Consider the following 60,948-nt stretch of genomic DNA (forward strand, 5'->3'; position numbering starts at 1 on the left):
TTTATTTATATATGTTTATTTTCTGTATTTATATTTTGGGAGCTTTTATTTTGTTTGTGTGACCTTTGACTTCCCACGAAGTCACTTCCTGTAGCTGCGCGCTATTTTCCTCAGTCGCCTAGAGGCCCCGCTGAGGAGAGGTGAGCGTACGCTAGTGTTCTCAGTTACAGAGCAAATAAACACAGTTAAAGTAACTAAAAGTAATCCAAACACTGCTCGTTCCCTTTGTGCATTTTGTCTCATAGTTCTGTTCGATGTTTTAGTGTGAATTATTGTTTCTCTGTCGAGTACAGCACTTTATTGTAACATGCTAGTTAGCATGTCTCAGATGAGAGCATAGGAGCATGCACGTGGCTTCTCATGTGGTCCGCTATCCTTCTCTCTCCCTTGAAGGTGTTCATGCAGAAGTCCAGTAAAGTGAAGTTGCTGTACTGTTTTGTTTTTATTTTAAACAGGTATGTGAGCTCCCTCTTTTATTTTTGTGTCATGTGAACTGGTTATATCTTCTGTTTGTTTGTGATTCATGTTCACTGTTTCAACTTACTGTAAATATGTAAAATTGCCACTGGTAAATGAAGTCTCCCTAAAGTATAATTTTGTTGATGAGGTAATTGTCACTATATGTTCACGATGCAGTGCATTTTTGTTTGTTATATATGAATATAAATACATTTTAGCAGTATTATTTGGTAATTGGATTTGTTGTAATGTTGCACCTCAGTCGCCTAGAGGCCCCGCTGAGGAGAGGTGTTCATGCAGAAGTCCAGTAAAGTGAAGTTGCTGTACTGTTTTGTTTTTATTTTAAACAGTTCTGGGAGAATAAATCCACCCAGCTGGCAAAGTGAGAGCTGACTCCTCTGGTCATTCGCACAACACAACGCAGAGAACTAACGGCAATAAGAGTTTAAGGCCAGACCGGCTACAGTGGTGCCGTGACCCGGATCCACACCACTTCAGACTTGCTCATCGTGGTTCGTGGAGACGCGATCAACATCAGTTTGGTCACCAGAGGTTGCTGTAATGGACAATTTAATGTAAGCTCTGAACACAAATCCCAAGCGTTCGAGGAAACACTTGCACCTTTTTTTTTGGACTGTTGTTTACAAGGTAAATTTAATTCTGCTGTTTGCATTGTACATATGTTATAACAATGGATGATGAAAAAGTTTCAAGTGACGGGTTCAGCTTTGCCATGGGAAGAGGGAGGGTAATTGAGGGGTTACCTAGTACACCTGTTCGTAGTGCAGGCTCCCCAGCTTTCTGTTCCACTCGCATACTTGGTTGCACATCTTCCAGTAGTGGTAAAGGTAACTCATTCTCAGACCCTTCAGCTACAGCAGACCCAGCATTAAATGACCTGATAACACATATAGCTCAACAGGTGGGGCAGATCATTAGGGATCAGTTGAAAAAGGAATGTGGGGAAAGGGATGACGGGGCCGCACAAGCTCAGAGCAGTGTAAGCCAGCCACCCAGCGAGCCCACTTACCTTAACCTGACTGGGGCAAAGCTAGTCCTGCAGTCAGATGTGAGAGAGCCTCCAGTCTTCAGAGGAGATGGGTCGGATAAACATACAATCTGTGAGTGGGAGGAGCTGATGAGAATGTATGTCAAGAAGCGAGCAACACCCCTTCAGGAACAGTGCCAAGAAATAATGTTCAAGTTGATGGGCAAAGCTAAGGACATTGTAAGAATAACTCTGAGAAGCACCCCATCGTTAAAACCTTGTGAGAATCCAAATGTTATATATGACATACTGAGGCAACATTTCAGTGACATGACATATTCGTGTATGCCTATGGCCGATTTCTACAGCACAGTTCCAGTGCCAGGAGAAACTCCTGTAGAATATTGGGTCAGACTGAATAAGGCAGTTGATGCAGCAGAGGAAAGCCTGAAGAGACTCGGACGGCACATGGAGGATCCCTGCCAGGAGGCAGCCATGATGTTTGTGAAGTACTGCCCTGATCCCACCCTTGCTGCTGTTTTCAAGTTCAAGGCACCAGATAAGTGGACAGCCAGTGAGATTCAGGAGCAGGTGAATCGGTACCAGCTTGAGATGAAAGAGCGTATGCTCCCCAGGTCTAAGTGTCTCACACCAGTTAAAGCTAACATCCAGACCCCTGCAGCTGATGGTCTAGCGACATCAATGCACCCGGGAGAAACACAGGTGCAAATGAGACAGTAAAGTCCCCTTGTAATGACAGTTGCCTGAAATTACTAATCAGCCTTTTTGACCATGCTTTATCGCAGAATAACCAGGTTGCAGACAAGCAGCTTCCTCCAGGTCAGGCCCGACCCAGATGTTGTAGAGTATGCCAGTCCCCTGAACATTCTACCCTTGTGCATTGTAGGCAGAAACACCTATGCCTTGCATGCTTTGAGCCAAACCATATTAAGAGAAACTGCCCTCGTCGCTCACCGATTCAAAGGCGCCCTGCCTCCCAACCTAATGACACCCAGCCTTTAAACTAGCTGGCCCGCATTTGGTGAGGGGATGTGTGGGCACAGATGTTGAAACCCTTGGCAGTGATGATGTTGAAAAGCATTACATTAAAGCATGTGCAGCCGCACCAGATGGTGTTAAGGTGGTAGTACAAAACACACAGAGAGTTGGCCCGTTTGACAAACTGTTTTAAGATAAGATAAGATAAGATAACCTTTATTAGTCCCACACGTGGGAAATTTGTTTTGTCACAGCAGGAAGTGGACAGTGCAAAAGTTATGAGGCAAAAATTAGAATACAATAAGAATAAATACAGTACACAACTGTACAGAATAGAATAAAATAAAATACTATATACAGTAGAATAAAATAAAATAAATATACAATAAGATAAAAATAGAATACAAATACAAATACTATATACAACTGAGTAAAAATACAACGATGACAGAAAGGATTATTGCACTTAGTATTATTGCACATGTATGGATGTGTGTGCTTGATCAGTTAAAGTCTTTATTATGGAGTCTGACAGCAGTGGGGAGGAAAGACCTGCGAAATCTCTCCGTCCCACACCGTGGGTGCCGCAGTCTCCCACTGAAGGAGCTGCTCAGTGCTGTCACAGTCTGCTGCATGGGGTGGGAGATGTTGTCCATCAGGGATGACAGCTTAGCCGCCGTTCTCCTGTCACTCACCACCTCCACTGGGTCAAGAGGGCATCCTAGAACAGAGCTGGCCCTTCGGATCACCCTGTTCAGTCTCTTCCTGTCCCCAGCAGAGATGCTGCCGCCCCAGCAGACCACGCCATAAAAGATAGCAGAAGCCACAACAGAGTCATAGAATTTCTTCAGGAGTGGGCCCTCCACTCCAAACGACCTGAGTCTCCGCAGCAGGTACACTTTTACACTCCCGTCAGCATTAATAACAGACACCACATGCAGGGTATGCTTGACTCTGGTTCCATGGCGTGCACACTCAGTGAGCAAGCAGAACAGAGTATGCTGAGTGAGAATACACTGCCAGAACCCACTCCCCTGCCTCAAGAAATAGTGCTAGTAGGCTGTGGTGGCACACTTACCAAGCCCAAGTGCATGTATGAAGTTGAAATGAAACTGTATGGAGAGACCTGTATTGTTCCCATCCTTGTAGTGCCAGGTCAACGTGATGATATAATCATTGGCACAAATGTCATCCGGTTTCTCATGCACCAGTTGAAAATAACCAATGACTATTGGCGCCTCGTGTCAGGTGGCGGTTGTCCCCCAGAGTGTGAGCAGTTTCTTGACCTCATGGCTAATTCATCCCGATGGAGAGGTGAAGAACTCCCAGACAAGATCGGCACAGTCAAGCTTCAGCAGTCAGTCACCTTGTTAGAAAGACAAGAGCATCTAGTCTGGGGCAAGCTGCCGAGTAATGTTTCTATGTCACCAGGGAGCACAGTGATTGTTGAAGCCACTTCATCAAAGTCCATGCCACGTAACATCATGGTTGGCCGCATCATAACGCCATTGTGGGGTGATAGGTGGGTTCCCATGAAGGTCACTAACCTGTTGGATAAACCAGTCACCCTGAAAAGAAACAGTAAGTTGGCTGACGTGTCCCCTTGTGTTGCTGTTGAGGATTTTGAAGTTTTCCAGGGCACCTGTCGACCCCAGAAATCTGTGCAGGAGGAAGAGAAGGATGATGCCCACCTCACTGATCTTAAACAGAGACTAAAACAGGTTGGGCTCAGCGAAATTGATATTGACCTGTGCCATGTTGGTCAAGGGAGGAAGGAGAAACTGGTTAAAATGCTTGAGAAGTACAATGACATTTTCTCCAAGCATGCACATGACTGTGGCAAGGCCGAAGGCTTTGTACACCGCATCAGGCTCACTGATGAGAGGCCATTCCGCCTTCCTTACCGCCGAGTCCCTCCAGCACATTATCAAAAGCTGCGACAAGTTTTGTCTGAAATGGAAGAACAGGAAATCATCAGAAGGTCCGTGAGCGAGTATGCCTCTCCACTGGTGTTAGTGTGGAAAAAGGATGGTAGTTTGAGAATCTGCACTGATTTCAGATGGCTGAATGCAAGGACCCTCAAAGATGCACACCCACTGCCACACCAGTCTGACTGCCTTGCTGCATTGGGTGGAAATACCTACTTCAGCACCATGGATCTGACCTCGGGATTTTATAACATCCCTATGGCAGAGGAAGACAAGAAATACACAGCATTTACAGTGGGGCAAAAAAGTATTTAGTCAGCCACCGATTGTGCAAGTTCCCCCACCTAAAATGATGACAGAGGTCAGTAATTTGCACCAGAGGTACACTTCAACTGTGAGAGACAGAATGTGAAAAAAAAATCCATGAATCCACATGGTAGGATTTGTAAAGAATTTATTGGTAAATCAGGGTGGAAAATAAGTATTTGGTCAATAACAAAAATACAACTCAATACTTTGTAACATAACCTTTGTTGGCAATAACAGAGGTCAAACGTTTACTATAGGTCTTTACCAGGTTTGCACACACAGTAGCTGGTATTTTGGCCCATTCCTCCATGCAGATCTTCTCGAGAGCAGTGATGTTTTGGGGCTGTCGCCGAGCAACACGGACTTTCAACTCCCGCCACAGATTTTCTATGGGGTTGAGGTCTGGAGACTGGCTAGGCCACTCCAGGACTTTCAAATGCTTCTTACGGAGCCACTCCTTTGTTGCCCGGGCGGTGTGTTTTGGATCATTGTCATGTTGGAAGACCCAGCCTCATTTCATCTTCAAGGTTCTCACTGATGGAAGGAGGTTTTGGCTCAAAATCTCACGATACATGGCCCCATTCATTCTGTCCTTAACACGGATCAGTCGTCCTGTCCCCTTGGCAGAAAAACAGCCCCATAGCATGATGTTTCCACCCCCATGCTTCACAGTAGGTATGGTGTTCTTGGGATGCAACTCAGTATTCTTCGTCCTCCAAACACGACGAGTTGAGTTTATACCAAAAAGTTCTACTTTGGTTTCATCTGACCACATGACATTCTCCCAATCCTCTGCTGTATCATCCATGTGCTCTCTGGCAAACTTCAGACGGGCCTGGACATGCACTGGCTTCAGCAGCGGAACACGTCTGGCACTGCGGGATTTGATTCCCTGCCGTTGTAGTGTGTTACTGATGGTGACCTTTGTTACTTTGGTCCCAGCTCTCTGCAGGTCATTCACCAGGTCCCCCCGTGTGGTTCTGGGATCTTTGCTCACCGTTCTCATGATCATTTTGACCCCACGGGATGAGATCTTGCGTGGAGCCCCAGATCGAGGGAGATTATCAGTGGTCTTGTGTGTCTTCCATTTTCTGATGATTGCTCCCACAGTTGATTTTTTCACACCAAGCTGCTTGCCTATTGTAGATTCACTCTTCCCAGTCTGGTGCAGGTCTACAATACTTTTCCTGGTGTCCTTCGAAAGCTCTTTGGTCTTGGCCATGGCGGAGTTTGGAGTCTGACTGTTTGAGGCTGTGGACAGGTGTCTTTTATACAGATGATGAGTTCAAACAGGTGCCATTCATACAGGTAACGAGTGGGGGACAGAAAAGCTTCTTACAGAAGACGTTACAGGTCTGTGAGAGCCAGAGATTTTCCTTGTTTGAGGTGACCAAATACTTATTTTCCACCCTGATTTACGAATAAATTCTTTACAAATCCTACCATGTGGATTCATGGATTTTTTTTTCACATTCTGTCTCTCACAGTTGAAGTGTACCTCTGGTGCAAATTACTGACCTCTGTCTTCATTTTAAGTGGGGGAACTTGCACAATCGGTGGCTGACTAAATACTTTTTTGCCCCACTGTACAACCCCAATGGGATTGTTCGAGTACAACAGAATGCCCCAAGGACTCTGTAACAGCCCCGCCTCATTCATGCGAATGATGCTCAGTATTTTTGGGGATCTGAACTTCAGTAGTCTGCTGTGCTATCTCGACGATCTGCTTGTATTTGCTCGGACAGAAGAGGAGGCCTTGGAGCGGCTAGAGACTGTGTTTCAGCGCTTGCGCATCCATAACCTCAAACTAAGTCCTAAGAAATGCCACTTAATGAGGTCATCAGTCAAGTTTTTAGGCCACATTATAGATGGCAATGGAGTGGCTGTGGACCCAGCAAAGGTTGAGGTCATAGCAAAGATGACAAAGGCTGAATTGATGGAGGATGATGGCTGCACCCCGTCAGTTAAGAGGATTAAGTCATTCCTGGGGATGATATTCTACTATCAGCATTTCATCCCTAGCTGCTCCTCTATGGCTAAGCCTTTGTTTGCCCTCACTGCTGGACAGAAGAGGAGAGGGAGAGTTAAAACAGGCACCAATGCTGGTGTATACAGAAAACTGAAGCCCTCTGACTGGACAGATGAATGTGACGCAGCTCTGTCTAATCTGAAAGAGAAGCTGTTGAATTGTGTAGTCCTTACACATCCAGACTTTTCTTTGCCTTTGATATTGTCCATTGATGCTTCATTAGATGGGCTCGGTGCTGTATTGTCACAAATACCAGCTGGACAGCAGAAAGCTCGTCCAATTGCTTTTGCAAGTAAGACCCTGAGCAATTCACAGAAAAAGTACCCAGCCCACAGGCTAGAGTTTTTGGCATTGAAATGGAGTGTGTGTGAGAAGTTCAGTCACTGGCTAAGAGGTCATCCCTTTACAGTGTGGACAGATAACAACCCTCTCACCTACATCATGACAAAACCAAGGCTTGATGCTTGTGAGCAGCGTTGGGTGTCCAAGCTTGCTCCTTACACATTTGATCTGAAGCACATACCTGGTACCAAGAATGTCGTAGCTGATGCTCTCAGCAGAGACCCCTTTGCAACAACAGTCAGCCATAGGCTGATCACAGAGCAGTACAGTCACCTCCTTGCTGAAGCTGAGAGTGTCAGTTCTGAGGGAATACAAAATGCATTCCGGCTTTAGGTCCAAGGTCAACACGTGGACACACCACCTTTCCACACCACAGGACTGCAGACGCCCTCGTCTCAGCCTGGGTGTGATGTTAAGGCAATCCTGGATTTTCACAGTGAGTGGGATCTGGCTGCTGAAACAAGGGCTGTGGAACTGTTCCAGTCTGTTCAGGACCTAGTGTGGCCAGGACAGGAGTCATTTCCTGTGTCCACACTAGAGGAACTCCAGCATAGCCAGGAACTTGATCCCAGTATTTCAAAGATCTTACCATTTGTCACTAGGAGAAGGCGACCTTCCAGGCGTGAAAGGGCAGGATTTGATGTGAAAGCCATGGTGTTATTTAAACAGTGGGAAAGGCTTAGGATCCAAAATGGAGTCCTCTATCGGATCACAAAGGACCCCCTGAGTAAACAAAGGAGACATCAGTTTGTTTTGCCTGACAGTCTCAGAGCAAAGGCACTGAATGGTGTCCATGATATTGCAGGACATCAGGGGCAAGCGAAGACTTTATATCTGGCAAGACAACGGTTCTTTTGGCCGAAGATGGAGTCTGATATAAAAGAGTATGTCAAATGCTGTCAAAGATGCATCCTGGCCAAAACACCAGAACCCTCTGCTCGAGCCCCACTTGAGAGCATCAGAACCTCCGCCCCTATGGAGCTGGTGTGTTTGGATTTTTGGAGTGCGGAGGATAGTAAGCAACGCTCAGTAGATGTTCTTGTCCTTACAGATCATTTCACTAAGCTAGCCCATGCCTTCCCTTGCACAAACCAGACTGCAAAGCAGGTGGCTAAGAAACTATGGGACCATGTTTTCTGTGTGTATGGGTTTCCTGAGCGGATTCACTCCGATCAGGGGGCAAATTTTGAAAGTGAGCTCTTGGCAGAACTGCTCAAGTTTTCAGGGGTCTCCAAATCCCATACTACGGCATACCATCCCATGGGCAATGGAGGGACTGAGAGGTTCAATAGGACACTTGGCAACATGCTTAGGTCCTTGCCCCTCAGAGAAAAGAACAAGTGGCCTCAACAAATACAAAGTCTGACATTTGCATATAATGCAACTGTACATGAGACCACAGGTTTTGCCCCATTTCAGCTCATGTTTGGCCGCATCCCGAGGCTCCACGTTGATGTGATGTTTAAACAGGTGCTCTGTGATCCTGTAGTTGTGGATCAAAAAAATTATGTGAAAAGACTCATGTCACATCTTCATGAGGCAGCTAAGATTGCCCAGACTCATGCCATCAAGGAACAAGACAAACAGGCAAAAGGATATAACAGAAAAGTAAAGGGCACGTATCTGAACATAGGAGACAGAGTACTCATTGCCAATAAGGGTGAAAGAGGAAAGAAGAAACTTGCTGACAAGTGGGATGCAACAGTGACAGAAATCTGCAGACTCACACATACAAGTTGGAAGATGACAGAGGCAACATAAAGGTGGTACATCGCAACCTGGTTTTAAATATCAGCTTCCTGCCAGTAGTGACCGCTGAACTGTGTGACACTGGATCAGAGGGAGGGTCATGTGCGTCAGACCAGTTAGATTCCTTGGATGAGGAGACTGCAGAGGACAGGACCAGTGCTTGGATCAACTCAGATGATGATGAGAGTCAGGAGACCCTGAGTGAGGGACTCTCAGGATTGGGCAAGACAAGTCAACAAGCTCCAGAGGTGGTTGCAGGGGATTCAACCCAGTGTTCCCTGGTAGGAGAGGACTACCCAGACAGAGACACAGACTTGGACAGTTTGGTAGCAGAACCTGACTTGGACCTCCCGTCTGTGTTAGACACACTTTCAGAAACTGCACTCACTCACTCACATCCATCAGACACAGATCGTGATGCACACACCAAGCCCCTATCAGTAGTCCCTGTGCATGTCGCCGACACGCAGATGCCTCCAACGGATGTATGTCATGATGTGGGTCCACAAGGACAGCCACGGGCAGTCCCGGACAATGTAGTCATGACGCGAGCCGGCCGAGTTAGTAAAAGAGTTAATCGACTCATTGAGTCCATGGTTCAAAAGCCTTTTGGCTTTAAGCGTTTGGCAAATTCAGTTAGCAGAAGGTCTCAGTCTCTTCTTACGCTGTTTTAAGTAAACCCAGGTGTCTAGAGATCTTTCTGTATTTTGATTCTAGGGGACAGTATCATTATGGCACAATTAAATACATAGTGTGTTTTTAAGGTATTGATGTGTGTGGATGGCTGGGAATGTGTGTGGTGTAAATGGCATCACACTGATCTAAGAAAGGCTGAGGCCTGATCACCCTCATGCTCTTTCTGAACCTATCTGGTAGGTGGCTTATACAGCTGATACTAGAGCTTATAGCTCGGAGGTTTAAACCCGTGCCCAGGAGCCATAAATTCTGTAGATTTGTCCCTGTGTTCCAATTAGATTGTTCACCTGACTGTTCTGGATTTTGGTGAAATCTAGGAGGGGAGGATGTAACGGGTGTATTAAAAAATAATTTATATTTCACCAAAGATCCATCCTGCAGTGTTATCTCGCTTTGTCAGTATTGGTTATGTATATGTGTTTATTTATATATGTTTATTTTCTGTATTTATATTTTGGGAGCTTTTATTTTGTTTGTGTGACCTTTGACTTCCCACGAAGTCACTTCCTGTAGCTGCGCGCTATTTTCCTCAGTCGCCTAGAGGCCCCGCTGAGGAGAGGTGAGCGTACGCTAGTGTTCTCAGTTACAGAGCAAATAAACACAGTTAAAGTAACTAAAAGTAATTCAAACACTGCTCGTTCCCTTTGTGCATTTTGTCTCATAGTTCTGTTAAATGTTTTAGTGTGAATTATTGTTTCTCTGTCGAGTACAGCACTTTATTGTAACATGCTAGTTAGCATGTCTCAGATGAGAGCATAGGAGCATGCACGTGGCTTCTCATGTGGTCCGCTATCCTTCTCTCTCCCTTGAAGGTGTTCATGCAGAAGTCCAGTAAAGTGAAGTTGCTGTACTGTTTTGTTTTTATTTTAAACAGGTATGTGAGCTCCCTATGTGAGAATCATGTTCTTTGATTTCTCCAGTGCCTTCAACACCATTCTTCCCTCGGTTCTAAAGGACAAGCTGGTGAACTCTGGAGTGGACCATCACCTCACTACCTGGATCCTGGACTACCTCACCGACCGACCACAGTATGTGAGGACTCAGGGCTGTGTGTCGGACAGGGTCGTCTGCAGTACGGGGGCCCCACAGGGAACGGTTCTGGCTCCGTTCCTCTTCACCATCTACACTGCAGACTTCTCCCACAATTCCACCCAGTGCTTCCTGCAGAAGTTCTCTGATGACTCTGCAATAGTCGGCCTCATCACTGATGGGGACGACAAGGAGTACAGAGGTCTGACCCAAGACTTTGTGGACTGGTGCCAGCTGAACTACCTCCAGATCAACGCCAGTAAAACCAAGGAACTGGTGGTAGACTTCCGCAGGCACAAGCATTCTCCACTGCAACCACTGAACATCCAAGGTATGGACATTGAGGCTGTGGACAGCTACAGGTACCTTGGTGTTCATCTGAACAATAGACTGGACTGGACTCATAACTCAGACGCCCTCTACAGGAAAGGGCAGAGCAGGCTGTACCTGCTGCGGAGACTCAGGTCGTTTGGAGTGGAGGGCCCACTCCTGAAGAAATTCTATGACTCTGTTGTGGCTTCTGCTATCTTTTATGGCGTGGTCTGCTGGGGCGGCAGCATCTCTGCTGGGGACAGGAAGAGACTGAACAGGGTGATCCGAAGGGCCAGCTCTGTTCTAGGATGCCCTCTTGACCCAGTGGAGGTGGTGAGTGACAGGAGAACGGCGGCTAAGCTGTCATCCCTGATGGACAACATCTCCCACCCCATGCAGCAGACTGTGACAGCACTGAGCAGCTCCTTCAGTGGGAGACTGCGGCACCCACGGTGTGGGACGGAGAGATTTCGCAGGTCTTTCCTCCCCACTGCTGTCAGACTCCATAATAAAGACTTTAACTGATCAAACACACACATCCATACATATGCAATAATACTAAGTGCAATAATCCTTTCTGTCATCGTTGTATTTTTACTCAGTTGTATATAGTATTTGTATTTGTATTCTATTTTTATTTTATTGTATATTTATTTTATTTTATTCTACTGTATATAGTATTTTATTTTATTCTATTCTGTACAGCTGTGTACTGTATTTATTCTTATTGTATTCTAATTTTTGCCTCATAACTTTTGCACTGTCCACTTCCTGCTGTGACAAAACAAATTTCCCACGTGTGGGACTAATAAAGGTTATCTTATCTTATCTTATCTTATCTTATCTTATCTTATCTTTTATTTTTGTGTCATGTGAACTGGTTATATCTTCTGTTTGTTTGTGATTCATGTTCACTGTTTCAACTTACTGTAAATATGTAAAATTGCCACTGGTAAATGAAGTCTCCCTAAAGTATAATTTTGTTGATGAGGTAATTGTCACTATATGTTCACGATGCAGTGCATTTTTGTTTGTTATATATGAATATAAATACATTTTAGCAGTATTATTTGGTAATTGGATTTGTTGTAATGTTGCACCTCAGTCGCCTAGAGGCCCCGCTGAGGAGAGGTGTTCATGCAGAAGTCCAGTAAAGTGAAGTTGCTGTACTGTTTTGTTTTTATTTTAAACAGTTCTGGGAGAATAAATCCACCCAGCTGGCAAAGTGAGAGCTGACTCCTCTGGTCATTCGCACAACACAACGCAGAGAACTAACGGCAATAAGAGTTTAAGGCCAGACCGGCTACATATACAATAAAAAGAGTGTTCTCAATACGCTAAAAACCCTGCCGGCAGAAATAACTACATACTATCAAAACAAAAGCTACACAAATGTTTCCCCCCCACAGTCCCATAATCCCACAGTCCAGCCACACGTGGGCAAATGTTCCTTATCTGAAACAGGAGAGGAATTTCTCTCTATAAAATAGTTGTTTTTCTTTTACAATCATTCATTTAAGCAGTAGGATTTACATTAAAAGAGAAACAAATTAAGTTTGAGTGAAAATATACATTTTGCACTCTCTGGTCAACTGACTCAGTGACTCAAATGACTCAAGAAACCCGATTCACTTTGGTGAGTGACTCATTAAAGCTTGATTCAGTAAAAAGAATCGAATTTACCATCACTACCCCCACCTCACCGTGCCTACAATTGTCCGCTTAGTCCAGTGGATTAAAAGAATATTGTGCAACAACACTAAAACACACAATATAAATATGAGGATAAAACCATGCAATATAAATATCACAATAAAATCATACAAATAAAATCAACACTAGCATTTGAACCACAGTATCCACCTCCCTGCCTAATTCATGCTTTAATCATGTCACCTAATTTATCATTAAATTCACACATTAATTCAGAAACTTTTAAAGTAAACACAACTTTCAGAATTTAAGGTTAGTATATTATATAAACTAAAGCTGTACAGTGCAATAAATTGACTATAGTCACCTAAAAACTACAAAATCTAACACAGTATACCATGCACACTGCTTTTGGCTGACATCCTGCAACATGCCACATTTACATATAATTACCACGCTTCAAGGGAAGTCATACTTTTATAAGTAGTAAGTATAATCTCAACTTGTGGCTTACTATTGTGTACACTGACTATGCATGGATGTGGATCTTTCATGACTGGAAAAAGAAGTTATTCACATACAAAGCAGAAAAACTGATGCCATGATCCACCTGCCGGCATCTGTAAAGATCACTAATTAACATGTAATATCATGTTTGTCTGATCCACTCACTGAGGTATCAGAAAGGTCGTACACATCCAAATACCAGATCTTTCTTTAATACTGTAACATGGATCTGCTGACCTCTCAACTCTGAGTGCTACACAAAGAAAATTAGCTTTTAGCGTAGCAAGCTGGCAGAATCCAACTTAAAGCACAATTTGTGCTAAACTCTCTGTACTGCAAAGAAAGAAGAAAGAAGGACACATTTGTTCTTTGTTGTGTTCATCAAACTCTGAAACAGTGGAAACATGTTTCATCTATGTCACTCTGAAACTAGTATTCAGACCATGTGAGGCAAAAACCAGATAACACAAGAATCATTTTATGTTTCCTGAAGCAGTTTACCGTTGGTAGATGGGACCCAAACTTCCTGCTTAAAGGTAGCTTCAAAACATAGACTGGTACTAAAAGAGGAAGTTCATTGAGCTCTGATGTAACACTGTCTGTGAATTTGGATTACAGTTTTTTCTGAATGCTTAAACCCTAACTGTGATTCCTGTAGCACAATCTCCAAAACTATTCAGACTTATAGCAAAACCACTCACTGAGTTTGCAAAACTAAAAGCACAAAAACTGCTTTGCACTCAGTTTGCAATTTTGTAACACACACTTTGCAAAACTGTAGGCACAATTCACTGCACAACACTCAATTACCAAATTTCCAACACACTCCTAGCAAAAGTATACACATGTATGGCTATCATTAACACTAATTTGCCAACTGTCTGGCACACTTTCACATGTGAAAACTTTTCTAGATAATTAGTTCACTTTGCAATCAGCCTAAGCACTATAATACAGGTAAGCTGTGTGTGCGGAGTACAATGGAGGGAGCAGGAAGAGTGAGAAGTAGAGGAGGCCGAGGAAGAGGACGTGGAGGGGAAGAAGTAGGATGAAGAGGACGACAAGGACAAGGAGGAGCAAGAGGAAGACGAGGAGGGGGGAGAGGAAGATGAGGAGGGGGGAGAGGAAGGGTAGGAAGAGTAAGAAATAGAATTGCTGATGACATCAGAGCTACAATAGTGGACCATGTCATCAACCGTGGAATGACCCTGAGGGTAGCTGGCCAACGGGTCCAGCCTAACTCGAGCCGCTACACTGTAGCAAGCACCATAAGGACATCTTGAAATGAGAATCGGTTAGTACAGTCACTTCGCACAAAGATTTGTAGCACTGCCGTATGCCAATGAGAAACACGCCAATACCATTGATGTAAAAATACTGAAATTGTTACTTTACAGAATTGCTAGATGACCAGATGCTGGGGCAGAGGAAGCATGTTCACTGCAGACCACGTAACCCATATAGTCATTATGACGATTGCAAATACAGTTTTTTCTGAATGCTTAAACCCTAACTGTGATTCCTGTAGCACAATCTCCAAAACTATTCAGACTTATAGCAAAACCACTCACTGAGTTTGCAAAACTAAAAGCACAAAAACTGCTTTGCACTCAGTTTGCAATTTTGTAACACACACTTTGCAAAACTGTAGGCACAATTCACTGCACAACACTCAATTACCAAATTTCCAACACACTCCTAGCAAAAGTATACACATGTATGGCTATCATTAACACTAATTTGCCAACTGTCTGGCACACTTTCACATGTGAAAACTTTTCTAGATAATTAGTTCACTTTGCAATCAGCCTAAGCACTATAATACAGGTAAGCTGTGTGTGCGGAGTACAATGGAGGGAGCAGAAAGAGTGAGAAGTAGAGGAGGCCGAGGAAGAGGACATGGAGGTGAAGAAGTAGGATGAAGAGGACGACAAGGACAAGGAGGAGCAAGAGGAAGATGAGGAGGGAGGAGAGGAAGATGAGGAGGGGGGAGAGGAAGGGTAGGAAGAGTAAGAAATAGAATTGCTGATGACATCAGAGCTACAATAGTGGACCATGTAATCAACCGTGGAATGACCCTGAGGGTAGCTGGCCAACGGGTCCAGCCTAACTCGAGCCGCTACACTGTAGCAAGCACCATAAGGACATCTTGAAATGAGAATCGGTTAGTACAGTCACTTCGCACAAAGATCTGTAGCACTGCCATATGCCAATGAGAAACACACCAATACCATTGATGTAAAAATACTGAAATTGTTACTTTACAGAATTGCTAGATGACCAGATGCTGGGGGCAGAGGAAGCATGTTCACTGCAGACCAAGTAACCCATATAGTCATTATGGCGATTGCAAATAATCCTATACTTGGAAATAAACACTTGTGTTTGTTTTGATGTGTTTGAATAAACACCAGTACTTGAAGTTTGGATCCCTCTATGCTTATGGATCTATGACAGAAGTATGAGCTCAAACTGACATAGCCTACCTTGTGCACAGAGAAAGCAAAAGCCAGATGTGTTTTGTATTCATACCATCAGTGTGCAGTTGGCGCATTGTGTGCTTAGTAGATGATGGCTTGTGTGTACTGTTTGATACGGAAACACCATTTTTACGAAGGTGTGAAGAGTTAATCTAGCTGTGTTTGCTTTTGCAAGAGAACTACAATGTTTTGATTATTGGGTGACAGGTTTTCTTATTTGTGTGAAGAGTTTTGCAAAATTAGCCAATAGTTACAAAAAAAGGGCTTAAGCAATCAGAAAAAACTGTAAGAAATAAGTGCTTACAGGTCAAGTTTAAAAACATGTTTAGCGCCATCTTCTGTCAGTGTGGAACGTGAGGTCACGTAGCCTAAAGCAGATGACTCGTAAGCTGGAGAGGAAATGGCGTGTCACAAATTTAGAGGATCATCATTTGTTGCTTTATAAGAAAGCCCTCTGCAAAGCCAGAACATCTTACTATTCATCACTGATTGAAGAAAATAAGAACAACCCCAGGTTTCTCTTCAGCTCTGTAGCCAGGCTGACAAACAGTCAGAGCTCTGTTGAGCCAACCATCCCTTTAACGTTAACCAGTAATGACTTCATGAACTTCTTCACAACAGATCATCTGCAGAGGAATGGCTTATTGGAAGAGTTTCAGTCAGGTTTCAGAGCTCATCACAGCACATCACACACACAACTGTTGTTGTGATTTGGCACTATATAAATAAAATTGAATTGAGTTGAATTGAATGTGGTTGGTTTGCTAATAGACTTACATTAGTTTATGTTAACTAGCTAGTGACAGAATCGATGACTCAGAGGAGAATAAGGACACTAAAACTAAAATTCAATTCGATTCACGTTTGAGTTGCAACAATGAGTTTGATGTACAGAAACTATACGTGGAGCGATCGTGGCTCAAGAGTTGGGAGTTCGTCTTGTAATCAGAAGGTTGCCGGTTCGAGCCCCGGCTCGGACACTCTCGGTCGTTGTGTCCTTGGGCAAGACACTTCACCTACCGCCTACTGGTGTTGGCAAGAGGGGCGATGGCGCGATATGGCAGCCTCGCTTCTGTCAGTCTGCCCCAGAGCTGCCTCCACCAGTGTGTGAATGTGAGAGTAAATGAATAGTGGTATTGTAAAGCGCTTTGAGGGGTCCCAAAAAGAGCTATATAAATGCAATCCATTACTATACTGTCCACTTTCACTCTCTGTCTCTTTAACAGGAAGTGAAGTTCATTGTTTGGCTAGCTGCACTCAAACAGGAAAGTCTGCCCGTTAGCTGTAATGTTCAGCTTTGTAAAGCACTTTATAAATAAGAACAGTGTAGACGAGAGCCTGTTCGAGTCACCAGACAAGCCGGAGTCCACAATCCAGCTTTTCCTCACCAGGCTAGGTGTGCAATCAGCTGGCAAAGCAGATGTTTGCGTGATGCTATCAGTGCTATTTTATGTGATCTGCTTAAACTGAATTCTAGTTTTAGTGTCCTTATTTTCCTTTGAGTTTTCGATTCTGTCACTAGCAAGCTAACATAAACTAATATAAGTCTATTAACCAACCAACCAACCGTCACGACGGGGCGTGTTAGTTAGAGCAGGACCCAAGAGCAGACACAGGCGAGGAGACGTGACATGAAGCGAGCCTTTATTATGGCTGATGACAGAAGGCAAAACAAAAGCTAAGACGAGCGCAGGCAAGACAACTAACCTGGAAAACAGACTATGAAATCCTATGAAACTGTGATAAAGCTATGAAACTTGAAAACTAAGACTATGGGGACTATGACAAGCCATAACTAGGAAGGTTACACAAACTGAATGAAACACAGACACTAAATACCCACAGGGATGATCAGGAGAAGTGGAAACACATGAACCTAATGACAGGACAGGGGAAGTGAAACTAAACGCAATAAGCAAGGAACACCGGACTTTCAGAATAAAAACAGGAAACATTTAGATTAGACATGACACGAACTTGACAACATAACCACACAGACATGACACATGACGGGTAGGCGTACGAACCACGAACGGGAGATTTAGTGGGGAGATGACAAAAGAAACTAAGAAAGAAAGGACTAAACAGCAACCTAGAAATTAACTAGATGAGCTAAACTGGAACACGAATGCACACAAAAGATATGTAAAAACTCAAACACTGGGTCACACGACCCAGTACCGTGACACCAACCAACTAATCACGTCATGTTGCACACTGACAGAAGATGGCACTAAATATATCTTTAACTTTGAACTTCAAGCACTTATTTCTTAAATCCAACTTCACAGACAGTGTTACGTCAGTGTTTGAGAGCAGGGCTTCGTGATGTAAATGAGCTTTTATATGTTTAATGTTGCGTGTCCGCTTTGAAGGTGGTTTTGTTGATGTCTGAGAAGACGATGCAGAACATTGCACAACTTGTGAGTGACAAATGTCTGCAAAGACAAAAACAAGAGAAGAATGCAGCTGAAGCAGAGCTTGTGTTAAGCAAGCTCCAAAGATTAAAAGAGTCCTCTTTTATCTTCTCCCCGTCTCTTATTTATTCATCCACGTCTCCAGCACCAGAACATAAAAAGGACTCTCCCGGCAGTAAATCAGCCCAACCTTTTTGCTGTCCCCTCCCTTCTCACTCTCTCTCGCTCCCTCCCTACTTTTCATCCCTGACTCTATTTGAAGTGGAGCAGGTGACCCACCTGGTGGCAAGGCAGTGGCACTGCACCACCACGCCCAGGATTCAGAATGCAGGACAGGAAGCCCAAAAGCGCAGTCCTTGTGTCGATAAGATGAGGATGCACTAATGCACGCAAAATTAGATCAGTCCAGTTAGACTGCTCCTGCACCCCCTCCACATTCCATCCCTCACATAGACAGACAGACAGACAGACAGATAGATAGATAGATAGATAGATAGATAGATAGATAGATAGATAGATAGATAGATAGATAGATAGATAGATAGATAGATAGATAGATAGATAGATAGATAGATAGATAGATAGATAGATAGATAGATAGCGCTCCTCTAGGATACATGAAAGACACACACATACAGACTGACACACGCAGACGTGCATGGACAGGATATTTATAGTACCCTAGCCTGTTGCTAGGATACCAGCCAGCTCACAATGGTCAAACATACACTTAGGTTTGTTTACAAAAATGAATATGTGCTGTACAGTTTGCCTGACTCTCTCTCACACACACACACCTTTGAGCAGGCTAGTCTCACTGGATCACTTTAGCCTCTGAGCTGACAGTAACCATGGTGATCCTCTACAAGAAATGCTGACAGTGTTTATTTCACAGTCTGACAGACTTTGGTTGCTATGGCATCTGTCCCAGCTTCTCAGTAGCATCACTTCAGTAGAGGAAGGTGGCAGCGGGGGAACCTGAGGCTTCTCATGTGGGACTAACGCTGCCATGGTGCCCCCTGCTGGCCCAACAAGGATAGTCATAATTCCAAAAAGAAAATTCTTTTGATGGAATAGACTCAAGGTCAAGAGTAATTATTGGAAAGAAATTCATGCTTTAAATCTCTAAAACAAACACAAACAAACTAGTTGTTAGTTGTTACTTTTTATAGTAGGACACTTATGGTACATGTGGTACAATGACAGTCAGAGATTAATGCACAATAAGGCCTAAAGCATGTAAGGCATGCGCAACAGGTGCCTGCAGACACAGTACAGTAGGAACAAACATGTCGGCTGGCCATAAGGTGAATATCATTAGTGTCTCGGTTTAGCATTAGTATGATATAGACTTAATAAACACAGCTGAGGTAGTTTTATTAAAACAACCTGTACAGTGTCGTGTGTGTTAAAGGTGGAACTGTTAACAATGACCAACCTGTTAAATCTTCATCTATGGTTTCATTTTATAGCAAGTTAGTGAGCCACATTATTGCACTCAATCAAAAGTGAATCCATTACCACAAACATGTATGGGAAACCATACACAAACTCCACCATAAACACACGAGCACCTTAAATAGTTACTAAAACTATATTGCTCATGGCTCATATTAGAAGTTTTATTTTAAATATTTTTAACAGAAATCAGTGGACCTCAGGTTGGAGGCAGGAAATGCTTGTTAGAAAGTATAAAGAAGTGTTTTCATGATGGATGTAAAGTTCGGAGGACAAATAGAAAATCCAACCAACAAGGGTGGAGCGTGTGGAGAAATCATCGGGGGGATGCAATGACATTTGTCATGTCCACTGGGGGGCACCAAAGGGCATTTTCGATCCTCCATCCGTTTTTTTTTTTCAAATTCTCTGCACACATTTTAATATTGCAACAGCAAATGGAGTTTTGAGCTGCTCTTAACGGATGTCAGTGCCAGTTTTTTTAAATTATTATTATTATTATTAGCATAGTGTTAAAACTAACGCGTGTTTAAGGTAAATTGAATATTGAGTTTCATTAAAAACACCTCTAACTGTTTTCAAACACTTTGAGTTTGATGTACTTTGCATAAAAAGATTTACAACACTGAAAACTGAAAATTAAAACAACAACTTGTTTGTTTGTCTTTGTGGGTTTTTGTTTTTGTTTTGTTTTTACATTTTTTCGCTTCATTTGACACTCGAAACACGACACAGTCCAATCATGGCTCTGTGTTGTCAGAGGGATAAAAATGTGGCCCCAAAAATAGGGCTAAAAGATGTCACAGGCGCACAAAATTTAAAAATATGACTGCTTTGCTAATCGTCACATCATAGCTACTTGGCTCCATGAGTGCGTGTGTTTATTTTTTCCTGTAGGAGACCCCTGCTTGCCCCCACCCCCCCTTCAGCTCTCCAACAGACAGACAAACAGACAGGCAGACAGACTGGCTGACCGTAACATTGTAACTGATATATTCAAATACTAGACCATGCGCCATTCCAAATTTGTCTTTCAGCCACGGGATCCCACCGTCTGACCAGAAATAAACACACACACAAACCCAAGCGTCTCCTCTTCTATATACTGTACTCCCCTCTGTGTGTGTGTGTGTGTGTGTGTGTGTGTGTGTGTGTGTGTGTGTGTGTGTGTGTGTGTGTGTGTGTGTGTGTGTGTGTGTGTGTGTGTGTGTTGGGTACCACAGTTAGCAACGCAGGGGCTGGATAAGGAAGGAGGCTGATTCTCAGTCGCTGATGTAACCTGACTGGGTCACAATGGGCCCACGTGCAGCCCTCTTTGTGGAGCCACCTGATAATCCGTCTGTTTCTAATGGCCATTTAATCTAAAGGAGACCTATTAAGTCTCTGCAGCTTCTGTCTGTGGGCTCGGTGAGCACCACAGGCCCCGCTGAACTGCCAGGAAAACTACTTAATTTCTCTCCATTTCAATAGCAAAAAAGAAAAGGAGACTGCACGTCAGCAAGAAAAAGACACGGTTAAGTGCAGAAAATCCTCCTCTCATACATCATGCATTCGCTCCTCCATTCTGGGTTTCTTTGATGGAGTTACAGACAGTAGAGAAACTTGCAAACACTTCATTTTTGTGTTCGAGTGTTTTTGAGGCAGTCATATCCAGGTAGCTGCACAGATAAAGAAGCTCTCTGTTCCTGCTCTTCCTCTCACTTCTTTTTACACAGGACCGCGGGACGCAGGTTATCTCAAGTCAGCTGTGTATCACTGTAGCATCATTAGCTGCTCCGTGTTCCTGTGTCATTGATGCATTTTAAATATTTAATAGGCCACTTTCACAGCAGCAGCAGCATCTTCACAAACAAAACCCAGACGCTTTATTCTACATCCTTGAATAACAACGAGGAGCAATAACAGGGGCAAATCTGGGTCGTATAGGAAATGATTTCTCTCTCGTGTTAGTCAGCCAAAAGTATGATTTTGTAACTCAGACAGCATTTGCCATGTTTTTATTTAATATCCAGGATCTGATCAGTCGACTGTAATGAGATACGGCTCTGTGTTTTTGTCTCCTGCACACGTTCATGTAGATGTTACATTTTGAAGTAATGAACTTGGAAATAAAACTAATTCTTTATGTTTTCATTCTCCGAGGGAGCCATATGGTTAGGATTTCATTACCAGCTGCAGCAGCTTGGCTGGTATAGTTTTCAACTTGTGAGTCTGTCTGTGTGTGTCATACAGACAAAATGTGGCCCTGGAGCCAGTACTTTGGCTGACTCTCTACCGAAGACAAAACTAGGGCTGCAACAACTACTTATTTTTATGACCAGCCGATCAGTCCACGTCAGGTCAGAAGTGAAGCAACAGTGGAAAGTGTTCATGTTTTTCCAGAATTACATAAATAGAAAGAAGCCCGATCATTCTGTTTAACTTTCTTTTTTAATAAATACAAACTGAATGGTTATTATTTTTATTTGTATATTTTTCATTGTTAAGCATTAAATACTGTTTGTCTCAAAAGTCTGGCATCTTCAGGGACTTCATGCAAAAATTAGTCAATCTGTTCTTCACAGATGCTGGGCCAAAGATACGCAGGTTATGTTTCATGGCAAGTTGAACTCGACTGAAGGTGAAAATGTGAGCCTGAATGGTTGCTGGGTTAAACACCAAACCCACCACAAGCCTGAACTGGATAAATGGAAGAAAATGAATGGATGGATGGATGGATGGATGGATGGATGGATGGATGGATGGATGGATGGATGGATGGATGGATGGATGGATGGATGGACGGACGGGTGGATGGATCATGGATAGACAGGTGGGTGATGGATGGATGATGGATGAAGGATGGATGAAGGATGAAGGATGGATGGATGGATGGATGGACGGAAGGGTGGGTGGGTGGATCATGGATGGACTGGTGGGTGATGGATGGATGGATGGATGGATGGATGGATGGATGGATGGATGGATGGATCATGGATCATGGATGGATGATGGATCAAGGATGGATGGACGGGTGGGTGTATCATGGATAGACGGGTGGGTGATGGATGGATGGATGGATGGATGGATGGATGGATGGATGGATGGATGGATGGATGGATGGATGGATGGACGGACGGGTGGATGGATCATGGATAGACGGGTGGGTGATGGATGGATGGATGGATGGGTGGATGGATGGATGGATGGATGGATGGATGGATGGATGGATGGATGGATTGATGGACGGGTGGGTGGATCATGGATAGACTGGTGGGTGATGGATGGATGATGGATGATGGATGAAGGATGAAGGATGGATAGAAGGATGGATGGATGGATGGATGGATGGATGGATGGATGGATGGATGATGGATGATGGATGGATGAAGGATGGATGAAGGATGGATGGACGGATGGATGGATGGACGGGTGGGTGGATCATGGATAGACGGGTGGGTGATGGATGGATGATGGATGAAGGATGGATGAAGGATGGATGGATGGATGGATGGATGGATGGATGGATGGATGGATGGATAGGTGGGTGATGGATGATGGATGGATGGATGGATGGATGGATGGATGGATGGATGGATGGATGGACGGGTGGGTGGATCATGGATAGACTGGTGGGTGATGGATGGATGATGGATGATGGATGAAGGATGGATAGAAGGATGGATGGATGGATGGATGGATGGATGGATGGATGGATGATGGATGAAGGATGGATGAAGGATGGATGGACGGATGGATGGATGGATGGATGGGTGGGTGGATCATGGATAGACGGGTGGGTGATGGATGGATGATGGATGAAGGATGGATGAAGGATGGATGGATGGATGGATGGATGGATGGATGGATGGATGGATGAATGGATCATGGATGATGGATGGATCATGGATGATGGATGAAGGATGGATGGACGGGTGGGTGGATCATGGATGGACGGTTGGGTGATGGATGATGGATGATGGATGGATGGATGGATGGATGGATGGATGGATGGATGGATGGATGGATTGATGGACGGGTGGGTGGATCATGGATGGACGGTTGGGTGATGGATGATGGATGATGGATGAAGGATGGATGAAGGATGGATGGATGGATGGATGGATGGATGGATGGATGGATGATGGATTCTTTAAAGTTAATAATACATGTACAGTATTCAGTGGCACTTGACTCAAGGCAAGTTTGGGCTTAAATATCAGTATATGATATTTAAGCCCAAACTTGCCTCAACACTTACAACCCTACAGCAATATCACTAACATCTATGTGTGTGTGTGTCTTCATATATATATATATATGAAGACACACACACACTATTCTTCCAGCTTTTTCTTTTTAGTAGTGTTTACTTTTCCATAATTTTGCTGTTGCTGTCTAAACATCTGAGACTTGTTGCTGATATTAAATTTAAAATAATCTGTTTTTCATGAAACATCAAATATCTCATGTTAAATATTTCATGTTTTTTCTTTGATCAATTGTGAATAAAATGTTACTTATATGTTTATTTCATTTTACAGAGCATTGCTCTCTCTCTCTTGCAAACACACACGTGTGTGTGTGTGTGTGTGTGTGTGTGTGTGTGTGTGTGTGTGTGTGTGTGTGTGTGTGTGTGTGTGTGTGTGTGTGGTTCTTCATCTAAGAAAGATCCACTCTGTGCATCGTGAAAATGATTTACTACCATGAGTAACTGTTTACTGTTGGGACTGCTCTGACCCCCACCCCCCACTTCCTGTGGTTTTTAGACACAGGAAACATACTAACAGTTCACATGTGTAAATAAAGCAACCTACTGAAAAATCCTGCATTACACTAGATCATAATAATCGTTTTGAAAGTGATACTACTGTCCTTAGTGACGTCATTCGACCCAGAGCTTAGGTAATTTATGGAAAGAGTAAATAAATAAGCCCTTACTCGATTAACTTCACTGACAAAGTAAAGTTCAAACTCCCCAACAACACATGTGAGTGAGCATTAAACATGTAAGAGGACTTTAAAGCTACATGACATGAACTAAAGTGGGACCTGTCCAGTGTGCGTGTGAAGATGAGACCAGACTGCACGTCAGAACTCTTTGGCACAGCAACCACAGATTTTCTGTTTAATTAATGAAGCTTTTACTGCGTCACCAGCATTTTTTGGCCTGCAGCAAACACACACACACACGAGACACTAAAATACTGGGCTTTGTGAGTGTGTGTGTGTCTTCAGGCTATCTGAATGGGTGAAGGGGTTTTGAAGAAATCAATGACACGGGTGTCATAAAAGGAGTGTTTCTTTTCGGAAAAAGGGTTGGGAGCATATGCTGCAGCCTGAGGTCTCGTTCCTAACCCTGGGACTCTTGTTAGGCAGAAAAGTAATGATTAAAACATTTGACCTGCACAGATGCACCACAAAAAAGCAAAAATCTTTTAGGCTTATGCTAAACTCCAGATACACATCTTTGAACAGCTGCACTCAGATGTGTGTGTGTGTGTGTGTGTGTGTGTGTGTGTGTGTGTGTGTGTGTGTGTGTGTGTGTGTGTGTGTGTGTGTGTGTGTGTGTGTGTGTGTGTGTTATTAAAGCTTAATTAGATGTGCTTCATTTTCTCTCTGTTCCATCTCAGAGGATCTTTGATCCAAACATATATTTATCTAATCTCTTTAGAAACACCAATAAAACGAACTACATCGCATGCCACGACAAACGCACACACGGAGGTTCGACCTGCTGGATCTTGTTCATAGTTTAATTAAGATCTCTGTCTGTTATTGTGAGACATACCTGAGAGTCTGATAGTCATATTTCCTGCGTACAGTATGTTTGTGTTGACAAGAGAAAAAAGAGATTTCAACATTGTGTTTATATCTCCTTTGATTGCATAAACAAATCATTAAGTTTGCAGATGACACCACGGTGATTGGCCTCATCAGTGACAACGATGAGGCCGCCTACAGGGAGGAGGTGGATCGTCTGGCTGAGTGGTGCGACAGAAACAACCTGCTGCTTAACACCGAGAAGACCAAGGAGCTCATCGTGGACTACAGGAGGAATGCTGACCCACATCCACCCATCCACATTAAGGGGACGGCTGTGGAGCGTGTGAGCAGCTTCAAGTTCCTGGGAGTCCACATCTCCGAGGATCTCACCTGGACGACCAACTGCTCCAAGCTGGTCAAGAAGGCTCACCAGCGCCTCTTCTTCTTGAGGACTCTGAGGAAGAACCACCTGTCCTCAGACATCCTGGTGAACTTCTATCGTTGCACCATCGAGAGCATCCTGACCAACTGTATAACAGTCTGGTACGGGAACTGCTCTGCCTCGGACCGGAAGGCGTTGCAGAGGGTCGTGAAAACTGCCCAGCGCATCGCCGGAGCACCACTTCCTGCCATAAAAGACATCTACAGGAAGCGGTGTCTGAAAAGGGCTGGGAAAATCATCAAAGACCCCAGTCACCCATCACATGGACTCTTCACCCTCCTGCCCTCTGGGAGGCGCCACAGGAGCCTCCGGACTAAGACCACCAGGTACCGGAACAGCTTCTTCCCCACAGCTGTCAGACTCCTGAACTCTGCCTCCTGACATCTGACCCACGTTAAACTCATGGACTGAACATACACACACCCACAATGGACAACTGTACCCTCAAACACACAATAATAACATGGACTGAACCACCACTCACAACCACTAGCACTTTATAGCCTCTGTAGAAACTATCTACACCCTCACTTATCTTAACTGCACTACTGTATAGCTCTGTGTAAATAATCATTCTGTACATTCAATAATCTTTAATCCTACAACTGTTTACAACTTGCATAGTTCCCATTTCTGTATAGCTGTATATCTCAGATTCTGTAAAGTTATTTATTTCATATTCTGTATAGTTTTTCATATTTATATCCTGTCCATAGCCTGTACATAGCTTGTACTCACTACAGCCTTTACATACTTAGTTATAGAATATTCACAACATACTTCATACCGTGTACATTATAACATACCATAATAGACCCATTTCTGTAATATACTCACATATCTATATTATTGCTAATATATATTGTAATATATCTATATCACTAAAGCACTTCTGGATGGATGCAAACTGCATTTCGTTGCCCTGTACCTGTGCATGTGCAATGACAATAAAGTTGAATTCTATTCTATTCTATTCTATTCTAAACATCGATTCCTTATTTTGGTGCAAGTGCCGATAAGACTTAGCTGTCAAATGTAAAATAATATCAAACTCGAACAGCGGTTGGTGTCTGTAAGTGTTTTTTGACTATCCCTGGAAGCTTTAATTGCAACAAAGCATACTCGATAGAGAAGCAATGGAAATACCCAAGTGAAACATCTTTGTGTTTCCTGCTGTCTCGTGTCAAAATCTGAGGAAAACTTCAATCCGTCCATTTTCTTCCATTTATGTAATTCAGCTGTCATAGCACCAAAGCTAAGGTAGCCCCAGGACAGGTCACCCATCTGTCACTGTGCTTAGGAAAACATTTTAATGTAATTTATGAGAAACGTAAAGCTCACAAACGTGCATGTTAATAATAAAAAACGTAGTGTATTATGATGCCGTGATCACAGCAGAAGAAGCATACTCGAGTAAAGCACGTTTCTGAAATTTCAGGCACGTTCAGGGAAAAAAGCAGAGAAACTCCAAATATTAAAGCAGCGCGACTTAAACTTTGTTAAAAGAGTTCTGGTTGGTAGGGGAGACCGGGGATAGTTGTAACATTTTTCACATTTCTGTCTGTAAATTGGAGCTCTTTTAAGGTAGTGGATTCAAAATGTAATGCAAAGTATTTACATGTCTCTGCTATTAAATAGTGCAGCTATTTTCTCTGCAGCACAATTACCCATTGCATGGTATGGCCTCAAACACAAAGAGTGAAATGTTACAATTAACCCCATAGTCTGGGTTAGTTGTAACATATCCTGGGGTGAAATGTAACACAATGAAATAAGGGTACTAACAAAATATTAACATGTAATCTTTGTTTATTCAACACATGAATGCACTTAGAGCCATTTATGTAGCTGTGTGTGTGTGTGTGTGTGTGTGTGTGTGTGTGTGTGTGTGTGTGTGTGTGTGTGTGTGTGTGTGTGTGTGTGTGTGTGTGTGTGTGTGTGACAGAATGCAGAAATCTAACTTTGAACATATTCCAACCCCCCCAAAAAAGACAAATTATAAAATTTTCTGCAACTGAATATTTCATTAATTTTGGTTGGTCTTCCTTGAGTTTGGCCTCATTGGCTCAGTGGGCATTATAACCTACAACTCTTGCACCAATTTTGAACATAACAATGAAGCTGAAAAAATGTAGTTGTTCACCAGCATCGCAATTCCATTACTTTTTATCCTGGCTTACCTTGGTGTGGTTTGCAGAGTGCTTCAGAAAGATGAGGGAATCTGTTTCTTGCACCCATCTTGATTTATTTCCACTACCAGTACTTCCTACTGGTCCATCTCTGACACAGTGGTCTGCATAATGTATGTGTGGGAACACAAACAGTGGAGGAATTGTGTTGCCAATGGCATTAACCGCATATACAAATGCGACCAGTGAAGCTCTCTCTGCTGATGTTGTTGCCCCAACTTGTTTAATATAAGTTAAAGTAATAGTGTGGTAACATCTGCATTATTGTTACAACTGACCCAGACTCCTATAGCCATGAACTAGCTAACATTACAGCCAACGGCTAAAACACTAGCACTAAAGACTTACACAGAATATTTCCCCATAGACATACAAATAACATAATTTGAGTTTGATGAGTTTAACTGCAAAGCAGATAATGCTATTACAAATTGAAATAAAGTAGAAAAACTTACTTTTTGGCATACAAATTACTTTTTTCGTGTTAAATTGTCTGTGTTTGACGAAATGTGCTGATTTTTCACATGTGATAGCAGAACTGAATCGGGCATGCACAGGATGAGTCACATCATTTGAAACTTAGCCCTGATTGGAGAAATTGGAAGTGTTACAACTGACCCACGTTACAACCATCCCCGGTCTCCCCTACATTTTCTCGTCCATCGAATGAATCACAATCAGAGGGCGTTATGAATCCAAAGCGTGAATCGTTTTGTTACAGACACTCACGTAAAATGTAAATATGAAACAAAGAACAAAGACCAAAAAGTGGAATCTTAATTACAAATAATAAAAGAATTCCCGATGTCCAGTGTTGGGGAGTAACGGAGTACATGTACCGCCGTTACGTATTTAAAATACAAAATATGAGTAACTGTATTCCGTTACAGTTAGTAGTATGTAGTATTTATTTATTGTCATTGTCAAGAACAATGAAATTGCGTTTGGGGCTTCCATACAACCCCCAAAAAAAGAAGAAAATAATAAATACCCCTTAAAACCCAAGTGTACATATTTAACCCAGTGTGACTCCAATGCAATAAGACAATCCTTAGCAATAATGTTCGTAGAAATTCAGACAAAGACCTGAGAAACATGACAAAATACAACAATGCAACCCATTCAATATTATTGTACTGTGAGATATGATATCAGATATGATAGTTATCTATTTAAGAAAGAGGGGGGGGGGGCAGGAGGGGGAAGAGAATAAAGATATGATGCACCAATGCAGACCAGTTCATTGCTATTAAGAAGTTGGATATGGTTATTGTCCGTGAGAGGGGGGCAGAGAGTTCAGGAGCCTCACAGCCTGTGGATACAGGCTGTTGGCCAGTCTGGATGTTCTGGCCTGTATAGACCTGTACCTTCTCGTTATAGCTCCTCATATATAAAGAGGAGCTATAGCCTGGAGTTTAACGGCCACAGGTACAATGATTTCCTGCAGCATTCGCTGATGCATCGTGGGTGAATGAGTCTTCTGAGATGGAGAGGCTGTGGGGGATTTTAAACTTGTTTATTTATTTATCTAAGTCCTCACTCTTCTCAGTAACCTGGTATTTCTTTCTGTATGTGTACTTTAAAAGTCGAGCACAGTCTGTCTGAGGAGAAGATGTTCCAAACATTTGTCGATCGCATCAGTAAATCTGTAAATGTGAGAGAACCAGACTGACTGTATGTCTGCACAATCAGAACACCGCCCATCATTTCTACAGCAACACAACATTTGATTTCTTTTTAAAGCAAACACACACCGCCCCCTCTTTATGCTCTCCCTCCCGCTTCCACTTCTCACATAAGGATCCTATAAAGTTACTGCGGCCCAAAGTAGACGCATGCGCGTTAGGTAGCGTGTGTAGTAGTATTATTATTATTGTGAATGGGGGGATGGAGGTGTGGGCATGGGGTAGAGTGGAAATGGGATGGGGGTGGGTGGCTGAGGGGGGCGGTATTTTCGGTGTACAGTCACAAGAGCGACTCGACGGAGCCAGGAAGTAGACTGTTGATGCCTTCAAGTACTTTCTAAACTGTCGTAAATGTGACCTTTGACAGCGGCGCTAACGACCTGCCAAAGCGTTACCACGAAGGAAAAAAGGAGAGAAAGAGAAAACAAGAGCTCTGTTATTTTATGAGAAACTGAAGGAAGGACTGTAACAAACGGCTGCTTGTACTCCCGACTTCCACAATGATACTGCAGGCTGTTAGTGATGAATTGTAGCTATTTCCTTTTTTAAAATTCATTTTAACTCCGGGCATACTGCATTTTGGAAGCATTTTGACCTTTTGCTAAATCATGCTGATACATGAATGAAAATGCAAATTATGCTACACACCAGACAAATATTTCCTGTGCTGCCAGAGCATAAAACAGCTTTGTTCCCTGGCATCCCTGCATTTATTCTAATAGCAACTTTACAGACTTAAGCGCCTTTGTTTGGTGCTTTAAGGTTATCTGTATCCCAAAAATCCCTCTTGACCCACGGGTAGTCGGTAGGCCCACTGAGAAGAAGCACTTGAAAGTTACAGGTAGACTTGAGACGCGCTCATTTGTTGCCACTTGCTTGAGATCAGACGCTCGTCGGGAGAGGGAGGGAGGGAGGGAGGGAGAGCTACACGGTCAAACTGAGCTTTATCTGTCGCTGTGGGTCACTTAATAAGAGCCATTTGGAGCTAGAGGCGACCCGGAGCGCGCAGGAGCCGCAGGCAGAGGCAGATCATCAGTGTGTCAGCAGCAGTAACAATCACAGAGATCAACAGCACAGAGCACATTGCTCCACACAGGGAAGGAAAAAAACACAGAGAGAGAGAGCGAGAGAGAGAGACGCGGAAGAGAAGTGAGTGAAAGAGAGACTGAGTGAGGGACGGACTGCAGCACACTCTTTAACTTGTACTCTGCGCTGCGGGATAATTACCAAAAAAAGAAAAAGAGGCGAATCTGAAGTGGCCGCAAAGTGTTGGTGAAGATGCCGCGGGTAGTCCCGGACCAGAGGAGCAAGTTTGAGAATGAGGAGTTTTTCCGCAAGTTGAGCAGGGAGTGTGAGGTGAGTCTGCTGCGCTTCTACACTCGGCGGAAATAAAGAGAGAAAGGAGGCTCGTTAGAGGAGAGAACAAACTTCACACTGTTGGGTAAAACTAATAAAAACTGGTAGCGCACAGAGAGGCTTTGTTATCAGTTGCTTCGACATTGTTACTCTTTGTTATTTTGCTCTTTCCCTTTATGTCGTTATGGATTTATTTGTGGTATTAATCCTGGATGAACAAAAAAAATTTATGTATTTTTTGTTTTTTTGTTAAAGGTACAAACCCCAGAGTAGAAAGAAGGATCTGTTTCTGACATCAAAAATCTAAATTCCTGTCGCTTATCTTCAAATTGCAGCTTACTGAATATCAATCAGTCCCATTCAGTGCAGATGCCAAATCAAATTCAGCTTTATGAACATGTATGTGTTCTTTTCTCTGTAGATTAAATACACTGGCTTCAGAGACCGGCCCCACGAGGAGAGACAAGCTCGTTTCCAGAACGCCTGCAGAGATGGACGCTCAGAAGTGGTGAGCAAAACAAACATTTTTACTCCTTATAGAAAATAACTGGATGGGAGGGCAGTCCTGTGTACCCATAATGTGACACAAACAGTGGGAAAAGTGCACCAGAAACTTTTCATTTCTATAACAAGCACACTGATGTGGATATGATGTACAGTGGCTGGATGGTGTGTCTTATTCGCGCTGTTGTGAATGGCACTAGTATATATGAAATTACAAAGACACGATCGCGGCACTAATACGTGACACTATGAAAGCGTATTGTTAAACTGGCTTTGTGCGTGTGCGGATATTTTGATGCGTCCCTGCACCAGGAAGTAGACCTGTTATCAGACATGCAGACCCACCAGACTTTACTTCACTCGCGGGCTTCTTTCCTCTGTGTTCTGCAGCTGCAGTCGTCGCATGTTATCACGCAGGCTTCACGGTTCCAACGAACGCTGTGCAGGAGGCGCGATTTGGGGCCTGAAAGCTGCCACTTAAGCTAAACCTCACCTTGCTAGTCTAATGTTGTTGTACACAGGATCCAGACGACAGTAACGATACAAAAGAGTATTCACTCATTTTTTCAATAATCATGTAACTGATTAATACCTGGTAATTAGATTACTATTTTAGTTTAGATACTCAGTTGTGCTGGGCGGTCCCGTGCTCTGCTGTCGCCTGCGTCACACTGATTTATGTAAAAGTTTTTTCTTTATTTTCACTTACGGAGGAGCAGCCTGTGGGGAGCTGCGGCAGCAGGAGGTAACAGTGAGCTGGTTCTGCCATTTACCCGTTCCCCCGCCTCGCTGCGCTCTTCCAGTGCATCCAGTCAAACGTCCAGTTTGAAATGGATGCCTCCTCACACGAGCTCACTGTCACAGGATCACAATGTCAATTATAGTGCAATGCAGGTAAAACTGCAGTGCGCTCTCTTTGTTGTACCCAAACAGTGTGAGCAGCATTTAATGTTGCTGTGTTGTGTGAAGGCTTTAAAACAGCTCTGAGTGGGAGATGAATCTGTGAACTCCAAAGTGCAGCGTAGAAGTTGCTCAGTGTCGAACTTTAACAGTCACACAAAGCGGTATTTATTATTTTCTTCTTTTTTTGGGTTGTATGGAAGCCCCAAACGCAATTTCATTGTTCTTGACAATGACAATAAATAAATAAATACTAACAGTGTAACAGAAACGTATCTGCATATTTTACTGTCTTCACTTCTGTGGAAACACGACAAAGCTTTCTCCTTACAGTAAGCGCAAACAAACCCACGTGACCCGCTTTTGTTTCCTTTCAAACACACAGGGCGCAGTGTTTGCGATCAGCACTTTACCGCGTCAAAGCAAGTCTGGACACATTAATATTCTAAGGAGGCGATTAGCCACGTCTGTTTCAAACTTTCTATATCACGCCTCCAATAAAAGGTGAGGTCAGACGAGAAAGCCTTCGGGCTGCTGGCGCAAACACAGAGCAACTTCTGCCGTCTTAGTCATCCTCGTGGTATTTTTCACAAACACGCTGTCATCATCGGGCAGCGGCGGTGAGCCTGGAGGGTGCAGGCCATCTAGTTTTACCATCTTTTAGTGGGCCGCGTTGCGTCTGTCTGTCTGTCCGCACTGTATTTATAAGCCTCTTCTGCCGTGAGAATTGATGGCCACGGTTTTAATGGTTTGACGGCAGCTGTGACATCATGCCTCTGATTTATCTATCGGCCTGACGCCGCTAAAGACCTCCTGCTATTTTAACGGTGAGCGTGAACAACTATTAGACACAATGTGCTGTCGAGGTTGGCCTTTTATGGACGAGACAAAGTCTTTTTAATACTTCTGGATTTTAAAGTTTGACCTCCAACGGATTGGGATGTGTGTGTAGCGACGTCACAACACGTTAACGTGTAGCTTTTAATAAAAGCTGACGTGTGTCAGCTCTGGCGCAGTCAGTCGATTATTAACTTTTAAAAACGATTGGGAAAAAATGACATCAGACCTTTTTCCAAGCAAAGACTTTTAAATCTCTGGGACTTAAAATAAATAGATTTCCAGAACAAACACGTAACTCACGGGCTAACTGTAGAATTCATTTTACTTGACATGAAAAAATCAAAGACAAAGTTTTAGTGGTTTTGTTTTCATTATTTTTTGAAAGTAAAATCAGATGTGCAGAAAGTCTTTAGAGTTCAATGGCTTTTAAAGAAACAGGCATTTATCTCGTTTAAAAAATCCTACTCATTTCTGTGCCTCGGCATTTTGTTAGACACGTACGTATCACGAGAAATGAAATGAGGCACACACACTGATGCGTGGCTCTAATCGCAGGGCCATTCTAAAATGTTCAGGATTGATCTGATGAATGGGACAATAATTCAAAGTAAATGATCTTCAGCTCAGCTCATTAGAGATGAGTCCTTTTCTAAACTACTATCGATTTTCCTGCTGCGCTGCTCTCTCTGTCTCTCTGGATGTTCATCTCCTTTGACTTCATTTTCTTTGCTCCTCATACTTCTCTTCATCTCACTTCATGTCCTCCTCCACCTTTGCCTCAGTTTCTTGTCTCCTCTCCTCCACTTCTGTCTTCTTTTCTGCTCCTTTGTCTCCGTTTCCCTCCATCTCTCTTTTTGCCTCCCCTTCCCTCTTTTTTCTCTCCTGCAGTAGTAGGCAGCAAATTAGTATCAGATGGTTGTAATCCAATACTTCAAATACAGCAGAAATGATGACTCGGGTGTTCTCTGCTCCCCTCCGCGTCGTTCTGTCCTTCTTCTCTTTCATTCAGTTTTTGCTCCCTCTCTGATGAGGGACAGATTTGAAAGGGTGCATAATTCATATGCTTCCAGTTTCAGTCGCATCACTAATGCCCTTAGTATTGATCTGTCTCAGCAAACGCAACACATCACACGGACACACAAAGACAGTGGGCGCACACGCACAGATTCGCATTATAAAAACGACATTTTCTAACCTAATTTTCTGCCTCTCTGTTATTCGTTGCTTTCTGACTGCAACGGAGAAATGCATTTTATTGATTTTCATTTCATTTGTGCTTCTGTGCGTTTGTGTGGAGGTACGTGCGCATATTCCGAGCGGAGCACGTCCCATTAGAGCGAGAAGCTGTTTTACAGAAATCCGAACAGAAGAAACACTAGAGCCTGGTGTGATTATATGTTTGTGAGGAGAGCAGGCCGCTGTTTCAGTTGGAGCTTTTGTTCTGAGAGGAGAGCGGTTAGACCACGAAGAAACTCAGAAAGGCAAAAGGGAAAGAGGAGGAGGGGGCTTTGATGCATCGAACTTTAACATTTGTCACTTATTTTCAGCATTTCAGGTTTCCTGCTGAATGTGCTGGGATTCTTCTCATTTCTGGACATTTTAAGAAAAAGGCCATTAACATTGATTAATTACAATAATGCCACTGAACTTCTAAATGCCAGCTTCTGGTTTGTTATCCAGTTTCAAGGCCCAAGCAGAGATATAACAGTAAGGTCGAGTAGATAAAAATGCTCATCCAGAGCCACAGCTGTGCAATATCCCCTTATTATCACTTATCACTCTGAGGTCAATATTAGCCCTCTTTACACCCTTTTAGGATTATTTTTTAATGTGCAGCCTGATAAAGTTCAATAAAAGTCACAAAACAAATAAAGAGCAAGCGACACTGTTAAATGTAACTCAGTTAGTTTGTCTTGTAGCATGTAACACATGAAAGTCCATGTTTGAATTATTGAACCAACCCAAGTAGGTTTTTTTCTTTTTGCCTATCTAACCAAACAGTCAATGGTCAATGGTAACTTTATTGTCCCTAACGGGAAATTGATTTGCAGTATGTCCGTACAAACAAACAAACAAACAAACAGACAACCAACACATCACATACACTCACCAAGATAATATAATAATAAGTGACAGAAAAGGAAAAGTGGAAGTGTAAATGCAGCCGTCCCAAACGGGCCTTCAGCTCCTCTCTTTGCTTGGACGTCACTGGCTTCCTAATACAGAATTTTGACAGTTGTGCTGTACTGGCATGTACACTGATGCTAAAGCTGTGTTCATGTGTGACAGCAGTAAGCAAGAGACTGTAGGCAGAGCATCACCATAACTTCACCCGCTGGATAGTGAAGACCTGTGGTACCAAAGTCCTGCATAAAATATATTGTTATTTTTCTCAGAAGCTAAATGAAAATGAGCATTTTGAAGTCAAAACACCAGTTGTCTAAAAAGTTATGTGTTGAGATCTGTTTTCAAAACTTCATGCACATTTCAAATGATCTCGTTTCACCTCTGACCGACTCAATTGTGCATTTTCCATTTCTCCACAGGCCTTCGTAGCGACAGGTACCAACCTCTCTCTCCAGTTCTTCCCAGCCAACCTGCACGGAGATCAGAGGCAGGTTCCTACGAGGGAATACGTCGACTTCGAAAGAGAGTCGGGAAGGGTAGGATGAGTGAAAGATGCACCAGCTCCAGCAAACACATTTCTTTCATTTTGTAGTGTGAAGGGCAGCAGTCAGTGTCAAGCAGCGAGACACACTGTTTGCACCTTTAATCACGCAAACAGCAAAACCTCCACAGGTTTGAAAACAGATGTTTAGTCATGTGTGCTTGATTCATATGACGTTGACATTGTGAAACTTTTAACAAAAAAAATAGAGAAATGGCGTCTGCCCCTTTGCTTTCTGTTCCGCTTTTATTCAAGAAATGAAAATGACACCAAAGACCAAAAAAAGCCTCATGTGAATTTCTGAGTAGACGTGTATCAGGACACATTTGACTTCAACTTTTAGCCAATAACAGCTGACAGAAAAAACACTGATTTGGGTGTCAGGGGTCGTACAGGTGCCCACGATGGACTTGAAGGATCAATGAGCGTGTGGACGCATTTTGTCTTTTTTGCAAAGATAAGCTTTTAAACCAGCGTGGGCTGATTGTGACGCTGTGAACAGGATCTTGTTCTCAGAGGTGAAATCGCTGCCGAGCTTCGTCTCTCACGACAGCAAATTGATGAAAACCTTGTTTGAGGCCTGAGCCTCTTCTAACTTCAAAGAAGTTAAACAACTTAGAGAGCTCAGAAGATGTTAGTTTGCTGCTGTTTCCAAAGTAATATCCACTGCTCGGGAAACCGGCGCTGCCCTGTTTATGTGTATGTTAATTGTGTCCCCTGGCGCCAAGCCTGGACTCTTCCTATGGTTGTGTGTGTGCGTGTGTCAGAAGACCCTCCACGGACACTGGCCAGCTGAAATGAATGCCGGCTGGCGGCTCATTAAAAATGCATTCTGGGGAATCGATGGACCTCCGTGCCCTGAGGCTGACGGGCTAATCTCACACTGTTAATTATTTAGCTCAAGTGCCCTGACGTTGGGAACTCGTGTGTGTGTGTGTGCATGCACTCGTGTTAATGGGTGATTAGCATTTTGCAGACTTTGTGTTTAGTGTCAGGCAAAAGGATGCATGCGTATACGGCCGAGGCACAGTTTGCGTGTAAGACTCTCCTCTTCTCTGTCACCTTAATGGTGCTCACAGATCTATGAAGTTTTAATGAGGCCAGCACTTGTCAATGTAAAGCAGCTCAACAGTTGTTTCGTAGCACCAAAGTCGAGGCCTCGCTTTCTGTGTCTCCCTCGTGAGACGAACAATGCTGACGCTCGTGCTGACGCTCGTGCTGACGCTCGTGCTGACAGCGTGGCGTTTGACTCCATATTCATGTTTTAAACTGAAACACAAACGAGTCCTTCTGCTCGCTGTCCGGCTCCTTTCATGCTTCTCCAACAAAAGACAGAACGATTTCGGTCTTTTCTTTGATGTAAGATTCATTTCCGTTAAAAAATACAGGAGGGCGTGGTTTCCCGAGCGCAAACAATTCCACTCTGCCGTATCAGTGCAGAACCTTTGTTCGTGCACTCGGTGTACAGTTTCTGCAGCGTTACTCCACCAGTATCCCGTCTTTAGTTTCACGCACACAAACACACACTCACAGCCTGCCTCGCTATCCCACTGGACCTTCCTGCAGAAGATGACTGTCAGGCCAGGCCAGAGATCTCGTGTACGTTGCAACTTCTTCTCTTAATTACTGTCACGGCTAACCCACACAGAGAAACCCGATGCTTGGGGATCGTTGGGGGTTTTAACTGCTTGCAAAACAATTGGTGCAGGCGAAAACTTTTCAAAATGAAATTACAGCACAGGGTAACTTTAGATATAAATGGGGTTATCGTTCTTGTAGTTCTCCTGATCCTTTCTCTGTTCGTTATTCTTTTGATTTTATGCCAACATCCATACTGCATCTCCTTTTTTCACTCTGCCAGCTGGACTTAGATCCAGATCCTTTGGGTCCCTAAGTTAGATAAATGGTAAAGAAAATGGGTCCACCCAACCCTCCGTCCACTCCCGGTATGTTTTGCACATATCCTCACTCCCACGCTGTGGGCTTCATCCCCCACTCCTTTACTCACTCTCATCCTCACTTCATTGCTCTACCCCTCCATTTCTCCCCTTTTCCCGCCTTCGTTTCCAAACACTGATGGTGCCAAACCAAAAGAGTGGCACAGCCAGGTTAAACTTGGCGACTGAGCATATGGTGTGTGTGTGTAAGAAAGAGGGAGAGAGGCAGGGAGTGTAGAAGTTACAGGCTCTCTGTTTTGCTGCAGGCTAATGGGAGCCAGCTGTGGAGGAGGTTAATTTTAGTGTTAGCTGCTAAGTTGCTAGCAAGCCTCTGAACAGGAACTGTAGCGCCGGCAGCAGCTTCGTCTGAAACAGACTACAGCACGGTTCTTATTTTAGAGTTTTGGAGCATTTAAAATGTCAAAACTTCCCCGGTCACTATGTTTCGGTTTGACTTTGCGTCGCGCTCAGCGTTGGATTGGTCTATCTGGGTCAGCCGTGCCTTGTTCAGAGGCAGGTGTGACCTGAAAATTAAACCCATTTCTAAATAAATGTTGGCTGATTAACGACAAAACAACTACACTATTATTTAAGTTTCAAATACTGAGTGGTGCTTTCTTCTGTAATCAGAGTAGTACATCGTGTTTAAGCACATTACCTTTATCGTTATTCACATAAATATGTGATTTGTTAGATGCTTGTTAAGTCATTTTTTTGTTCATGAAAGTCCTTAAAAATCGCTTTTCCCCTTCGTTGATTCTTTCGTGGGAGTAACCACGTTTCTAAAATGGATATCTGCCTTTCTCGCCACATTCCCATCCTCCTCCTCTACTCCTCTACTCTGCAGCTTTTAACAGGACAGCTCGAGACACCGCCTTTTTCATTGACCCAAAAGAATCGAGGTGAAGAGGCCATAACACCGTTGGGTTGCTGTACTTGTTCGGACCCAAGGTGCTAAAGTAAAGGTGCTCTTTTGGATTGAGATGTGATGATTGTGCAGTCCACTTGTTGTCAGCAGTGTCACCAGTGTTGTGGCTTTCTGCTGCTGTAGTACATCTGTGTGAGGGTTTGGTGTATTGTTATTCAGAGATGCTCTTCTTGGTTGTTACAAGAGGTTTAATAGTGTGGATGCCCTCAAAGGCATCCACACTATTGAGTTCCTGTTTCTCTTTATTCTTTATTCCACTATAATCTAGTTGCTTCCGTATGTTTTTTGGCACTTAACTACTCCCTCAGTTTTCAGCCAATTTTCACCGTTCAAACTTTTAAAAATTCTGCTGTTTCTGCTAATGGGTACAATGACTTTTGGTGCTCATAACTTCTATACTTTTTGAGATATTGAATTTTTTTTTTTGCAATATTTTTTGTCCATTTCTTCCGCATTATAAGTGGGGTCACTGATTTTCCTCACTGGGTTGACTGGTGTTTTAGCTCATTGAGATGAGCAGCTGTTCTCAGACTGGGAGGCCCGGGTTCAAATCCCGCTTATGGCAATATTTCTTTCAGTTAACAGTTTAACTTTTTTAACTCTTTTCAACACAAATTTCAGCTTTTTCACCAATTTATTTTCAGCTGTTTTCAGAAAAAAACTCTTTTGAGCAGAAATTCTGCTGATTCACCTCTTTTCTGCAAAGTTTTCAGCCTTTTCACCTCTTATCAGCACAATTCTCAGCCGCTTCTGCTCATTTCAGCAGAATTGTCAGTCTCTCCATCTCTTCTTTGTGAGAATAAGCTTGGCTCAGTGAGATGAGCAGCTGCCTTGAGACCAGGAGGGCCAGGTTCGAATCCTGCTCATGGCAACATTTTTTTTTTTTTCAGCAACAATTTTCTGCTTCTTCACCGCCATACAACTTTTTGCAAGTTTTCAACTTTTTCAGCTTTTTCAGCAGGCAACTTCAGCATTAAGGCATCCACACAGCATTTTCGCAGGAAATGCAAATTTTTCTAGTTGCAGTTGCCTTCTCCTCCTGACCTCAGCATCAGTAAGGTACTTTTGCCAAAGCTGCTGCTCACTGAATACTTTCTCCTTTCTTTACTTTTTGTTGTGATACATTCGGATGCTCTTTTGCAGGATGTCCTGAGCATGTCTACGCGCCTAAATGCATTGATCTGCTGCCATGTGAGCGGCTGATTAAATATTAGCATTAAGCAGAAGTTGAACGGGTGTGCCTAATAGAGTGGATTTTTTGCGTGTGAAGACGCAGAAAAACTAACTGAAAACCTGTTCATGAACCAGGCCATTTTCAGTCATACGTGTATGAACTGTAAAGGTCTAGTTGTGTGAATGCTGTGTGATGGTTTTCAGCGCTGAGGCTCCGTCTCTGTTAAGTGTTCTGACTTTGATCCGGTACGACGAGCCTGCACTGACACTTTTTCTTCTGCTGTGAGAAGTAATCAGATCTGCAAAGTCGTCGAGCTTGCAACCCAAAAAACTTTAAAGGATCGTCAGGTGATAACTTACCGTTTGTCATGACAGCACAACTGATGGCAATTAACTCCACTTTTTATATTAATTCACACCACAAATATGTCGCACACCCAGTGGGCCTTACTTTCTCTTTGTTGGTGCCTCTCCGTGCCAAATGATTAGATACTATTATTGTGCCTGCAGATAAAAGTTGTTCCAGATCGATAGGAGTGAATAGAAAATATGGCAAATATGGACACAGCTGTTGATGTATGTTATTGCACCGTCGCAGCTCCACGCCAAGAGTAAACGGACAACTTTTGAGTCATCGACAGCTTTCAGAAGAAGAATGTTCGCAATCATAGTCACTCTAGAAATGTCGCTCTTTTTAGGTTAGATACACAACAGTGGTGCAAATCAGCTGCTGCAGAAAGTGGACATTTCAAATGAAGTCAATGTCAGAATTACACTGTACACTGTGATGGATGCAAAGTGCTTTGGCTTCTTTGATCAATGTGAGAAGACGCCAGCTGTGAACCTAAATGTGCATTTCAGTGTGTTTGTCTGCTTTGTGCTCCAACCTCAGAGTTGTTTTCAAAGATGGTGAAAAAGTTCTTCCAGATGGCAGCGATCTCTCTGACACACACAAGCCCTCGCAAATCATTTCTTATCTGACGCCTCTGCTGCCCTCTAATTTATTCATCGGCTTTAAGCCTCCAGGACTCTGTCACAGCAGCATCAAGTGTGCGTGCATGTGTGCGTGCGCGGTGTGCGGTGTTATGTTTCCCTCTGAACGGAAGCTGTGCCATCGGTGCGTGACTTGTCAGTGACATCATCAAAGCCAGACCACTAATTGGTTCCCTCTGCTACTGCTTCTCTTCATCCAAGCCTGTGTGTGTGTGTGTGTGTGTGTGTGTGTGTGTGTGTGTGTGTGTGTGTGTGTGTGTGTGTGTGTGTGTGTGTGTGTGTGTGTGTGTGTGTGTGTTACTTCTCAGACAGCCCGAGTGGCTTTTCCGTTCATTTTAATGAAGGTTGTTTGATTGAAATAAGTTAAAGTAAACTTTGATCTGAGCCCCACAGAGACACACATCCACACACACATCCACACACACATCCACACACACATCCACACACATCCACACACACACATCCATGTGCTTCTCCTCCCACAGAGTATCATGTTTCCTGCTCAAGGGCTCAGATCAATGACCACACCCACTCCCACAATGCACTGTTCTGTCTAGTGTCCTCTGTTTGCATGCTCTTTGTGCGCGTCCCCGTGCTGCATGTTCACATCGTGTCTTTGTGTTTGAATGGAGCTCTCTTTCTGGACTCGGGCTTGAACAGAGCGCGAGCTCACTCTGGTGAGGAATCCAGCACGAGTGTGTCAGTCCCATTCCTCTGCTCTTAGTCCTTCTCTTCCAGTAAACGTGTGCTGAGCTGGAACAAAGTATGTGCAACAGTTCACCTGTGTGTTTCTGTCCCTGTGAGCCTCAGATGTCCTGACGCGATCGCACACTTTTCTCTTTCCCGTTGCTGTTTTTATTGTTTTCCTGTCTCTAAAGAAGGACAGCCAGTGTTCTGAGTGGAAATGTTTTATACGTTATGCAGTTTTATGTGTACTTTGTACCTCTGAGTTATTCTTCTTTTTTTAAGCTTAGGGTTCTCAAAATGTGGTCAGCGGGTGCACTGGCAGCATTTCACGTGCCCTGAAAGCACATCAAGGAAAGAATTCACTTCTGCTCATTTCATTCATTCATAATTCACGTTCAGAACGAGGACAAAGGTGAATGTGCTCTTTTGTTGCCGTCATCGCAGCGCCCTAAGCCTTCCTAACATTGACAAATACAGCTGGTTTTTCAGAAATCTCAGCATCAACAACAGTTAAAGTGTGAGCCAGCACAGAAATTTAGTGAGCAGTGTTGAACCACCATCCTCGTAAAAGACGCATTAACTAACTAAAGGCTTTTCGTGTGTTTGCTTTAGCTTCACACCCAAGCTCACAGAAAACCTTTAAAATGGTTTAAAGGGATATGTGTAGAAAACTCACAGCACGTTGTGATGTGAACTACACTGTTTCCCCATTAACTTACTACACTTTGGTCTCCATCACCTTTGGTTTGCATGTAAGTCTACATGGGAAAAGGGAAACTGCTAAATACTGAGAAGATGCTGGATGAGCACAGATTGGAAGCTGAGCTTTGAAACACGCTGATGTTGGCTGAGCTGCTTCAAACCCGATGAACAGGATCAGCTGCAGTTTGTGGATCGGTGTAGCGGCAACAGCGCGTTTCTCCACAAGAGAACGACGTGCCAAACACAAAGCGATGTCTGCAACATCATTATTTCAAACCTACAAGATGCATCTGTTTTCCTGCATCACAGTAAACATGGCAACCTGTTGCTATTTGGAAAATGTTGCTGCTTTGCTGCGAAGTTTTTTTCTTTGCCTGATCAGATATAAATCATTTTCTTGTTTGGACATTAAGCTCCGCCCCCACCTCCCCATCCTCCACACGGCTGTCAACCGTGTTGACAAAATCAAGCATGATGAAAATAATAATGTAATGAGAATAGCGAGATACAAAAAACACAAATGATTTGATTCCTGCTCCAGTAGCTGAGTAAAGCAGACTTTCTCCAGGTCACATGACACGTAACGTAACTTCTCTTCAGTTGCTGGACTGAAAAAAAAACACAAACACAATGCTTTGGAAATCTGCAATCATATCAGGTAAACTGTGTCTGCAGAATATTTGGCAATGCAAAATGTGCTGGTGCGTGTCAGCACGTGTGAGTCTTTGGAAAAATATTTAGTACGAGCTCGTGCTCTCTCTTGTTTGTAAGTGCATCTCCAGCATGTGGAAGGATTTGCATGATATTTCCATGAAAGCCATAGGAACATGCCACAGTTTCTGGCCCTCTGGTGCACACAGAAAGGACTTTGCATAGCAATGATGCACATTATGTGTCTCCGGGCAGTTAGAGATTCAGACTGGGGCAGGGCCAAGTCACTCACAATAGAGGCACCAACTGCCAGGAACAATTGTTTTGCAATACAAAGATATGACCTGAAAAAAGTTTCAACATTTTCGCTCTGTGAAAACTGAAAAGTGAGGCCTGTGAATCAGTTTGCACATAGAGAAAAGTTTCTTCTTCGTGGGTTCGTGTTTGTTTGTCTTCACCTTCCTCTCACATCTGTCTCAGATCATTTAGATGGAAGCTCAAAGTCCTATTTGACATCATCCAAGATGACCTGGCAGTTACTGTTTGTCATGTGGCGCGCGTGTGAGTGTGTGTGAGTTTGTGTGTGTGTGTGTGAGTGTGTGTGTGTGTGTGTGAGTGTGTCGCGTGTTGTTTTGCAGTCTTTATAATTACAGGGTGGAAAGGCAGAAGAAGAGAGAGTGGTCATACAGTAGAAGAGTACCCTGCTATTATACTTCTGTTGCTTTAGCAGGTGTGTGTGTGTGTGTGTGTGTGTGTGTGTGTGTGTGTGTGTGTGTGTGTGTGTGTGTGTGTGTGTGTGTGTGTGTAGGACAGACAGAGCAGGCTGTATTCAGCAGGGGATTAGAAACAGAAGGCCAGTAACGTGCTTTATCTACACCTGCTGCTGTCACACCTGGCACACACACACACACACACACACACACACACACACACACACACACACACACACACACACACACACACGCACACACACACACACAGGTCTATGACTTTAATCTTTGAGGTGAAAACACTTATCGCAGTTTAACAGTTAAAGGCATGACAGTCAACCTGTACTTTATATGTAACATCATTACTGTCAGCTCTGAGTTTGAGCCTTTTCATAAGCACTGAGTTAGTCATTCATTTGCTTTACATTTTCCTCCATGTTTGAGCCAAAAGTGACCATATTTGGACATGAGGGTGGACTGTGCTAAGCTAGCTCTAGCTAGCTCAGAAAGTACATGTGAGCACATCACACAGTTTCCAGTTATTGCTATTAAAGGTTCATTCGCAGAGAAAAACTGCAGCACTCAGTTTTTACACAGGTTGTTAACAGTTAACCACACAGCAGCTGTATTATGTGTTATATTATTACATTAAAAGAGGTCTTAAAAAACACAAGACGCTTAGCTGAAACCAAGAACACAGCTAGAGGTCACAACCAACTGCGTAAGCACCAGCCTCATTCGAAGTGGTCAAGCTCTTAATCACACATACTTTTAAGCCTTCGAAGCCTTTAAAGCAGGGGTGGGGAACTCCAGGCCTCGACGGCCGGTGTCCTGCAGGTTTTAGATGTGTCCTGATAAAATGGGTAAATGACCTCCTCAACATGTCCTGAAGTTCTCCAGAGGCCTGGTAATGAACTAATCATGTGATTCAGGTGTGTTGACCCAGGGTGCGATCTGAAACCTGCAGGACGAGGCCTGGAGTTCCCCACCCCTGCTTTAAAGTAAACCCCACAGAGTTGTCATGGAGCTGCAAGCTGGCTTTTTGTACCAGGCTGTAAGTTTGTCGATTTCTTTGTTAAAGTTGGAGGTCTTTAGGGACTGACTCAAGCATGAATCCAAGGATTCATGCTTGAGTTTTACACCTCTGGAGACGGGAAATTGGTTTTAAATCGTTTTGTAGTTAGAATCGATTTTAATGTTATTGCATGCATAACATGGCTGCAGGATCAGTCTGTGTGACTGTAACCATGAAGGTGAGCACAGCTGTTTTAGCGCTTTATGGTATTTTCCTTTGCATCATTATTAGCATAATGATTCTGAGTATATTTCAGTGGATTAACCATTTCTGTCTGGTTTCATTGACTGATCACTATGGTTTCAAAACGACCTACATCAGCGATATCACAGCGTGTTCATGTTGATAACCAGAGATGGGCAGTAGCGTTACTGTAATCCCATTACTTTTTTCAAGTAACGAGTAAAGTAAGGGATTACTATTGCAAAAACGGTAATTAGATTACAGTTACTTTCCCGTAGGAACGCTGCGTTACTGCGTTACTAAAACCGTGATTTTTTGCGAGAATGTCTCATGACAGTGACGTAAGCGAGTGCGACGTTCGTGACAACAGCTGTGTGCAGATCAACAATGGATCATATATGGAGTGCAGAGAGAGTATGAGCGTGCAGCGTTTAAAGCGTGGAAGTACTGACCTTACTTTGAGTTTGATTCCATAAAAAGTGACAAAAACATTAGTGTCCGCTGTGCGTGGGAAGAAAACTTCTTTTTACAGCGAAAAAAACCCCTAAACTTCCAACAAGCACCGAGTAGCTACGACGTAATGGGAAACTCACAGAGAAACTCACGGATTCTTCCACTGACCGCGGCACACCTGCACCAGGGTAACCCTCCGCCTGCCCCACTCCTGCTTTACAGGTGAAAATAGAGCAACAGGACCGCTGAGTCTTTGACTTTATTTATTTTCTGCTGTGTTTTACTTGCATCTATTTGAAAGACTGAGTGTAAACACACAAAAATATTTTATTTTATGAGCTGGAATGTGCAGAAAAAAGGTTTAAATGTTAAACTAATTTCTTCCAGTCAGAGAATGTTGCATATAATTAAATTTTTGTTTGATGCATAAAGTTAAAAGATTAAAACTAATAAAACAAGTTAAAAAAAGAGACTTTTCCATTTGATTACATTTTGTATGATGGATTATGCAGAAAAAGTAGAATTGGGCTGAAAGATCTATCGCTTTATCACCTCTTCAGGGTGTAAATCGTGTTTTTAAAAAGTAACTAAGTAACTAAGTAACTAATTACTTTTGAAAATAAGTAATCAGTAAAGTAACGGGATTACTTTTTGGGGGAGGTAATCAGTAATTAGTTACTGATTACTTTTTTCAAGTAACTTGACCAACACTGTTGATAACTATTGAGCTTCGATCCATCGATCTTTAGACTAAAATCCTAAATCTATAGCTATATCACTAAAGCACTTCTGGATGGATGCAAACTGCATTTCGTTGCCCTGTACCTGTGCATGTGCAATGACAATAAAGTTGAATTCTATTCTATTCTATCCTAAACTCTTTCCAAACGTCTCCCTCAGCTTCTCTGCTTTAACTTCCAGAGATGAGAAAACGAGGTCTGCTGGCTGTGAAAAGGCCGTCGTGTGTGCTGTGGATGAATCAGGAATGATTCATGTGATGTGCACTTTATTATCCTCGCAGCTGTCCTGAGACTGTTTTACAAAATCCCTCCATTCTTCAGAGCAGTCCGCGGTCCTGTATCATACGAGGCGATCACATGGGTGATGAGATAAAAGGAGCGAACGGGGAAAGCAGGCAGAAAAGAAAGCATCTGGCTGCTGACTCAGACGCACACAAGGGCACGTGTTTATTGTGTGAATAACACACACACAGATTTCCACATAGTCACTACAGATTGTCTTTAATCTAAATCACACACACACACACACACACACACACACACACAGACACACACACACACACACACACACACACACACACACACACACACACACCTGAAAGCAAAAAAGTTATGCGCTGAATTGTGGCGGAGGAATTAAAGAAGGCACGTTTTTGTGTTACTCGAATGTGTTTGCGTGTGCATTGACATGTGTAGGAGAGACGCACTGCCACAACTCAAAGGGCTGAAACACAGATACCCATTGTGATCACACACACTTTGTGGGCACTGGTCTGTGTGTGTGTGCGCGCTGTAGTGGGTTGTTGTGCTGACTAGATGGTTGGCATCAGGCTGAATGAAGGGCAGTATGCCAACACATCTCCCTCCATCTGCGTCACGCAATGTCTGCCAACATATACTCTGCCTTTCTCTTTGTTACACACACACACACACACACAATCTCAAAAGCACTTACAATAACCGGCGGCTCGGTGGATGTGTTAGCATGTGATACGTCTTTGCTTGGCTCAGTTTTTTCTGACAAAGTGGAAGAAAATACGATAATTAGATTTCTATTCTTTACACAAATGCAAATATTCACAGAAGAAATATAATTCACACTCATTCACAAACGAACTGGTTGTTCCTGTCACGTACAATCCTCATCAGCGGTCAATAACACATGAGGAGAATTAGTTTAAACCAGTCAGAGTAACATGTCACAGTGAGCAGAGATGATCCACAAACACACCTGTGAAGGTCACAACAGGTCAGTCAGGATATTTCACCAGCCATCCAATCACTGAGGCTACGTTCACACTGCAGGCGAAAGCGCATGAAATCCGACTTTTCTGACCCTCTGCGACCATCTATCCGATCATGGTGTGACAGTGTGAACGGCACAAATCCGATATTTTCAAAGCCGATCTGGGTCACTTTGGTATGTGGTCCTGAATCCGATACATATCTGATGTTTCAGAAAGCGACTGCTGTTTGATGGTCATGTCGCATTAAATCCGTCTTTTACGTCACTGACACAAGACAGACGCCAATTATCAGCGCCGGAGAAGACATCGCGAACGCTTCCTGGCCATCCAGTGAAACTGTTGGGAAGACAACGTGAACATTTTATTTGTTGTGTATAATCTGCAGAGTCTGACAGAAATCTGCAGCTAGAAGCAGCGCTCCTCTCTTAAACAGCAATCAGGATCATTATTAGGTTATTTACATTATTATGTAAATATTATTATGTAAATTATTATGTAAACTGTCATTTACATTATTATGTAAATAACAAAATAATTTAAAGCAAAAAATTGGGAAACGTAAAGTCCGAAGTCTTTATATTAAAGGGCCATCAGTCAAGCAATGCTGTGTGCTCTGGGTCTAAACAGAGCGCGTTTGCTGTCGCATTTTAGTTGTAGTGTGAACAAGCACACAAAAAAATCGGATTTGATCAAAAAATCGGAATTGAGCATTAAGACCTGCAGAGTGAACGCAGCCTAAGTGACCTCTTCGTGTCCATCATCAATCTAAGCTGTGTGAAGTACCAAGAGACAGACGAGAGTGAGCATGATGTCAACGCATGAGTGTGACAATGTTAGCCTCACTCATACGTCTGCATTTCTATGGATGGATAAGAAGCAGTACAAAAAAGATGCTGATTGTGACTCTATAATATCATCAGGAGAACCCCACCAAAGACCAACGCACACACGTGCACTCACACACTGGTTTAAAATAAGTCGTAATTACTTAGCAAGAACCACACGACACTGCACCTATTCAACCAAACGTTAAAAGCAATTTACAAAAACGGAAAGAAGACAAAATATTCACTTAAGAAATAAATATATATATATTCAGTGCAATGCTGCGAGATTCCTGTGTTGAGGATTTAATGTTAGAGTCCAAAGAGAAATCGATCTGATCGGAGAAAAAGACAAAAGAAGCATTTTGACCTCAATGGAAATAAATCCAACACATCTCAGATTGTCACAGGCTCCACTGGAGACTCGCTGGTATAAAATCTAACATTCGAATAATGAAAATGATGAATCATTTTACAACTACAGCTTTTACAGGCATCACAGCACAGATTTGCCTTTGCATTACAGCTCACAGAGATGATCCTATCAAAGAGATAGTACGATTTGAAAGGCCATGGACTCAAAATAGTGAATGATTTCTCTCACAAAATGCCCAAACTCCAAGTAAAAGAACAAAATCGAGCCAAGGAAACTGTTTTTCATGCTTAACATCACTTAATAGAAGTCTGTATGCACGCTCAGCCCTTTAACACAGAAACAGCAGCGGCGCCCTGGTAAATGCACGGTTATGGGAAACCATGTGAAATATATTTAAGCTCAGTAAACTTCACGTGTGATGACGAAGCACATAGGCACATGTGGTTTTAGAGTCTGTTTGTTCTTACAAGTGAAAACGTGAAGTTTGCTTCAAATGTTGTTGTGAGGAAGACTCACAGTGGATGGTCGCACTTTATAAAGTATGTGTAACTCTTACCAGTTAAATCAGTACATACATAGTCTCTGAGACCAAGAATAAGGCAACGCTTCACTGAGTGGTTCGCATTTCCACTGGATTTCACTCTGCTTGTTTTTCATATTCACTGCAGTGTGTGAGTTCTCCTGTCTTCACGTGTGTGTCTCAGTAAATGGATGTGGGGGTTGACATGGTTCTCTCTCAAAAGGAAGTCTGTGGTCGGGCCGTTTCTACATATTTTCCCCTCACACACACACACACACACACACACACAGACACACACACACACAGACACACACACAGACACACACAGACACACACACACACACACACACACACACAGACACACACACACACACACAGACAGACACACACACACACACACACACACACACACACACACACACACACACACACACACACAGACACACACACAGACACACACACACACACACACACACACACACACACACACACACACACACACACACAGACAGACAGACAGACAGACAGACAGACACACACACACACACACACACACACACACACACACACACACAGACACACACACACACACACAGACACACACACACACACACACAGACACACACACACACACACAGACACACACACACACAGACACACACGTGCGTTTTCCCTGTCAAGCTAAATGAAGCTTTCTTTTAAAAGCAATATGCAGCCCCACAGATGTGGAAGCCATTCCTCTTGCTCTCTCTTGCTTTCACACACACACACAGAAAAACATTCACTCGAATAAACACAAAAACCCACAGTCTCTTGGGGTGCGGTCTCCCCTGCAACCCCGGTGCAGTGTGGGTAGCTGTCGTAAAAGAGGTCCTGTGAGAGAGCGTCCAAAAATAGCCTGAGTAAAAATGCAGGACCATAAAGCTCACCCAGTGTCACTCAGAGAAATCCAGTCATCTGTGTGTCTGTGGATGTGTTTAAGTTTTGTTCATTCATACCAAAATACTTATTGATGTTGATAAAAATAGCCCCTCACAGCTTCCCACCCTGACAAATACACTCTCTGCATCTGTCAGAGGTGCTGCTTCATTGGGTTACAGACATCAGAGTAAAGAAAAGGACGAAGGCTGAGTGTCCTGCATCGTACATTATGAACTCTTTTGGCTGAAATAATTTCTTAAATCTTGTGAAATTCATTGTTTAGTCTGACTGTGTTTTAACTAACTGACTGTTTTTGGCTGCTTCTTCTGGGTTTTGCCTCAGTTCAGGGCGCTGCAAACAAGCTGATACTGATTTATTAGATATGGGTTTTTATTGATCTCTGAGGGCCTTTCTCAGGAGCACAAAGACTGGTAGAATGAGCCCAGTATGTTTTTGAGGAAGGGAGAAATGTGATCAAATATAAGCGTTTTTAAGGCATATTGAGGCAGAGGTATCTTTGGCCACAGCAGGCAGCTACACCCTGAATATGCTGCCTGCCCAGCAAGTCAAACAAAGTTAGACTAGACAGGAAATAAAGTGTAGCGTTTGAGCTATTGGTGTCGTGTGTTTTCTATTCCTCAAGTATTTTGATGGAACCCAAAAAAACTCTAATTATTTTTTTATGTATTGCCAAATACTGAGAAGTAGTTCAGTTTGCAGCTACTTGAACAGCAAATCCAAACAGAGAAATAGTTTTGTGATCCTACAGATGCGAACGTGGTCTAAACTCAGTTCGTGCATACATGCAGACTGTGGCATACGCACCCTGACCACAGCCTGATCCTCTCCCAACGCACTGTGCTGCTCAGCAAACAAGGGAGAGACGAGGGCTCATGAAATATAAGTGAGCGCTTCTAGTCCCTTTATTATCACAGCTATTTCACCTCTCTCACTGACGGAAAGACAAAACAGAGACAAAACAAGGTCAAAGAAGAGTGACGTGGACAGTCTACTATCGATCGGCTAATGTTGTTCCGTTTCTCTTTCTGACTTAACTGAAAACACGTGACATTTGAGGCAAGATTACATTTATTTTCAATGAATAATGAAAGGGATGAAAGCTGTGCAGTCTAATGTCTGAATGAGACCATTAAAGAAGCCGCAGACCTTTTCCAGAGGCTTTGAAATTCAAATGCCTCTAAAAACGAACACAAAGAAGATGTTTTTGATATGCGACACTCACGTTTGATCATTTTAGCTACACTGTATCAAAGGAGTGAAAGCATCACTCACACAAACATTCGTGTACATTCAACGACCTCGACCAGTCGCACGTGCACACATCTGTAATTGCAAGTGTGTGCGTGTGTGTGTCATTTAATAGTCCGACACTCAGAGTCTCTGGAGAGGCCTTGACGTACTTTGTGGTTTTTCTGTTTCACAGACGATGGAGCAGGAGGGGTCAGTGGCAGGAAGGCGTCCACGTCCCAAACTCGGAGCTTTAACAGCCGATAGATTCTGATTTAAAGCCGTCATTTCGAATGAACTCGTGTTCACATGAAGCTGCTGCTCCACCCCAGGGCCAAAGCACAATCCGTGCACGCCCAGTGTTTCTGTCGTGAGGAGCAGATAACACATCTTTGTGTGATTCTTACAGAAAGAACTGATGTACTTTTAATATGACTGACTGCCATCTGCCTTAACAGCTTAGATGTAACTGTGATTACATGAGAGGAGTTTGAACAACACCATAAGCGCCGCAAATACTTAACCAATGTCACAACACATATTGGTTGCTATTTAAAATGGCAAATGTGGACATTAATGTGGTTCTCGCGCTGTCCTTGCAGGTCTATTTAAAGGCCCCTATGATCTTGAACGGTGTGTGTGTGATCTGGAAAGGCTGGATCGACCTACAAAGGCTGGATGGGATGGGATATCTGGAATACGATGATGAAAGGGCACAGGTATCACCAGTTCTGCTTTTTACTCAAATGTCTTTTCCTCGTCAGGAAACCAACTACGATCTTTCTTTGTTGTCGTTTGTGCTCGCAGCACGAGGACGCTCTGGCTCAGGCCGCGTTCGAAGAGGCTCGACGCAGGACGAGAGACTTTGAGGACAGAGAGCGATCGCACAGAGAGGATCTAGAGGTGAGAGACGAGGGATCGCCGACTATTTATGTTGACTATTTATCTCAAATTTCTACTTTATCTTGAAATCTTTCTCAGTCTTGCAAAGCCGGTCCCAAATGATTCTGTTGTGGTGAACAAAACAAAAAAACCTCTCATATATGTAAAGGTTGGAAACGTGACTCGTGCAGTAGTGTTTCATGCTGGGCCTCTCAGTGATGGCTATAGTAGCTGTAAAGCAGTACAGTGAACACAAACTGCAGCTCTGGAGGTCGCAACAAAGCTTGACGTGTAATTATTTTTTACGGTGCATTTTAGTGTGAAAAAGAGAATTAAATGGCAAAAAGGCTCCTGCTCTTTTTGCCCTCTAACATATTTATGTCACAGACTGGCTTTGCAGGACTGGACAGAGCAAACAGCATCACCAACACAGCTTGCTTGTAGTGCAGTTTCTTGTTTGCAACTCTGAAAATAAATTGGCTCACTGAAAATGATTTTGATCCTCTGCTGAATTTTCTCACAGATGCTTTCAGACGCTGAAAGTAGAAAAGTATCAAAGTGAATTAAAAGTAGAAATGTATCAAGAGTGTAATATATATCTGCAGCATCAAATTTGTAGTATCGCTTTCCTTGCTTAGTGCTTGGGGTTGTGTGATGTGTGCTTGTGTTCTGTAGTTTGTTTTTAATTATTATTCTTTTTCTTTAAAGATTATTTCTGTAGTTTGAACCGTAGGTTTAGTGCATGATCAGTTTGGCGGTAATTCTAATCTGATAATTGATCTGACTTGATATTCATGAACTATTGAATGACTACAGTTTTGTCAGGTTTCCCAAAAGCCTCAGAAGGGAAAGTAGTTTGCTCATTCTGTGCATTCCTTTGAGAAGTTTAATTGATGCAAACTTGGCAAAACAAGGTGATGTGTTCATTTTAGTAGTTCAAATGTGACCTTTGAACTGCACGTAGATGCTATAAACTGATTTCTAAACTGAGATTCTGTAGGTTTGAAATTTGAAAGTGTCCCAAATGCATTTCATTGCTTGAGACAAACTCACTTTCCCAGCAAGGCTTTGGGGAGATCAGTGGCATCCTTCCTAAGCTGACGCCCTCCGAATGAACCCCAAATTGTTTATTTTTTAGGACCCTGTGGTTTCTAAAATCTGGGACTGATGACACACAGACAGCCAGCAGAAAAGAACAGGGTCTGTGTCCTTCATTTCTCACCATCTATCACACTGTCATGCACTAAACCACCTCGTGTGTGTGTGTGTGTCCAGAGTTTCATTTGTGTATCTGCATTCTTGTTTTTGTCCATTAATGTCTGTGTGTGTCTCTCAGCACCTGCAGCATTTTCTATGTTTTTATTTCCACACCGTGTGTGTGTGTGTGTGTGTGTGTGTGTGTGTGTGTGTGTGTGTGTGTGTGTGTGTGTGTGTGTGTGTGTGTGTTCATGACTGTGCATGCTCTGCAATGAATTTTATTCCTATAATTTTACTGTGTTTGTTTAATGCTTGAATGGTGTGAGAGACTCGGTGAGCACAATGTGATGTTTCATAGCTAGTTTGCAAAAGGAGACACACAGCCGACTCAGGCACAGCTTTGTGGCACATGGTCCTGCAGAAATGAAAGAAAAGAGAGGCTGAATGTCATCGTGTGAAACAGAAAGAAAGATTTGATCCAGGTTGCCTTTTATGTGACTGAGCTCATGTGGCTTCCCCGAGGCTGCGGCAGAAAAAGGAAACCTTGTGTCTCTCACTAAATCAGTAGAAACACCATCACTAGCTTCTTTAACACAATGTATAAACGTGTTGTTTCCATATTTAAAATGATTTTGGACACATCGGCAATCAGAGGATGGAAACTGTTCCACTGTGCAGTAAAGTAACCGCACGTGAAGGTCGTGTTACTAAAACGCATGTTTGAGATGGAGCACATGAGCACATTGTTGCTATCCTTATCAGTATATATGAATCATAACATATAAAGCTTAGCTTCATACATATGGAGATCAAAATAATATAAATCAATAATAAAATGATAATAGCTCACGTGATTTTATATCAAAGAAAAAATGTGCACTGACCCTGAGGAAGAGTCATGGCTGTCTAAAAGCAACGGCCCCACAGATGATTTTACATTTCAATTCTTGTTTCATACCAAAAGAATCAGAGTTTGTAGAGTTGCTAGAAACAGCAGCCACAGCGGATCGCGCTATGAGCTTTTTGTTGTTTTCTCTGGGTGTGCCTGACGAGTGTTGCTGAATAGCTGCACAGATTCAGCCTCTGCATTTCTGTGGTCTGAACTCCACCTCTCCATCTGTCTCTCTTTCTCTGTAACTCTCTGTGTCTCGCTAGCTGGTGATCGAGTTATCTCTGTGTCCTGTCTGAGCTTCAAAGGCAAAGTTAATTTCTTCTTCTCTCCGACAGAAGAGAAAGAAAAAAATGAGCTGAGGCAAAATTCTCGTTTCTTTCCTCTTTTTCAAAATAGAAAGGGGAGGGAAATTTGATTGTTTCACCTGTACTGGAAAACACACATGACGATAAGAAGATTAGGCCGATTAGTAGGTTAAGAAAATTATGTTGCTCCAACTTTGGGTTGAGAAGTTTTCAAATAGATCAGCAGCAAAACGTTGACGTCTTTTTTCTCCTGTGAATGCTGATTGAATATAAAAGACCAGTCATTTTGGCAGACACAACATTTTTCATCCAAACGCAGCGATATTCCAGTTACTCAAGGTCAAAGGGTGCCTGTCACAATGATGGATGTATAAGCAATAGATGCATTTTTAATACTGCATGCATACACACACGTGGTGTGTTTAGCTATCCCTGTGAGTGCTCGCCCTTTGCTGCTCCTGCACAAATAATATTATTTTACACATGCGCCGTCCAAACACTCAGTGCTGACTTCTGTTTGAGTGAATCGATCGGAGCTCTGACACTTTGGATGTACTGGACACTCTAATTGAACAGTGGGAATCGGGATCCTGTGAAATCCTGACGCACGCTGATCCATCTCCCAGTCCGGTTACATTATGTGATAAAATGAGCTAATGTACAGCAGACTAATGGGACAAGAGCAGGAGCGCCACAGAACTGACAAACATCCGGTTTTCTTCCGTGCACAAATGTGATTTTCCAAAATATAAACACGCTGCCAAAAACCCCACGCTTAGCTGATGCTGTCAGTCCAGGTGGTTGTGTGTTTGTGATTGTGTTTACTGATAAGAGGGACAGTTATTCTGCTGTTGTTTCAGATCAGTTCAAACAAGTAGAATTTAGTTTCAAAAGCAGAGTGAATCGAGCCAACCAAAAGCCTCTTTATGCAGTCGGCCTGTTTAGCCTTACGTACCGGGTGAGTGATAGCAAAACCTAAACATGCGATTTGCTCATGAGCACATCTGTTGCACCGGCCTCAGTGAAAGCCTAACCTCTATTCTCACTTTAAGGCAAACCTACACCCGACGTGTGAAAATGTGACGACTGGCCGAGGGTCCCCTTCGCTACGATGTCCTCACGTCAGCGGTTTAAAACTCAATCGGGTCCCCACTAGGATAGCTAGACAAGTGCATTCACACACAGTCACACGTGCACTCCAAGAGCAGAGAGATTTGGTGGTGAATGATGAGCTGCCACTAAAAGCATTAATATATCATTAGTATTGATTGCCATCAGACCCCCTGCTTTGACTTACACACACACACAAATACTGTACAGGCACACGTGCACAAACTCGCAGATACAGCACATTTGCTCCAAGTTTATCAAGACACACAAACACGCACGTGTGCACACTTGACACACTATTGAGTTGTGGTTAAGCAGCCTATAGTGGTACAGAAGGCTCGCATCTTTACGTGGATCAATACAGAGAGCTCTTCTGGCCTTATGATTACTGAGGACCACTCCCTTCTGCAGAGACAAACACTCGCTCAAGCTCTCGCTGTCTGATTAAAATCTTGCTTGTTTCCTGAGATTTTGGATAAACGAAGGTGTGTTTAGTCACATAATTAACTGCTACGTGCTGTTAATGTTAGAGGGAACAGTTTGTTTGTTTTTCATTTTTCAATTTGACCACTGAGAACACAGAGCAGCAACATGTCCTCAGCCAAATAATGTGAGCACCAAAACAACACATTTCAAAAGTACAATTAGCAGTCTTCTTCCTTATCACACACACACACGTAAACAAGCATCACGTCGTACCCGGTGCTCTTCTCAGAGCAGATTCAGTGAGAGCATTTCTGAAAATGACCTTTGCTTCATAGCAGTAACTATGATTGTAACTGGTTTTTAACTACCAACAAGCAGGTACTGGAAGCAAGTTGCATCACAACTCTGTAAGTAAACAGCTGGCCAAGTAAACGCACGCAAAACACAAATACTTACATTATGTGCTCCGTTGTTAAAGGTGCTTATTATTCTTAATGTTTTACATCATCTTGCATCTAAAACACGAGACTGTCATAGTCACGATGGTTTATCTGTAATAGCTATCGAGTTCAACCCAAACCTTTTGCCTCAGTATCCCAGTTTTCTTTGGGTTTCTCCGATTGGCTCTGAAAAAAGCGACAGAATAATCCAATATGACATTTTCTGGGGAGTACATACGCACATGGCACAGATGGTGCTGTGTGATCAATTAACTCAGCTTTGATGCAAGTCAGTCTAAATGAGCCACGCATTAATATTTGATGGTTGCAGCGTTGATAGAACAACAGAAAGCTTTCCAGAGGAGACTGACAGGGCCTGGAGTCAGTCTGGCTAAGAGGAGTTAAAATGGTAGCATGACATAGTGTGTGTGTGTGTGTGTGTGTGTGTGTGTGTGTGTGTGTGTGTGTGTGTGTGTGTGTGTGTGTGACTGCGTGTATGCTGCTATTATCGTGAGTCACTGAGATGACACAAACTACATTCCTCTTGAACTAAGCAACCCTTTACTATCTCTGTCTGCATTTCTGTCTGCTCTGCTCTCTGCTTCACCTCTCCCCCTTCTTGCTCTCAGTTGACCCCTGCTAAACTCCCCCAGCTATCACTTAAATGTAAACCTACAACCACAGGTTTTTTGGTTTTTACACCAAGAGACCATGCTACGGCGCAACAAACACGCGGACACTAAACCCACATATTTTTAAAGGCCTCGTCTCTCGACCCAATAATCTGCTTTGTTAGTGTGTTTGTCTGCGTCAGCCAGTTTATCTCTCTGCCTCTCCTGCCTGTCTGCCAGTTACCTCAACTAAAATATCAACATCGGTAAAGTGTATAAACAGCAGCACAGTCGTGCTGTAATGAAGCTCTCTGAGTACCTCTAATGGCAGTTTGGGGTATTGCAACTTTCTTTTGTAATTCTGTGTGTGTGTAGAGTCTTTTCAACATGAAAATCAGACTCTGTGTAAAGATTCTTACCTCAAGTGAAGCTTGGCATGTTTGCTGTTGCCATGGTGCTGGGGGCGGGTCAGAGGTGGCCATATTTGGATGAGAGCGGCTGAGTTATCAGATAATGTTAGCGAGCTGCAATCATAGACTGTATGGGTCCAGTATGCAGACACATGCCTTGTAATTAGTGCTACATAAAACACTATTATAAGTTAATTGGAGCCTCTGGCATGTCACTGCATTAGATGATTGCATAAATCACCAACAACACAAATGTTTACTGAGACGTCTCTGTGACTGGAATTAGCAGCGATGAAGGTGAACTCCTAACGTTAAGCCTTAATTAAGTGTTAAAGAAGATTTATAAAGAAAACTTTGCTCTCACAGTGGTCGTAGTGAAAGGCTGTAAATATGTTTACTTCTGTTTTAATTTGGGAGTCTGTGGGCATTGGCATTATTTTGAAGTTCGCCCCAGACTGGAGAAATCCTTACATTTGTTAACATGTGAAAATCTGTACTCAATTTATTGTCTTTTTTCTCTCTCATCCCTTCCTTGCCATCTCTTTCCTCCTGTCGTCTTAACATGCTCTTCTCTTTCCCCCTCTTCCATCCTTTTATCCCTCTCTCTCACCAGTCCAGACGACAGCAGGACCCCAGCCCTGGCTCAAACATGGCCAACGCTGACATGGAACACAAGATGCGCTGAGGAGGAGGAGGAAGTTATGCAAGGAGGAAGAGTAGAGAACCCGTGCCGGCTGTCCATTCACTTTCAATGCAATCAACTGAAAAAGAGTTGAATGAAACTGCAGTTGTAGATCAGTTGTTTCTAACGATGAAGGTTTCGCGTGATCATTTCTACATGCGACTCGTTTTGTTGTTTTCAATATTTGAATGTAGATGAAAATTGATTGAATTGAAAGTGAATAAAAACCCTCGAAAAAAGGGCCGAGGACACAAAGGACCTGGGCAAAAAGTAGTTATATGAATATTTAAATGTTGAACACGAGCAGTTAATGTTACAGGATATTGTAGATGTGACACGGCTTTCACGGATGTCATTCAGATTTAAAAGCTTTAATATTTTTTGTCCAGGTCTGAAAGAAAATCGATGGATAGGGCTAGTTTTGCATACCAAAATGTATTTTCTATTACTATTACTGTTAAAATAGAGCAAGAGTGGTTGTCAGAGGGCTTTAATGTCATTACGGGGGAGGGAGGGCAGAAGCTGAAAGAAGCAGTTAAAGAGAGTTTGTTGTGGCCTGAGGTCACAGCTTACCAGCATCAAAGGTGTTGGAAAAAATTTAAATAATTTTAAAAAAAGGTTTCTGCATTGTTCAGTGTTGTGTAACACTTAATATTTGTTAGCATGCCCTTGTTTACCCCTATTATACCTAGCTCACGTCCTAAAGCCTGCTGTTTTCTGAGACCAAAGTTCACTTTGCTGGAAAGGGGAGGGGGGGGGGGGGGGGCGGAGGGGAGGGGGGGGGGGGGGGGAATAAAAGAAGAGGGAAACTTTACTTGCATTTACTTTTTTTTTTTTTTAAGATAATTTTGCCAGGCTCTAGGGTTTAACAGCATTTGCTGTACTGTAATGGTAATTATCTATGAAAACATCACTATCATAAGATACCTGTGACGGTGAAATAACAGGTAATGTAGCAACAATCTGAAGGTAAGACAACAACAAATATGCTACAGTATCAGTGGCTCTGGAAGCAACTGGGAAAATTGTGTTTTTCTGGAGAGGGTTGGTCAGTCCGTGTGTCTTTTGTCTTCCAAGGGTTTCATTGATTGGGATACAATCAGTCTTGGCCTTTCTTTAGATGCATGAAACCAAACACAGGCCTGCCTACGCTCGTTGTTGTTCCCCACGTGGCCCGTCTATCATCAGAGCAATCGTTACAGTGCGTCGATTTGGAATAACAGGGTGATTCAAAACCATGTCATCATAGTGCTCCTGCTGCGGACCCCAGCAGGAGCACACAAAGGATCTGTGTCCTCATAGGACTTTTCAGATTTTCAAACCAAATGTCGCCTGTATGAACGATTTTTTTAAAAAGAGGTCGCCGTCTAATGAATCAGATGTATCTCCGAAATCTGGGATTTTTTCTTCTTCTCTTGGTTCATAAAAGATATATTCTATATATTGGAGATATGTGGTTTTCATCAGACAGTGAGCATCTGTCTGATCCATAACAGTTATATAACCCATCCATCCAGATCTGTCACCCAGATATTCCTTATCAGAAAAGGACAATAAAACCTAAATGCAGTCTAGCATCCCGTGTCCTGTTACTGCGTGATGAAATGGTATGTTTTTTGTTTGTTTTGTTATCATTTTTGTTTGTGTGAAAGTCATGATGTTTACTTTTTATATTACTTCTCACTTCTGTATATGTACTCGCTTTTGTTCAGCTTTCAGCTTTCTTATGAAGCAGCAGTGGCTGCTGTGCTTTTCTAGAGTTTAAAAGTACAAAATGTGTCCAGAAATTTGGGATGTTTGAGGACTTTGATGGATTTATTTTCCACATGTTCTTTTATTAATGTTATTATTTTTATTGCATTTGTTGTTATTTTATTTTAGTTTTTTTTTTAAAATCCACTTCCTGGGTTAAATACATTGACTGTGGATTAACTTATGTCCTGTTACCAGGCAACATATTTTTTTTATTTTTTGCAGCTGAAAGTTTATTTCAGTTTCCAATGTATTTTAAAATTAGTACAGTCAACGTTTTCATTATAATTATTATAACCAAGAAAACTCTTTGTTCCTGCCTTTCTTTCTTCTCATTGTTAGCAGTTGTGTCAAGATTGACATAAAATTAGAAAACTCTTCTTTTTGTACATTGAAAGCCACGAGTTTGTAACATTTTACATGATGTTTTGAAGTAATGTTGTTGCTAAGAAATGATAGTTTAAATTAAAATAAAAAGAACAAAAACTTAAACTCAAACAACGAAAAGAGACTTGAGGAAGTCGTACGTTATTTTTAAGTTAAGGCCTCGGGATCCAAATGATGCCTTAACTTAAAATGATGAAGGACTCATTTTTAACCAAAACTTCACAGAGAGTCCATCCTCTGTTTCCCCTTGCTTCAGGTAAAACAAAATAATACATTCTGGTTTTCAGATATACATGAAAGGATTTAATAACGTTAACCTAAGGTTTTTTTGTCTTCTCTCCCCCATTGGAGAATATTGAGAGCACAGAGAAATGCTTACCTTAGTCTCCTCATACCCTCCAAAGTCAGCTGGCCTTGTGACTCAGTGCTTGATAAGTTCAAGAACGTGGAAAATATATGATCTGTCTGAGGTTACCTTCAGTGGGATAAGTGGTGGATTATGTTGTCTGGGTTTAGCTCGGTGTTATGTTGAAAAGTTGAGACATAGCAATCAGATGCCACTGAAGACTTTGAATAGGGTGAGTGGACGAAGGGACAGAGTGAATGTGCATATAAAGCAGGTTATACCATAAGATGGGGTTAAAGTGATGCTGGTTTGAAGTTTTCATACTTTTACATGAATGCTAGCTGAGGTTTTAATGGGGCTGTAGCCAGTCTTGAAATTTTCAGGATTAAGGAATTTGATTTCATTCAGTGTCAGTGATGGTAAAAATGGCATTTTCACCATTTTTTGGTGGAAATT

At 42.8% G+C, this 60,948-nt stretch overlaps 1 protein-coding gene across 4 annotated transcripts; it reads left to right on the forward strand.

The window, feature by feature from the left end:
* The first annotated feature begins 30,340 nt into the window (after positions 1 to 30,340).
* On the forward strand, positions 30,341 to 58,756 carry cbfb (core-binding factor subunit beta). 4 transcript variants are annotated; one of them, XM_080875487.1, is made up of 7 exons: positions 30,343 to 30,772; positions 31,194 to 31,280; positions 35,563 to 35,679; positions 51,655 to 51,771; positions 51,860 to 51,955; positions 53,073 to 53,134; positions 57,944 to 58,081. In XM_080875487.1, exons 1-6 carry the CDS (start codon positions 30,695 to 30,697, stop codon positions 53,100 to 53,102), a joined length of 525 nt encoding a protein of 174 aa, XP_080731613.1. In that variant the 5' UTR covers positions 30,343 to 30,694; the 3' UTR covers positions 53,103 to 53,134; positions 57,944 to 58,081. The 4 variants fall into 4 exon arrangements, with proteins under 4 accessions (XP_080731610.1, XP_080731611.1, XP_080731613.1 ...); XM_080875486.1 differs by having other exon boundaries at positions 57,939 to 58,077; XM_080875484.1 differs by lacking the exon at positions 53,073 to 53,134 and having other exon boundaries at positions 30,341 to 30,772; positions 57,939 to 58,756.
* Positions 58,757 to 60,948: the final 2,192 nt, after the last annotated feature.

This window comes from Rhamphochromis sp. 'chilingali' (assembly GCF_963969265.1).
Source record: "Rhamphochromis sp. 'chilingali' genome assembly, chromosome: 2".
NCBI lineage: Eukaryota > Metazoa > Chordata > Actinopteri > Cichliformes > Cichlidae > Rhamphochromis > Rhamphochromis sp. 'chilingali'.

Bases quoted from the DNA above. Each gene is read 5' to 3' on its own strand.
- cbfb (XM_080875484.1), top strand. From the start codon at position 30,695: ATGCCGCGGGTAGTCCCGGACCAGAGGAGCAAGTTTGAGAATGAGGAG. The intron at 51,772-51,859 runs GTATCACCAGTT...TTGTGCTCGCAG, and splicing joins ACGATGATGAAAGGGCACAG to CACGAGGACGCTCTGGCTCA. The intron at 51,956-57,938 runs GTGAGAGACGAG...CTCTCTCACCAG, and splicing joins CGCACAGAGAGGATCTAGAG to TCCAGACGACAGCAGGACCC.